The sequence below is a fragment of the Crotalus tigris genome, unplaced genomic scaffold, assembly GCF_016545835.1.
Source record: "Crotalus tigris isolate CLP2741 ecotype Arizona unplaced genomic scaffold, ASM1654583v1 scf7180000024361.1375286210:1436186, whole genome shotgun sequence".
Taxonomy (NCBI): Eukaryota; Metazoa; Chordata; class Lepidosauria; order Squamata; family Viperidae; genus Crotalus; species Crotalus tigris.
In genome coordinates, this window is record NW_024100529.1 from 1169610 (window position 1) to 1241331 (window position 71722).

Sequence of the window (71722 nt, forward strand, 5' to 3'; positions counted from 1 at the left end):
TAGGGCATAAGCAGCAACAGGGATTACCCTGGTTTCCACAGGAGAAAGGCAGAGAATCCAAATTTCAGAATTTTACCTGTTCTACATCTACAGCTAACCTGGTTATGTACAGCTAGTCGTCAAATCACGACCACAATTGAGCCCAACCTCTCGGTTGTTAAGTGAGAAATTTGTTCAGTGAATTTTGCCCTGTTTTACGACCTTCCTCGCAGCAGTTGTTCAATGAATCTCTGCAGGTGTTAAATTAGGAACGCGGTTGTTAAATGAGCCTGACTCCCCCGTTGACTTTGTTCGTCAGAAGATCTGCAAAAAGGGGATCACGTGACACCCCTCCCGGGACACTGCAACCGTCATAAATACGAGTCGGTTGCCAAGCGCCTCAATTTTGATCACGCGAGCATGGAGATGGTGCAACGGCGTCAGTGTGAGAAAAACGATCCTAATTCACTATTTTCAGTGCCATTTTAACTTTGAACTGTCACTGTGCAAAGTGTTGTAAGTCAAGGACTTACCTGCATTGTACAATAGAGAATAACATGAAGCCTCCTCCCCATTCAAAACCAACCAAGGTTAATGTTAACCAAGGTTAGCCCGCTCTGCAGCCGAAGCCATTCGTTGTTTAGCTGGTAGAGCTGAGTGCCTCCCTGGTTCATAGCAACTGTGACCGTCATAAATACGAGTCAGTTGCCAAGCTTCTGGATTTTGATCATGTAACCTTGGGGATGCTGCAACGGTCATAAGTGATTGTTCACTAGGACGCCGAGATCTCTCTCACAGTTACTACTATTGAGCATGGTGCCACCTATGCTGTACTTGTGCATTTGGTTTTTCTTGCCTAAATGTAGAACCTTGCTTTTTTCACCGCTGAATTTCATTTTGTTGGATAGTGCCCAGTGTTCAAGTCTGCCCAGATTCTTCTGTATCTGAAGCCTGTCTTCTGGAGTGTTGGCTATTCCTGCCAGCTTGGTGTCGTCTGCAAATTTGATGAGTTCCCCATCTATCCCCTCATCCAAATCGTTGATAACGCACCATCTCCTGATGATTGGCCCAAAGTCACCCAGCTGGCTTTCATGCCTAAGGCGGGACTAGAACTCACTGCCTCCTGGTGATTGGCCCAAAGTCATCCAGCTGGCTTTCATGCCTAAGGCAGGACTAGAACTCACCACCTCATGGTGACTGACCCAAAGTCACACATCTGGCTTTCATGCCTAAGGCAGGACTAGAACTCACCGTCTCCTGGCGATTAGCTGAAAATCACCCAGCTGCCTTTGCTGCCTAAAGTAAAACTAGAACTTACAGCTTCCTGCTTTCTACCCAGGTTCTTTAACCACTAAATCAAATTGTCTCTCGTTTTTACAAGCTTTGCCATCTGCCTGAGCAGGGGGTTGGACTTGATGACCTCCAAGATCCCTTCCAACTTGATTATTATTATCTTGGCGTTCTTGCCTTCCTTTCCTGCAGACCCCTCCCCTTGAAAAGAGTCCCCCAAAAGCCCCCCCCCGTGTCATCCTAGCCACAGGGAAATAATTGCTGCAAAGAAACCCCAAAGCTGCTTTCTGAACCTTATTCAGAAAACCAGAAGCCGTATTCACACAACATGCCCAGCGAGTTTTAATGCTGGTTGGGGGGGGGGGTTGGGGGTCTTTTCAGTGAGTTGGGTAAACTCAGCTCTTTGAGTAGGGCAAACCCTGAAAAACAGATCTGTTCGCCCTCCGGATTAAGTGCCTTGATTGAATACAGCTTGTGTGTCTGGACGTGACATCTCCATTTGAGACCTGCATCACATCATCCTCGGCCCAGGCGATGACGACTTGCCGCCTGCGTTCACAAAAAAACATCACAAAGGTCAAACCGAGCTGGAAAATCAGGAAAATGTTGCCTTCTAGGAAAAGAACTTCATTGAAATAATTACACCTTTCTTTGGCAGAGAAACACCAATTCTTGACCCACAATATCCTTAGTATTTAGACATAAAAAAGAATGCAGCACATCCAGATTCTCACCAGCTTTCACTACACTCTCTTTTGTGTATGTGTGTGAGGGTGTGTGTGGGGGGGGGCGGGGGAAATGGGCTTCAGGTTCTTAAATAGAAGTCTGTTGGGGTTGGAAAGTTACAAATTCACCCCACCGTTCAGCCCTCCCCAGCTCGGCCTTCAGTTGCTAACAGTAATTATTTTACGCACAGTCCTCGACTTACGACTGCAGTTGAGCAAGACGGACATTAAGTGAGTTTTGCCCCATTTTATGACACTCCTCGCCACATTTTGTTAAGTGAATCACTGCTGTTGTTAGTAACATGGCAACTGACGACATACGGTATAGGGCAGGGGTCTTCAAACTTGGCAACTTAGCCAGCCAGGGCTGGCTGAGGAATTCTGGGAGTTGAAGTCCACAAGTCATAAAAGGGCCAAGTTTGAAGAACCCTGGACTTCAACTCCCAGAATTCCTGAGGCAGCATGGGGGAACTATGGCCCCTTCATGACTTGCAGACTCCAACTCCCAGAATTCCTCAGCCAGCATGGGGGAACTATGGCCCCTTCATGACTTGCAGACTTCAGCGTGTCTGGCTGAGGAATTCTGTGAGTTGGTCAACTCTATTGTTGTTGTTGTTGTTGTTATTATTATTATTGACGGTCACAGCGTCCCCTGGGGCTCACGTGATCCCCTTTTGTGACCTTCTGACAAGCAAAGTCAGTGGGGAAGCCAGATTCACTTAACAACCGTGTTACTAACTTAACTGGTTCACTTAACGACTGTGGCAAGAAAGGTTGCAAAATGAGGCAAAATTCACTTCACAAATACCTCACTTAACGACAGAAGTTTGGGGCTCAATTGTGGTCGTAAGTCGGGGACTTACTTATAATTAACTTTTTTTTTTTAAAAAATGACTTGTAAACGAACAGATACAATAGTTAAACATTGTCTTGGTCTCAGCAGGACACAGGATATCTGCAGAATTAGAATTTCTGAATAGAATTTCCATTGCTAAGCCAGGCGGCTGTTAAGTGAATCACACCCGATTTTACCATTTTTTTTTTTTGCTACGATTAAACGAAACACCGCAGGTTCTAAATTAGTAATGCGGTCCTTAAGCGAATCCAGTTTTCCCCATTTGACTTGACCTGATTTTACTACTACCCGTAGTAGATTTCCTCCTGGAGCTTGGGTGGACATGTGCGGAAGGCAATTCCACGTTTCAAGTTCCTTCCGGTCTTCACAAAAATATATTTTTCAGGAAGCAGAGGAGGCGGTTTCCAACTCGTTACCCAGTGGAAAACTCGGCTGACATCCCTTCGCAAAGCAGGATGTGTGAAGCTAAACAAATTAAAACAGAGCGCATCCTAGGATGTGTGGAGGAGATACCTATCTCCTCTTTTGTGGAGGAGAGGAGGAATGCCATGTATAGCACCTCGCTCTGTAACAACGACCCTGTGAGGTGGGCTGGGCTGGGAGAAAGTACCCAAAGCCTCCTGGGGTGTTGCAGTTGTGATGATTAAAAACAATGTGGGACCTCCCATGGGGGGGGGGGGGGAAGAGAGGGCATTGCCCTATCTTTAGCAGGTTTTAAGTAAAGCCTTAAGGTTGTGCCTGGTTTCCGTTTCCGTTTTGGCCAATTTCCTGCCTCTAAACGGTGGAAACCGCAGAGGTTATTTTTGGCAACTGTGTCCAGAAAGCTGAAAATTGCAAAAGGGGGTGGCAGAGGCCACGGGCTCTGGTTGTGTGTGTGTGTGTGTGTGTGTGTGTGTGTGCATCTCATGCAATCTCCTTTTTTTGTGGCTATAAAATGCTTCAAACAGAAAGAACATCCCTTCCCAGTTTATTTTGTACCTGCCATCCCTAACCAGGCGCCCTCCGGCATGGGGGGGGGGGTGTCTCACAAGACATGGTGAGGGTTAAACCTGTTGAGCTTTTGGGTGACTTTGTACAGGTCCTCGACTTAACGACCACGATTGAGTTCGGAATTTCCGTTACTAAGTGAAACATTTCGTGTGGATTTTGCCCTGTTTTTACGACCTTTGTGCCACAGCGGTTAAGGGGAATCATTGCAGTTGTTCCGTTAGGAACGAGGTTGTGAAAGAGAATCTGGCTTCCCCCCATTAACTTGGCTCGTCAGAAGGTCTCATAAGGGGATCGCGTGACACCCTTTAGGATGGCAACCGTCATAAATACGAGTCGGTTGACAAGCGGCCAAATTTTGATCACGTGACACGGAGATGCTGGAACGGTTGTAAGTGTGAGAACTGGTCATGTCACTTTTTTTAGTGCTGTTCTTTTAGAGAGTCGTTGAGGCCACTTGGAGGTTTATCTGTGTCCTCAGGGCCACCTGAGTGGTGCAAATGGGTGTGGAGCCTTCTTGGGACTGCTGACAGGACTGTGTTGTATCCCAAAGCTGCTTTTTTTCAGTAGGCAACTGGACTTTCTTGCTTTTTCTTTGAAGATGTTTCGCTTCTCGTCCCAGAAGCTTCTTCAGCTCTGACTGGATGGTGGGGAATGAAAGGAGTTATACGCCTTGCAGACCGCTAGTCATTTGCCTTATTTTACAGGGTCATTGAGGCCACTTGGAGGTTTACCTCAGGGCCACCTGAGTGGTGCAAATGGGTGTAGAGCCTTCTTGGGACTGCTGAAAGGACTGTGTGGTAGACTGTAGGCCAGGGGTCTTCAAACCTGGCCCTTTTATGACTTGTGGACTTCAACTCCCAGAATTCTTCAGCCAGGCATGCTGGCTGAGGAATTCTGGGAGTTGAAGTCTACAAATCATAAAAGTGCCAAGTTTGAAGACCCCCCACGGTAGACAGTCCTTTCAGCAGTTCCAAGAAGGCTCAACACCCATTTGCACCACTCAGGTGACCCTGAGGTAAACCTCCAAGTGGCCTCAACGACTCTCTGAAAGAACACAAATGACCAGCGGTCTGCAAAGAGTATAATTCCTTCCATTCCCCACCATCCAGTCAGAGCTGAAGAAGCTTCTGGGATGAGAAGCGAAACGTCTTCAAAGAAAAAACAAGAAAATCCAGTTGCCTCCTGAAAAAAAGCACCTTTGGGACAAACCATGACCTGGGTGACTCGAGAATCTCCACAGACCTTTAAGAGCCAAATTGCCTCCAGGTAAAGATAGCCTTTGATTTACAACCAGAATTGTGATCAGAACGTTGTCCATCGCTAAGCGAGGTGGTCGTTAAATGAGTCACACCTTTTATCCCTTTTTTGCTGCAGTTGTGAAGTGAGTCACTCTGGCTGTTAAGTGAATCATGGCATCATTTAGCGAATATGGTTTCTCCCATGGACTGCTTGTCAAAAGCCCCCTGGGAAAGTCAGGAATGTATTTCTCTCTCTCTCTCTCTCTCTCTCTCTCTCTCTCTCTCTCTCTCTCTCCCTCCCTCCCTCCTTCCCTTCCTTTCCTTTCCTTCCTTCCTTCTTCCCTTCCTTCTTTCCCTCCCTCCCTCCCACCCTCTCTCAAACTCCTTCCTTCTTCTACCCTCACCCACCATCTATCTATCTATCTATCTATCTATCTATCTATCTATCTATCTATCTATCTATCTATCTTCCTTCCTTCCCTCAAACTCCTTCCTTCATTCTACTCTCACCCTGTACCTATCTGTCTGTCTATCTTCTTTCTTTCCTTCTTCCCTTCGTTCTTTCCTTCCTTTCTTCCCTCCCTCCCTCCCTCCCCTTCCTTCATTCTACCCTCACCCTCTATCTATCTATCTATTTATCTTCCTTCCTTCCTTCTTTCCTTCTTCCCTTCCTTCTTTCCCTCCCTCCCTCAAACTCCTTCCTTCCTTCTACCCTCACCCACCATCTATCTATCTATCTATCTATCTATCTATCTATCTATCTATCTATCTTCCTTTCCTTCCTTCCTTCCTTCCTTCCTTCCTTCCTTCCTTCCTTCCTTCCTTCCTTCCTTCCTTCCTTCTTTTCTTCCTTCCCTCCCTCCCTCCCTCCCTCCCTTCCTCAAACTCCTTCCTTCATTCTACCCTCACCCACTATCTATCTATCTATCTATCTATCTATCTATCTATCTATCTATCTATCTATCTATCTATCTATTTATGAGACTTATATACCGCTTTAAGTGCAAGCACTCTCTAAGCGGTGTACACCAGTAAGCAATGTATATATATATTTACATTGCCCCCAACAATCTGGGTCCTCATTTTACCTACCCCAGAAGGATGGAAGGCTGAGTCAACCTTGAGCCGGTGAGATTTGAACCGCTGACCTGCTGAACACAGTCTATCTATCTATCTATCTATCCATCCATCCATCCATCCATCCATCCATCCATCCAATTTATTAGATGCCCATCTGGCCACATGGTAACTTTGGATGGCTCACAATATTAGAAGATAAAACTGTAGAATGTATAATAATATAAATGCAATACTATAAGATCCCTTGCCGTCGCATGATATCAGGATGCTGCAACTGTAAATACATGCGGTTGCCAAACCAAATTTTGATCGCATGACCATGGAGATGCAGTGCTGGTCATAAACACGAGGGCCGGTTTAGAGAGCCTTTTTTTCCCCAGTGCCGTTGTAACTTCGAATGGTTGCTAAGCAAACGGTTGTAAATGGAGGACTATCTGCAAAAGCCCAGATCAGCAGGCAGCAGGTGCAGATTAACCCTCCGTTTGCTACACTGAGATTTATTATCTGTGTCAGAGGAGCACAGATTTGAATCCAAACATTGTCTGGTTTCCAAACTTAACAAACAAACCTGGTTTACGGCATCTGTTGCAACTCTCCTTTGCCGGCCGCCAGTCAAAAGCGTCGAATTTCGACATTGCAAATTCTGAAATCCAGCTTAGCAGCTTTGCATTGGCAGTTAGTAATAATAATACCAGCAGCCAGTAGATGGTTCCCAAGCAGCTGAGATTTCTACAAGTCTGGCCTGTGTTTTATCCTGCTGGAAAACTGCCAAAAGAGGTTAGGAAAGGAGGGGGGGGGGAGTGATTATTTATTTTTTTACTTTTTTTTTTGTTCCTTTTGAATTTCATGAGGTCAGGCCTGCCATATCACCCAGTGGATTAATGGGCTGCCTAAATGAGGAAGAAAATGGCAGCGGAGATAAAGCGAGAACGTGGCTCTAATTGAAATTCTTCTTTTCAACCCCCCCTTTTTTTTAAGCGGAGGCTTTCAACAGAACCGGCTGATTTTGCAATGTCGAATTCATAATCTGTCGATTCTTTTGAATCCAGCCTCAATTTTGAGGGGAAAAGAATCCGCTTCAGTCTGTTTGTGTGACATTGTTTGGTTTTTCTAACACGGTATCTCTCTTTTAGAGGCCCTGGACTCTCCCAAATAGTTTGGCCCAGGGAGGGTGGGAATTAGAGGCATTGTAGTCCAGGTTTCTTGGAGACATGTTTGGATTGCAGAACAGCCATGTTAGCCCGATCTGATAGACCCTTTTTGGATTAAGAAATTGTATTCAAAGAACGACGTGTTCTCAGTTGCAGCTCACTTCCTTCATTGGTGGCCTGCAGGTAGTCCTCGCTTAACGACAGTTCCAAGTTATGATGGGCCTCCCAAAGCTACTTAGGACCCGGTTCTGGAGTTCTATGAGCTGCACACACGCACACACCCGAACACCACACAAAGGCAAACACACCACGGCCGTGTGATCACATTTGGACACTTGGCAACCAGCTTATATTTAAGACCATTTGTGGCGTCGATTTTTGACTGTGATTTTTTCGTTCTGTTTTTTTGTTTTGTTTTGTTTTAGAGTGTTTACTTCTGGATTTTGGCAAAAAAAAAAAAAGCCCATTAAGTGAAACGGCTTCATTTAATGACCACCGCAAAAAAAAAAGTTCATTAAAACTGGGCAGATCTCATGGTGACTTTCTTAATGACTGCCCTCATTTCCAATGGTGTTTCTGGGTTTAATTCTCGTCATGTGTAGTGTATAAGCCGCTTTTTCTCAATCTCAGCAGTTTTAAGTTGTGGAGACTTCAATTCCCAGAATTCCTCTGTCAGCTCTCTCTCTCTCTCTCTCTCTCTCTCTCTCTCTCTCTCTCTCTCTCTCTCTCTCTCTCTCTCTGTGTGTGTGTGTGTGTGTGTGTCTGCAGCTATTAGAACTGAGGCAATTCTGGGAGTTGAAGTCCCCACAGGTTAAAACTGCTGAGTTAAGAAATAGTGGGATAAACCGATGTAGGATTGAAATCACGGTGAGGAGGGGGGACCAAGGAAGGGGAATATGGGTGGATTATGAAGATAACAAATTACAAATGAGACAGGTTACTATTACCTTACCAGTTACCAATACTAATGTATTAAAAAACCATGGTGCTTATTTCTGAGATGGCTTGAAACTTTTGGCGTTTGTATTTGAGTTTAACCGTTTTTGTTGGTTTTTTTTTTTTTTTGGCTCCATGGTACTGTTAAAATCCCACTTTCCTTCCTGGAGGATTGAAACGCATTGATATGCAGGCAGTCCTCGACTTGCGACGAGGATTGCTGCATTTTTTGGTTGCTAAGGGAGACATCTTGTGAGTTTTGCCCTGTTTTACGACCTTTCTTGCCACAATTGTTAAGTGAATCACTGCGGTTGACAAGTTAGTAACCTGGTTGTTGAGCAAATCTGGTTCCTCCGTTGACATTGCTTGCCACAGCCACGGTCATAAATATGAATCAGTGCCAAGCATCAGAATTTTGGTCACGTGACCATAGGGATGCTGCAATGGTCATAACTGTGAAATACAGTCATAAGTCACTTTTTTCCATGCCGTTGTAACTTTGAACGGTCACTACCCACGAACCGTGGTAAGTCGAGGACCCTCTCTGAAAAGGTGGCTTCTTTGTGTCTTTTTTATTTTCTGTTTTTCTTCATCTTTCTTTTTTCCTTCCCTTGCACTTTTTTGCTTTCCATCTTTGCGTTCCTTTTTTTTCCCCCCTTCCTTACTTCTTGCGACTTTGTATTAGTTTTTTTTTAACTTCCTTTTTTTCAAGTGTCAATAGAAATCCTGTTAAAAAAGAGAAATGTTCTGATGTGGCTTAGTGGTCCTTGAGTCCTATTGTCCCAACTTCCATCCGTTAAATTCTTTTGCACAAAGTTCGTCTTGTTGAGGATGGTGTGGGGGTCCCTCTGGGAGAAGAGCAAGAGAAGATGCTTTCCCCGAATACTTTCCCCGAATATATATATATATATATATATATATATATATATATATATATATATAGATATATATATATATATATAGCCTCCAAAAGAGACACCATACTTTCCCCGAATATATATATATATATATATATATATATATATATATATATATATATATATATATTGGGGTAGGCCCCACCCAGCCGGTCCACTTCTTCTGGGACCGAAGTTCTGCAGCTGCATTCGGACCTGCATTTTGCAGTCAGGCTTTTCCGGAAGGCCTAAGCAGCCGAGTACCGAGCTATGGATTCAATCCATAGTTTGGTCCTCGGCTGCAGCGGTCTTGCAGAACCGAGCTATGGATTGAATCCATAGGTCAGTTCTCGGCTGCAATGGCCTTCCGGAAAGGCCCGTGACTGAGAAATGGAGGCCTGGCTGCAGAAGAGGCCTGAGAAATGGACTAGTGAGGAGAGGCCTGGCTGCAAGGTAAGTGGGTGCAGGGCGGGTGGGGCAGCTCCACACACTGCCCACCCCCACCCTAGCTTGATTTTTAGGTGTCTGCCTCGCCCCCAAACTAGGGCTTATTTTGGGGGTACGGCTTATATTAGGCCCACCCCAAAAATCAAGCTAGGGCTTATTTTTGGAGTAGGCCTTACTTTTGGGAAAACACGGTATCACCCCAAAATTATTTATTTTCTGGTAACTGGAGTTTGCAACTGATGTTCACATAACATGCTTAGCAGGGGTTGGCACAACATACCCAAATCACCCATTTTCTGTGACTTAAGAGATAGTCCTCGAATTACGATGGGTCATTTAGCGACCATTTGAAGTTACAACGTATTTGGAAAAGCTTTTCCGACAAATCACCTGGTCATGTGAACACATTCCGGGTGCTTAGCAAGATAGCTACATTTACAGACGTTTGCAGCGTGCCCGTGGTCACGTGACCAGGTTTTAAGGCTGGTTTTGCTGAAAACTAGCGCCTACTTCCGGTTTTCGGCAAAACCGTGCCATAGCGAACCGTGGGCTTGCTTAACGACCACGGTGTTCATTTAACAGCTGCAGCGCTTGTTGTATGACCACCCGCATTTGTTCAATGACTGCTACAAAAAAAAAAACCATCATACATATTTTATAACCATTAGGACCCGTGCTTGTAATGGGCAGGCTTCATGATGGTCATAACTTGAGGACTAACTTGGTCGTAACTCGAGGACTCTTATTCTGTAATTATTCTGACTACTTGTAATACCTTGAACCTTAATAAACTAATGAAACTGACTGGGCATAATATCCTAGGATACACATACACTCACACATATATGTAAATGTCCATCCCTAACCATGATGATGCCAAAGTGCTGAAACATGCAATGTGATGTCATAATGCAAGTCAGAAAAGGTGGAGCTTGTATGGTGACATCACACGCAATTAGTAAGGGGCAGAGTTTTTGTGGCAATGCATAGACACATTTTATCATTGTCCGCTTCTCTCCGATTAATGGTTATTTTGAACATTGGATACATATTAAACAAATCCATCCTTTGCATTAAATTTTATTTAATAATTGGTTAAATTGCTGGGATTTCTGAAAAAATATACAATCACAGATGCAGTTTGTAGATGAAAATAGATTTTTTTTTTTAAAAAAAGCCACTTGAATTCATTGTTTTCCTTCGAAAGAGATGCATGTTAAGACACTCCATCCCCTTAAACCAAACTAGAACTAACGGGAAACTTCCTTACAGTGAGAACAATTAACCAGTGGAACAGCTTGCCACCAGAAGTTTTGCATGCTCCAACATTGGAGGTTTTAAAGAAGAGATTGGACAACCATTTGTCTGAAACAGTGTAGGGTCTCCTGCTTGAGCAGGGGGCTGGACTAGAAGACCTCCAAGGCCCCTTTCAGCTCTATTATTCTGTTATTCTTTTATTGGATTTATCTCCTGCCATAATCCAGCAATTCAAACAGAGAGTGGATTCACACAATCCATTTCATATGGTTCCTAATTAGCCCATGTTTTTAATCTGGCAGGACTGGATTCACACAACACACCAAATTGCAAGGAAGCTCGGTTAGCGGCAAGCAGGCGTTGCCTGTTGCGCAAGTAAATCTGCTTGCTTTCCCACCAAAACTCCTACCGGTAAGTCAGCCAAGCACGGTTTCTGCCTGCTCAATTTGCTAAATCTGGTTAATGTTAACCTCAGGCTATTTCGTGACTCATCCTGTCAAATCCTAAAAATGTGCAAACCCTCCAAAAGGGTTAATTTAAATAACCGGGTTAAGTGCAGGCTATAAACGCGTTCAAGTCCTTTTTAATTTGGCGGGGCCAATTATAGAAATGCAATCCAGCTTTGCTCGGGAGGGCAGAAAAACAGGTTTCGAAGTCCTTCCGCCAAGAGAAATAGAATTTAATACCCTGCCGCAAAAAAAAATCAGGCTTAGCATGACCAAAGTAAATTATGCTTCTCAAAATGGTTGTTCTCCGTGGGCCGCATTTCGATTCACCTGCTCCATTGCAAATCTTAATTAGGCTCGCATCCTAAATTGCAAAAAATAGAATTGACAGATAGTCCTCAACTTACGACAGCTCCCTTAGTGACCATTCAGTTACAACAGCTCTGAAAAAAGGGACTTGTGACCATTTTTCACTTGCAATCATTGCCCCCTCTCCATGGTCACGTGATCAGAATTCAGATACTTGGCAACTGACTCATATTTATGACGGTCATAGTGTCCTGGAGTTGTGTGATCCCCTTTGGTGACCTTCTGACAAGACAAGTCAACTCACTTAACCACCGTGTTACTAACTTAAGCAATGATTCCCTTAGCAGCTGTGGTAAGAAAGGCCATAAAATGGGGCAAAACTCACTTTAGTGTCTCACTTAGCAACAAAAATTTTGGGTTCTATTGTGGGCATAAGTCGAGAACTACCGATATTTCTTTGCAGCAACAGTGCAAAGGATTGGGCGGGCAATAAAAAGGCAGAGGGGGAATGCCTTTTGCAAGAACCCAAGCGTGCAATCGATAAAACCCGCATTTATTTATGGAAAGAGCTTTTTTCGTTATTTTAAAATCGCCATAAATTTGATTAACTTTAGGGTTTTAGGTGAAAGCCCGCCGAGGCCGCAAGTCTTGGGGCCACGACGCATGCGCCGCCCGCCGCCCTTTGTTCTTGCCCGCGCTGACGTCGGGGCCTCCATGATGTGCAGCTTTTGGCGGGAAGCGGCTGGAGAGAGCCGCGAAATGGCGGCCGCGGGGGGGGCGTGGCCGGGGAAAGAAGACGGGCGGGAGGAGAAAGGCGCGAAGGCGGGGCCAGGAGGGGACCGGCGCACAAAGAGCTGGAGGGAAAACCCGGAACGCGGATTATTAGCGCGGAGCGGAGCTTTTATTTTTTCCATGCCATGCGGGTTTTGACTGGGCGGAGAGGAGGCTGAAAGTCCTTATTTGGGGGTTTGTTAACGCGGGCTGAGGAACAGTTGCAGCAAGGAGGGTGCAAAACAGCAATGGGCGAGCACGCTCCTCTGCATTGGTTAATCGTGGCAGGTAAAGTGGAGCCTCCAGCTTCAGGGGCACTCTATCTGAAATCGCAAACCGTTCCAGATGCAGCACAAAGGGTCTCCAGAGCGCTCTTAAAAAAAAAAAAAACATTTTGCAGCTCTCAAATTCGGAAGAACTAGCCTTAATTCTGCTGTTAACAGTAAATTGCGCGGTCTCCTTTTCAAAAACCAGATTTCAAACAGCCGAAGAGCCGAGCTCAGACTGAAATGGGATGCAAACTGCGCACTCTTCTGCAGAGGAAAGAAACGTTTGTCCTGCTGTAAAATTCAGCACGCAGAAATTTAAAAAGGAGCAAAATTAAGCGGGTTCAGACAGCTGAGGGGATTCCCCTGTTTTCTGACTGCACACAAACCCAAACCAAGGTTTAATCGAATGGCAAGGTTTTAATCAAGGAGAGAAGCAACCTAGAACTAAGGAGAAACTTCCTAACAGTTAGAACAATTAACCAGTGGAACAACCTGCCTCCAGAAGCTCTGAATGCTCCAACACTGGAAGGTTTTAAGAAGAGACTGGACAGCCATTTGTCTGAAATGGTATAGGGTTTCCTGTCTGAGCAGGGGGTTGGACTAGATGACCTCCAAGGTCCCTTTCAACGTAATTATTATGTTGGCCAATGCATCACGGGTTTTTTTTTATTGACCCGGCATGGCAGGATTATGTGAATGCAGTCATTGAAGCTGCAAGGAAGGCCGTATTTAAGCCCTAATGGAACTCAAAGGTTTTAATTGAAGGTGCCAGGCCAGAAGGAAAAAGGACCACAAACCTTTTGAAATTATGGTTTATTCACTGTCCTTAACATACTGCAAGCTAGAGGAGTTTCTTGAGGGTTGACCAAAAAAATAAATAAAATTATAAACCCCCGATGCTAAAAGCAATTAAACCAGTAACACCAGTGGAATTACTGTTTCAGAACAAACAGCTTAAAATCAGCCCTTTGGATCTGCAAGGCTTCCGCTGTGGTTGCGCAGCAAAGCTTAACCAATTAGGAGAAAGACATCCTGGCCGGTGTATTTATTTAAAGTCAGCCAGTGGATGATAATCATGATCAAAGGGTGGATTATTTGCATTTGTTTAATGTAATGAAAGAGTAGCCTTTGGAGACTTGCTGGAAAAGAGGCAGGGCTGAGGGCAGGAAAGACTTGAGGCAGGAGAGAAAAAGAAAAAAGCAAAAATTAAAAATTGTAATTAAAAGGGCAGAACAAGCAGGGCCTTGTGGAGTTGTTAAAAATATCAAGGAGTGAACGCCACAGGGTAATCAACGCTCCATCCGTTCTTATGGGCAATGAATACAGGCTTAACAACAGTTTGTTTAGTAATAATAATAATAAAGTTGGGACCTTAGAGGTCATCTAGTCCAGCCCCCTGCTCAGGCAGGAAATAGTGATTATTTGAAGTACAATGCTGAAAAAAATGACTTATGACCATTTTTCACACTTATGGCCATTGCATCACCCCCAAAGTCATGTGATTTACATTCGGATGCTTGACAACTGACTCACATTTATGACGGTTGCAGTTTCCCAAGGTCACGTGATCCCCTTTTCAAGCCTCCTGACAAGCAAAGTCCATGGAGAAGCCAGATTCACTTACCAACCATGTTACTAACTTGGAATATAGTTAATCAGAATAAAGGTGGAAGGGACCTTGGACGTCTTCTAGTCCAGCCCCCTGCTCAAGCAGGAGACCCTGTACCACTTCAGATAAGTTTTAAATTTCAGATAACTTAGAAACTGCAGTGGTTCACTTAACGAACGTGGCAAGGAAAGTCGTAAAATGGGCAAAGCTCACTTAACAGAATTCTCACTTAGCAGCCTAAATTTTGGGCTCAATTGTCGTAAGTTGAGGAATACTTGTACAAAAATGGGTGGAGCTTGAATTCTCCACAGCCACCATTTTGATTTTTTCTGACCACACCTTGACAGTGTTTCAAAGGAAAGGCTATAAAGCAGGGGTCTTCAAACTTGGCCCTTTTATGACTTGTGGACTTCAACTCCCAGAATTCCTCAGCCAGTCATGCTGAGGGGAAAGGGAGAGGCTTCCAAGCCAAGCCATGCTGGCTCAGGAATTCTGGGAGTTGAAGTCCAGAAGTCATGAAGGGGCCATAGTTCCCCCATACTGGCTCAGGAATTCTGGGAGTTGAAGTCCACGAGTCATGAAGGGGCCATAATTCCCCCATACTGGCTCAGGAATTCTGGGAGTTGAAGTCCAGAAGTCATGAAGGGGCCATAGTTCCCCCATGCTGGCTCAGAAATTCTGGGAGTTGAAGTCATGAAGGGGCCATAGTTCCCCCATGCTGGCTCAGGAATTCTGGGAGTTGAAGTCCGTGAGTCATGAAGGGGTCAAAGTTTCCCCCATGCTGGCTCAGGAATTCTGGGAGTTGAAATCGGCAAGTCATGAAGGGGCCATAGTTCCCCCATGCTGGCTTAGGAATTCTGGGATTTGAAGTCCACGAGTCACAAAGGGGCCATAGTTCCCCCACGCTGGCTGAGGAATTCTGGGAGTTGAAGTCCGCAAGTCATGAAGGGGCCAAGTTTGAAGACCCCTGCTATAAATAATCACAGATTTCTGTACTGGAATTAGCCGACAGTCGAGTTGCATGTTGGTGCTGGCTAAAAAGGGAAAGAAAGCTGGCCTTCGTGTCACAGTGGTGTGGAAACATCGCAGCCCTGAGACGCAGGTTTGTTGAGAGGGACATTTTGGTGGTGATTTCATGGCACGTGGGTCATTACTGCAAATGCGGCAGTTGCATTTGCAATTGTTAAAATATTAATTGTCCTCTGGTGGTTTACAATAATAAAAAAAAGAGACAGAATCTAATTTTGCTTTCCCACATGCCCAAAATGCATTATAATAGAAGACTAGTTCAGTAGCAAGAGTGAGATTTTATATTATTTTTATTCCCCATAAAAAATAAATAAATAACAGAATAACAGAGTTGGAAGGGACCTTAGAGGTCTTCTAGTTCAACCCTGGCCCAAGGCAGGAGACCTTATACCATCGCAATCAAACGGTTGTCTGTTGTAGGAGTTGAAGTCCACAAGTCCTAGTGGAGTCCTAGTGGATGATCACTTCAATATGAGCCAGCCGTGTGCAGCAGCAGCAGCAGCAGCCAAAAAAGCTAACACAATCCTGGGTTGTATAAACAGAGGCATAGAATCAAGATCACGTGAAGTATTAGTTTTATTATAAGTATTATAAAGTATTATAAAGCCCTAGTGAGGCCACACCTGGAATACTGAAGCCAGTTTTGGTCACCCTATCACAAAACAGATATTGAGACCTTGGAAAAAGTTCAGAGAAGAGCCACTAAGATGATCCAAGGCCTGGAGACCAAAACATACGAAGAATGGCTGCAGGACTTGGGTTTGGCTAGTCTAAAGAAAAGAAGAAATAGGGGAGACATGATAGCAGTGTTCCACTATCTGAAGGGCTGCCACAAGGAAGAGGGGGTCAGGTTGTTCTCCAAAGCACCAGAGGGAAGGATGAGAAACAATGGTTGGAAATTGACCAAAGAGAGAAGCAACCTGGAATTAAGGAGAAACTTCCTGACTGTGAGGACAATTAACCAGTGGAACAGCTGGCCTCCAGAAATCGGGGGCGCTCCATCTCTGGAGGTTTTATAAGAAGAGGCTAGCTAGACAGTCACTTGTCTGAGATGGTATAGGTTCTCCTGCTTGAGCAGGGGGCTGGACTAGAAGACCTCCAAGGTCTCTTCTGGCTCTGTTCTATTATTATTATTATGCCAAGCCTTCCTTCCTTCCTTCCTTCCTTCCTTCCTTCCTTCCTTCCTTCCTTCCTTCCTTCCTTCCTTCCTTCCTTCCTCCCTTTCCCTTCCCTTCCCTTTCTCCTCCCCTCCCCTCCCCTCCCTCTCCTTTCTCCTCTCCTTTTCTTCCTCTCTCCCACCCTCCTTCCTCTTTTCCTTTTCTTTCCTTCCTCCATTCTTCCTTCCTTCCTTCCTTCCCCGCCACCAGCAAGACAAGCCCCCGACCACTGTGTTTCCCTAGGCATGGGGTGGCATCTTGGCAGGGACCGGTGCCAGGGGCCAGCTCCCTCCCCGGGGTAAAGTGATCAGGGCAGAGAGAGCCAGAGCTTAAGTGCTTGGCAAAGAAGGCAGACGCCAAGGCTGCTGACTCTGAGGTCAGCCCTCCGTTCGCAGCACACACGCCGTGCACGGACTCCTTTCTAAATCGGATGCCCGCTGCCATCCTCAGTGGGAAGCAGCCCAGGGGATGACAATCTTCTGGATGGCAGAGCTGGTGCAGTAATTAACGATAATGCAAGGTTGCAAGGCCCGGCGCTCGGAGAACACACAGCAAGGTGGATTTGTAGGCTCAGCACCACCGTGGCTAATTATGGCAGGGCCGGCTCTGTTCCTAAGCTGAGCCCAGGGCAGGAAAAATAGGTCCTGGCCTGGATGGATCCTGGATTGCCACCAAATTGCCCAAATTCTGTTATCGGCCGCTTCTCAGCCATGGCCAGACCTGCATGTGCCAGCCTCATAAGGACACCTGGGTGCATACAATGAGGTTATAAAGGCCCCTGTGTTAGAGCAGGCTATTGTACGGCCCCCAAATGACATCCGACTCTGTGGCTGTTGTCCCTGTCAGGCCCAGTACTCTGATAATTAACAGAATAACACCGTTGGAAGGGACCTTGGAGGTCATCGAGTCCAACCCCCTACTCAGGCAGGAAACCCTACACCATTTTGGACAAATGGCTGTCCAGTCTCTTCTTAAAAACTTCCAGTATTGGAGCATTCACGACTTCTGGAGGCAGGTTGTTCCACTGGTTAATTGTTCTCACTGTCAGGAAGTTTCTCCTTAGTTCTAGGTTGCTTCTCTCCTTGCTTAGTTTCCACCCGTTGCTTCTTGTCCTGCCTTCAGGTGCTTTGGAGAATAGCTTGACTCCTTCTTCTTTGTGGCAGCCCCTTAGATCAGGGGTCCTAACCCCACTACAGGGCTGTGGCCTATTCAGAATTGGGCCGTGCGACTGGCTGGCAGGAGTGTGTGTGCAAAGGGCGGGCAGGGGGGCAGTTGCACACGTGTACACCGGCCCATGCTGCACATGTGCGTGCCGGCCTGCCACTAGCGCAAGGGCTGTGTGTGTGCATGCCTGCGCCATCCTGCCACTCACGTGGCCCAGTTCTCCTCTCCCCCCCCTCCAGCCAGTCCACCAAGCCCCAAAGGTTGGGGATTGTTAGATCAGGGGTAGGCAACCTTGGCTCTTTTATGACTGGTGGACTTCAACTCCCAGAATTCCTGAGCCAGCATGGGGAAATTATGGCCCCCTCATGACTCGTGGACTTCAACTCCCAGAATTCCTGAGCCAGCATGGCTCAGCTTGGAAACCTCTCCCTTTCCCCTCAGCATGGCTGGCTCAGGAATTCTGGGAGTTGAACTCCACCAGTCATAGAAGGGACAAGGTTGCTTACTCCTGCTTTAGATATTGGAACACTACTGTTATTTTGCCTCTAGTCCTTCCTAACATATCCATTCCAGCAACCATTCCTGATATGTTTTAACCTCCAGGCTCCTGATCATCTTTGTTGCTCTTCTCTGTACTCTTTCCAGAGTCTCAACATCTTTTTTACATCGTGGTGACCAAACCTGGATGCAGGATTCCAAGTGTGGCCTCACCAAAGTCTTGTAAAGTGGTGTGAACACTTCACGTGATCTTGATTCTATCCCTCTGTTGATGCAGCCTAGCACTGTGTTGGCTTTTTTGGCAGCTGCAGCATATGGCTGGCTCATATCCCGAAGGTGCTTTTTCCAAAAGCAACAGGACTTTGTTTACCCTTGGAGACGTTTCGCTTCTTATCCCAGAAGCTTCTTCAGCTCTGATTGAATGAATGGTAGAGGATAGAAGGATTTATACTGCAAGGAGACTGACATCAAGGAAAAACAAAGTCCAGTTGCCTTTGGAAAAAGCACCTTTGCGACAACCATGATCTGGATGACGGAGAATCTCCAGAGAGATTAGGGGACTGGAGGCTAAAACATACAAGGAACGGCTGCTGGAATTGGGTATCTCCAGTTTAATGAAGAAAAGGACGAGGGGGGACAGGATAGCAGCCTTCCAGTATCTCAGGGGCTGCCCCAAAGAAGAGCAAGTCAAGCTCTTCTCCAAAGCGCCTGAAGGCAGGACAAGAAGCAACGGGTGGAAACCAATCAAGGAGAGAAGCAACCTAGAACTAAGGAGAAACTTCCTGATAGTAAGAACAATTAACTAGTGGAACTGCTTGCCTCCAGAAGTGGTGAATGCTCCAACACTGGAAGTTTTTAAGAAGAGACTGGACAGTCATTTGTCTGAAATGGTATAGGGCAGTGGTTCTCAACCTGTGGGTTGGGACTCCATTTGGGGTCGAACGACCATTTCACGGGGGTCGCCAAACAACGCAGTCCGCCATTTTTTCCCCTTTTCCTTAGCTGTGCTACTCCCTTTTATTCTATTGGCTTTTGAAAGCCAATAGAATAGACTCTCTTGAATAGAGTCTAATTCTATTGGCTTTCAAAAGCCAATAGGAATTGTCCAGGCTGTCTCTGCCCTGCTGAGCCCGCCAAAAGTCCCATTCTGCAAACGGTGCTGCACCAGTTGAGTAGTCCTCGACTTACGACCGGTTGAGTAGTCCTCGACTTACGACCGGTTGGGGGTCGCGGCATTAAAAAGGTTGAGAACCACTGGTATAGGGTTTCCTGCCTGAGCAGGGGGTTGGATTAGATGACCTCCAAGGTCCCTTCCAACTTTATTATTATTATTGATCATCGCACAGTCAGTCAGATGTTCAGACTGGATTTGGCATTTTGTCTACCTATCGAGTCCTTACCCAGGACCTGGGATAGGCAGATGTGGATGTTTGATGGTATTACAGATATCGTCGCAGGATGGAAGCAGTTCCTAGTAAGGCCGCCTTTTGCAATTGACTAATCGCGAATTTATCAATGCCAATGGTGTTCAAGTGGTGCTCCAGTTGTTTTGGGATTGCACCCAAGGAGCCTATGACTATTGGTACTACCCTTGCTTGCTTTTGCCACAGTCTTTCTATTTCTATTTGTAGGTCTTTGTATTTTGTTATCTTCTCCAGTTCTTTCTCGTCTATTCTGCTGTCTCCAGGCACTGCCACATCCACTATCCAGACTTTTTTGTCTTTCTTATCGACAATTGTTAAGTCTGGGGTGTTATGTTGCAGGTGCTTGTCTGTTTGAATTCTGAAGTCCCAGAGCAGTTTAATTTTATCATTTTCTATGACTTTCTCTATTTTATGATCCCACCAGTTTTTGCTTACAGGCAAATGATATTTTTTGCAGATCTTCCAATGCACCATTGTTGCTACTTTGTCATGCCGCTGCTTGTAATCAGTTTGTGCAATCTTCTTGCAACACCTTACCAAGTGGTCCACTGTTTCTTCATTTATTATTATTATTATTATTATTATTATTATTACCTTTCGCTGGCTCATATTTTAAGTCATTGTCCACTAGGATTCCAAGATCCCTCTTGCAGTGACTAGAATTGAGCCAGGCATCATGAGGGCCACAAGATCTGCATGAATTGCTTTCATTTTGACAGCGACTGCTTTTTTTCTCTCCTGTCAATTTATGCGTGTGCATGCGTGTGTGCCATACTGTATGCACCTTCATCGCTCTGTTGGTTCGGGCTTCCAGAACAGTCCCACTTTGTCATGTAGCCCTCTTGGGAAAATTAATTGCCCACCCCTGGGTTAGAACCAGGGTGATTCTCAGGGAAGGGGGGAGCCACAGAGGGGTAGCATGGGGAAGGTCATGCCTGCTCTAACATGTAATTCACAGGGGTGGTGAAGGATGCCAAAATTATAGCTACAGTTCTGAGTGTGCTGGGAAGCAGGTGGCCCTAGCTGAATTGCTCTGCAGGTCACAAGCATCTATTTAGAATATAATAACAACAACAACAACAACAACACTGTCCGTATATATAGCCAAGATATTGTAATGGAGTTTGGCTTGGACAAATGTGCCACACTTGCTATCAAACAAGGAAAAATAGTGAAAACTGAAGGAATCAAGATGCCCCGCGAAAATAACATTAAGAGTCTGGATGAGGAAGATTACTACAAATACTTGGGTATCCTTCAAGTTGACAACATCAAGCACACTGAAGTCAAGAAAAAGGTTACAGGTGAATACATCAAGAGAGTGAAGAAGATCTTAAAGTCCAAACTCAATGGAGGAAATACTATAAAGGAAATCAACACCTGGGCAATCCCAGTCATTAGGTACACAGCTGGAATAGCGGATTGGACTCAAGCAGAACTAAAAGCAATGGATAGGAAGACTAGAAAAATAATGACAATGAATCACGCCCTTCATCCACGCAGTGACATTGACAGACTTTATCTACCAAGGCAAATAGGTGGGCGTGGAATGCTACAAGTACATCAGATGGTTGAAGAAGAAAAAATGGCTTTGGAAGAATATCTGAAGAACAATGATGAAGATGCAATGAAATTAGTATATCAGGAAGGTTTACTAACTACTGGAGAGACCAAACTGGCCTACAAGAAAGACCAAATGAAGAACAGAATAGAGGCATGGGAAGACAAAGCACTACATGGCCAATACATAAAAAAATAGCTGGGAAAGCAGATATTAACAAGACCTGGCAATGGCTAAGAACAGGAAAATTGAAGAAAGAGACCGAGGGACTAATTCTGGCTGCACAAGACCAAGCCTTAAGGACAAATGCATACAAAGTCAAAATTGAGAAGACAGCAACAGACAGTAAGTGCCGCCTATGCAAAGAAGCTGAAGAAACAGGGGACCACGTGGTAAGCTGTTGCAAGAAGATTGCACAAACTGATTACAAGCAGCGGCATGACAAAGTAGCAACAATGGTGCATTGGAAGATCTGCAAAAATTATCATTTGCCTGTAAGCAAAAACTGGTGGGATCATAAAATAGAGAAAGTCATAGAAAATGATAAAATTAAACTGCTCTGGGACTTCAGAATTCAACCAGACAAGCACCTGCAACATAACACCCCAGATTTAACAATTGTCGATAAGAAAGACAAAAAAGTCTGGATAGTGGACGTGGCAGTGCCTGGAGATAGCAGAATAGAAGAGAAAGAACTGGAGAAGATAACAAAATACAAAGACCTACAAATAGAAATAGAAAGACTGTGGCAAAAGCAAGCAAGGGTAGTACCAATAGTCATAGGCTCCTTGGGTGCAATCCCAAACAACTGGAGCACCACTTGAACACAATTGGCATTGACAAATTCACTATTAGTCAATTGCAAAAGGCGGCCTTATTAGGAACTGCTTCCATCCTGCGACGATATCTCTAATACCATCAAACATCCACATCTGCCTATCCCAGGTCCTGGGTAAGGACTCGATAGGTAGACAAAATGCCAAATCCAGTCTGAACATCTGGCTGACTGTGTGATGATCAACAACAACAACAACAAAAACAAGAAGAAGAAGAAAAAAAACAATAACGATGATGATGATGATGTTGCAAGGGACCTTGGAGGTCATCGAGTCCAACCCCCTGCTCAGGCAGGAAACCCTATACCGTTTCGGACAAATGGCTGTCCAGTCTCTTCTTAAAAACTTGCAGTGTTGGAGCATTCACCGCTTCTGGAGGCAGGTGGTTCCACTGGTTAATTGTTCTAACAGTCAGGAAGTTTCTCCTTTAGAATGGAATAGAATAGAATAGAATAGAATAGAATAGAATAGAATAGAATAGAATGGAATGGAATAGAATAGAATATAGACTAGAATGGAACGAAACGGAATGGAATAGAATATAGACTAGAACAGAACAGAACAGAATAGAATAAGAGAGTTGGAAGGGACCTTGGAGGTCATCTAGTCTAACCCCCTACTCAGAGGGAAAACCCTATACCATTTCAAACAAATGGCTGTCCAGTCTCTTCTTGAACACTTCCAGTGTTGGAGCATTCACAGCTTCTGGTGGCAAGCTGTTCCACTGGTTAATTGTTCTAACTGTCAGGAAGTTTCTCCTTAGTTCCAGGTTGCTTCTCTCCTTGATTAGTTTCCATCCGTTGCTTCTTGTCCTGCCTTCATGCGCTTTGGAGAATAGCTTGACTCCCTCTTCTTTGGGGCAGCCGGGACGCTGCGACCATCATAAATATGAACCAGTTGCCGAGCGGCCGAATTTTGATCACGTGATCTCAGGGACGCTAACATGGTTGTTAAGCATGAAAAACGGTCACAAGTCCCCCTTTTTTTTTCAATGCCATTGTAACTTTGAATGGTCACTAAATGGAATGTTGTAAGTTGGGTACTACTTTTGTAGCCCTCTTCGGACGAATGCACAGGTAGCAGCGGTGATGGAGGGATCGCTTGCACACAAGGTGACAACTATGTGATTGAAGCCAGGGTTTCCAATCAAACGGCTGTGGCTGCCATTTAGTGGAATATTCGGTATGTTCGTCTCCTTATTTATAGAAAAGAATACAAGTGGAATATAAATAAATGAATAAAAATTTTCTCTTTGGTGCCATCTGGTGGTGGGACAGAGTTTAGCGTCTCTTTTATGACTTGTGGACTTCAACTCCCAGAATTCCTGAGTCAGCATGGCTTGTTCAGGAATTCTGGGTATTGAAGTCCACAAGTCATAAAAGAGCCAAGGTTCCCTATCCCTGATCTATCTATCTATCTATCTATCTATCTATCTATCTATCTATCTATCTATCTATCTATCTATCTATCTATCTATCTATCTATCTATCTATCTATCTCCGGGGTAGGGAACCTTGGCTCTTTTATGACTTGTGGACTTCAACTCCCAGAATTCCCGAGTAGGCATATCTAGTTCAGGAATTCTGGGTATTGAAGTCCACAAGTCATAAAAGAGCCATGGTTCTTGGCTGGGGAATTCTGGGAGTTGAAGTCCACAAGTCATAAAGTAGCCAGAACTACCCACTCCCTGAAGTATACAATCTGACTTGGCCAAAAACTCTAAGCTATGAACCTCCCATCAGTAGCACACACACACACACACACATACACACACCACACACACACAGAAACCCACAACTCCGAATTTCTGCTAGGACTCCCTTTTCCCAAGCCTGTTCAGACTCCTCCTGCTTCTTCTCCAACGAGTAGAAACCTGCAATGCGCCACATTCGCAAGAGAAGCACAATATTGATCCTCTGCAAACCAGCAAGAGAAGACGGGGTGGGCGTCGTGGGCCTGGGCTGCTCGCCAAGCCTGTCCAGGATCGTTACGGCAGCTTTGAGGGAACGCCACAAGTTTGCTTGTTTATCCGGACGCAGAAGCTGGCTTCGGGAAAAAAGCGGTTTACGCTAATGTGCTCAAATGGCGGCGTTGGACACTCAAAGTGGGTTTGCTATGACTCCGTTTAGGCAGGCTGGGTTATGCCCGCTGATCAAACAGATCTTTGTCTACACTGGCAATAGGACCTCAGTGGGGGGGAAAATTTTTTAAGACCGCAGCAAGGTGGACATTGGTTGGCATCCGGTGTAGTTCGACTTCAAATGTTTGCGGGGTATAGCGTGAAATTTTATTCTTATTTAATTTCTTTATCAGAGTTTGATCCCAACTTTATTACTGTATAAGTTGTTGTTGTTGTTAATTGCAAAGTCGTGTCCGACCCATCGCGACCCATGGACAAGGTTCCTCCAGGTCTTCCTGTCCTCTACCATCTTCTGGAGTCCATTTAAATTCACACCTACTGCTTCAGGGACTCCATCCAGCCACCTCATTCTCTGTCGTCCCATTCTTCTATTGCCCTCCATCTTTCCCAGCATTTCGCTCTTCTCCAGTGAGTCCTTCCTTCTCCTTAGGTGGCCAAAGTATTTTTCAACTTCAGGATCTGGCCTTCTAAAGAGCAGTCGGGGTTGATCTTTTCTAGGACCGACCGGTTTGAACGCCTTACAGTCCAAGGGACTCGCAGGAGTCTTCTCCAGCACCCTAGTTCAAAGGCCTCCATTCTTTGGCGCTCAGCCTTTCTTATGGTCCAACTTTCACATCCATACATTGCAATTGGGAAAACCATGGCCTAGACTATACGCACTTTTGTCTCTGCTTTTTAGTATGCTGTCTAGATTTGCCATAGCTTTCCTTCCCAGGAGCAAGTGTCTTTTAATTTCTTGGCTGCAGTCCCCATCTGAGGTGATCTTGGAGCCCAGAAAAATAAAATCTGTCACTACCTCAATTTCTTCCCCATCTACCTATTTTCTCCAAAACATGCCTTCATGTCTAAGGTGGGACTAGAATGCACCGTCGCCTGATGAGTGGCCCAAAGTCACCCAGCCGGTTTTCATGGCTAAGGCGGGACTAGAACTCACCGTCGCCTGGTGATTGGCCCAAAGTCACCCAGCTGGCTTTCCTGCCTAAGCTGGGACTAGAATTCACCGTCTCCTGCTTTCTAGGCCAGCACATTAACCATTTCACTGAACACTATAAAAATTGGAGAGATTGAAACACAACAAGAGGGAGCAGCTGGGGAGTTCATACACAAGGAAATCAAAAGTCAAAATTCAAGATGGCGCCGACAGCTGGGCTGTCAACGCTTTTTGCTACATTTTATTCATTGACTTTCTTGATCTCCGCTAATCCAGCCCTCGGCCATCCTCTGGAAGACCATCAAGGCAGAAAATCACTACGTTGGTTTTCCCCCAGGCTCGATCTTCCGACCCAGGATCAAGCTTTAAAATGGGTGGGCCCAGAGCCCCCAAACTGGGCCATGTGAGAGACAAGACTAATAATAATAATAATAATAATACAAATAGAAATAGAAACACTGTGGCAAAAGCAAGCAAGGGTAGTACCAATAGTCATAGGCTCCTTGGGTGCAATCCCAAAACAACTGGAGCACCACTTGAACACAATTGGCATTGACAAATTCGCTATTAGTCAATTGCAAAAGGCGGCCTTCTTAGGAACTGCTTCCATCCTGCGACGATATCTGTAATACCATCAAACATCCACATCTGCCTATCCCAGGTCCTGGGTAAGGACTCGATAGGTAGACAAAATGCCAAATCCAGTCTGAACATCTGGCTGACTGTGCGATGATCGATAATAATAAAGTTGGAAGGACCTTGGCGGTCATCTAGTCCAACCCCCCGCTCAGGCAGGAAACCCTATACCATTTCAAACAAATGGCTGTCCAGTCTCTTCTTAAAAACTTCCAGTGTTGGAGCATTCACTGCTTCTGGAGGCAAGTAGTTCCATTGGTTAATTGTTCTAACTGTCAGGAAGTTTCTCCTTAGTTCTAGGTTGCTTCTCTCTTTGATTAGTTTCCACCTGTTGCTTCTTGTCCTGCCTTCAGGTGCTTTGGAGAAGAGCTTGACTCCCTCTTCTTTGGGGCAGCCCCTGAGATATTGGAACCTTGCTATCATGTCCCCCCTCGTCCTTCTCTTCATTAAACTAGACATCCCCAATTCCAGCAACCATTCCTTATATGTGTTAGCCTCCAGTCCTCTAATCATCTTTGTTGCTCTTCTCTGTGCTCTTTCTAGAGTCTCAGCATCTTTTTTACATCGTGGTGACCAAAACTGGATGCAGTATTCCAAGTGTGGCCTTACCAAGGCCTTGTAGAGTGGTATTAATGCTTCACCTGATCTTGATTCTCTCCTTCTGTTAATGCAGCCTAGCACTTTGTTGGCCTTTTTGGCAGCTGCAGCACACAGCTGGCTCCTATTTAAGGGATTGTCCACTAGGACTCCGAGGTCCCTCTCACAGTTACTACTATTGAGCAAGGAACCACCTACTATACCTGTGCATTTGGTTTTTCTTGCCTAAAAGTAGAACCTTACTTTTTTCACCACTGAATTTCATTTTGTTAGATAGCGCCCAGTGTTCAAGTCTGTCCAGATCCTCCTGTATCCTAAGCCTGTCTTCTGGAGTGTTGGCTATTCCTGCCAGGTAGTCCTCGACTTACAAAAGTTCATTTAGTGACCGTTCAAAGTTAGAACACACTGAACAAAGTGACTGACAACCGTTTTTCACACTTAACAGCCATTGCAGCATCCCCCTGGTCCAGGTGATCAAAATTCAGTCCCTTGGCAACTGACTCATAGTTATGACGGTCGCAGCATCCCCGGAGAGGATCACGCAGTCCCCTTTTGCGAAGTCAGTGGGGGAAACTAGATTCACTTAACCACCATGTGGGACTAAACTTTAACACCGGCAGTGATTCACTTAACAACGAAGGTCGTCAAACGCAGCAAAATCCTCTTAAGAAACGTCTCAGTTAGCCACGGAAATTGGGGGCTCAGTTGCCATCGTTAAGGACGTGTCATTCTGCAAAGCATGCAGCTGGCAGGAAGAACAGAAAACATTTTATCAATGGTGTCCAGGCGTTGTTCACCAAAGTTGGTGTCTTTATTTATTTTATTTTATTTTATTTTTGCAGCTGGTGGGCAGAACTGGAGGGATTAAATGGTATTGTTGAACAGAAGACGGGACCGGGGAGGGGATATGGTCTGGCGGAGGTCCAGATGAAGCAGCTCAAGGTCATTAATGGACTTTGCCAACCCTGAGGTTAGGCTGATTAAATAGCTTTAGCCTGAGCTTGGCTGTCTTCTACATGCACAGGAATCCTGGAGGTCTTTTCTCAACTCTGCTCCCCAAGAACTTTTCATTGGTCACAGAAGGGGGGGGGGACTTTTGCATGGAAAGCAGTTCCCTTCAACCAGAGAGTAAGGGCATGGCTAGTTCTCCAAAGCGCCTGAAGGCAGGATAAGAAGCAATGGATGGAAACTCATCAAGGAGAGAAGCAACCTGGAACTAAGGAGAAACTTCCTGACAGTGAGAACAATTAACCAGTGGAATCACCTGCCTCCAGAAGTGGTGAATGCTCCAACACTGGAAGTTTTTAAGAAGAGACTGGACAGCCATTTGTCTGAAATGGTCTAGGGCAATGGTTCTCAACCTTTTTAATGCCGCGACCCCCAACCGGTCGTAAGTCGAGGACTACTCAACCGGTCGTAAGTCGAGGACTACTCAACTGGTGCAGCACAGTTTGCAGAATGGGACTTTTGGGCTCAGCAGGGCAGAGACAGCCTGGACAATTCCTATTGGCTTTTGAAAGCCAATAGAATTAGACTCTATTCAAGAGAGTCTATTCTGTTGGCTTTCAAAAGCCAATAGAATAAAAGGGAGGAGCACAGCTAAGGAAAAGGGGGGGAAAAATGGCGGACTGCGTTGTTTGGCGACCCCCGTGAAATGGTCGTTCGACCCCAAATGGGGTCCCGACCCACAGGTTGAGAACCAATGGTCTAGGGTTTCCTGCCTGAGCAGGGGATTGGACTAGATGACCTCCAAGGTCCCTTCCAACTATTATTATTATTATTATTATTATTATTATTATTATTATTATTATTGACTAGAAAAAAAAAGAACTAAGGGTGACATGATAGCAGTTTTCCAGTATTTGAGGGGCTCCCACAAAGAGGTGGGGGTCCACCTATTCTCCAAAGCACCAGTAGGCAGGACAAGAAACAACGGTTGGAAACGGACCAAAGAGAGAAGCAACCTACAACTAAGGAGAAATTTCCTAACAGTAAGGACAATTAACCAGTGGAACAACTTGCCACCAGAAATGGTGGCCGCTCCATCACTGGAGGTTTTTAAGAAGAGACTGGGCAGCCATTTGTACGGAATGCTATAAGGCAGTGATGGCGAACCTTTTAGAGACCAAGTGCCCAAACTGCAACCCAAAACCCATTTATGGATTGTCGGGTGCTGGGTGGGCATGGCCCATTGGGTGGGCGTGGCTGCGGTGGTAACAGCAGACTGGGTGGGACTAAAAAGTTCAGTCAATCAATTCCAACTTTGCAAGATCTTTTTTTTGTCCCGCGAGAAGTTGAAATTGACTGAACCTTTTTTTTTTTTTGCACACGGCGGCGGAGGCTTAAAGCGAAAAGGTTTTATAAAACCCAGCTGAAGGCCTAGGACTGGGGCGATGACACCCGTGCCGTAGGTTCGCCACCACTGGTATAGGGTCTCCTGCTTGAGCAGGGGGTTGGACTAGAAGACCTCCAGGGTCCCTTCCACTTCTGTTCTGAACTGAATGGAAAGAAGACCGTTGCAATGCTCCTTTTGTGGTGGAAAGGCAAGCTTAAGGAGGCTGCTGAGAGAGCTTGCAAATTGCTGGGGACAGTAAGCTGACTTGATCAGCATTAGCCTCTTGAGGTCAAGGACCTTATCCAGGTCATTTCCTAAGCATGTGGACGGGCGCAGCTGCTTAGGTGTAAATACACAACTGAGCCCAACATTTCCATTGCTAAACAAGACAGTTGTTAAGTGCGTTTTGCCCTATTTTACGACCTTTCTGGCTGCAGTTGTTAAGTGAATCACTGCAGTTGTAGGGCTGTTCGATGAATCCATCTTCCCCATGGACTTTGCTTGTAGGACGGTCACAAAAGGGGGTCGCATGACCCCGGGGGACGCTGCGACCGTCATAAACATGAGTCAGTTGCCAAGTGTCTGAATTTGGATCCCGTGACCACGGGGATGCTGCAACGGTCATAAGTGTGAAACACGGTCATGTCACTTTTTCCAGTGCTGTTGTAACTTCAAACAGTCACTAAATGAATGGTTGTAAACCAAGGACGACCTGTACATCAGGCATCTCCAACCTGGGCATCTCTGACCTTCAACTTTCAGAATTCCCAACATACAGTAGCTGCCTGGGGAATTCTGGGAGTTGAAGTCCACAAGTCTTAAAGTTGGACACCCCTGATCTACATAGTGCTTTCTAGCACTGATGATGTTACCTAGTAGAGTAATGAAATGTCTGCAAGAAAATGAGCAAGCTCAGAGAACATCAAGGATGGATGGATGGATGGATGGATGGATAGATAGATAGATAGATAGATATGATAAAGACATGCAAGATAGATGGATGGATGGAAGATAGATAGATAGATAGATAGATAGATAGATAGATAGATAGATAGATAGATAGATATGATAAAGACATGCAAGATGGATGGATGGATGGATGGATGGATGGATGGAAGATAGATAGATAGATAGATAGATAGATAGATAGATAGATAGATAGATATGATAAAGACATGCAAGATAGATGGATGGAAGATAGATAGATAGATAGATAGATAGATAGATAGATAGATAGATAGATAGATATGATAAAGACATGCAAGACAGATAGATAGATAGATGAATGATAGATATGATAAAGACATGCAAGATAGATAGATATGATAAAGACATGCAAGATAGATGATAGATAAGATATAGATAGATAGATAGATATGATAAAGACATGCAAAACAGATAGATAGATGAATGATAGATATGATAAAGACATGCAAGATAGATAGATAAGATAGATAAGATATAGATAGATAGATAGATAGATAGATAGATAGATATGATAAAGACATGCAAGATAGATAGATAGATGATAGATACATAGATGATAGATATGATAAAGACATGCAAGATAGATAGATAGATGATAGATAGATGATAGAGAGAGATATGATAAAGACATGCTAGATGGATATAAAGAGATAGATAGATAGATAGATAGATAGATAGATAGATAGATAGATAGATAGATAGATAGATAGATAAACCTTTATTGTCATTTTTTACTGTGGGCACAATGGCATACATTAAAAATGAAATTTAGTTGCTTGCTCTCAAAGTGTACACCTACATAACACACATTTAAAACATACTATATACATTATACATATAGACCGACACCCTGACATATAAGTAACATATAAATATTAATCACTGTCTATCTTGAATACATAATGGAAGAAGGAAGATAGATAGATGATAGATAGATAGATAGATAGATAGATAGATAGATAGATAGATAGATAGACAGACAGACCAACCGACCGACCGACCTTTATTGTCCTTTTTTCCTGTGGGCACAACGGCACACATTAAAAATGAAATTTAGTTCCGTGCTCTCAGAGTGCACACCTACATAACACACATTTAAAACATACTATATACAACATATGTATAGACCGACACCCTTCCATATAAGTAACATATAAATATTAATCCCTGTCCATCTGGAATACCTAACGGGAGGAGGAAGCTTGAGCGTTCACAAGGTTGATACCGTACGGACCAAATAATACAACAAATAAAACAACAACACTGTATGGATCCCTCACAGTGCTTTCTTTCTGCAGTCCCAAACCCAAAGGCCAAGAATGCAACTGAGAACGGACAAACCCACAGCTAGAAACGTGCTTGTGTTGTGCAGGGGCCAGGCAACAACTGTGCGAAGGCAACCTTTAGCTGCTGAAAAGGAGGATTTGCACACGCACGTGGAAGACCCACTCCCTCCTCCCTTGCCAGCACCTTTGAGTCACCCCCCCCCCAGGGAAAGTCCCTGGAGGGAGCAGCCCAGCCCGGAGCATGCAAACACACACACCTACACACCCGGGTTTGTGTGTGCGACCGCACCTTCCCTTGCCACACACACAGGCACCCTTGTTCTCCGGACAGGCGGCTTCTGTTTCGGATGAAACCGCCTTTCGCCTTTCGGCAGGCCTGGAAAATGCATTAGGATGTGACGGAGCCAGACGCACGCGGCTGTCCTGGCATGGGGAGAAGTGAGCCTGGCAGGCAGTTTGGGAGAAAGGAGGACCAGCTGTGTCCCAAACCCAGTTTGAACTACAGCTTAGCCTGGTTTCCGACTTCTGTGCAAATCAGGCAGGTGGGAAGCTCCAAAGCCAGGGTGGCTGCCGTCCAGCGCAAGTTCTTTCTTCCAATATTTAAGGGGCAGCCACAAAGAAGGGGTAGGGGGGTGTCTCCCTCTTCTCCAAAGCCCCTGAAGGCAGGACAAGAAGCAAGGGATGGAAACTCATCAAGGAGAGAAGCAACCTGGAACTAAGGAGGAATTTCCTGACAGTGAGGACAATTAACCAGTGGAACTACCTGCCTCCAGACATTTATTTATTTATTTATTTATTTTATGAGACTTATATACCGTTTTAAGTGCAAGCACTCTCTAAGCGGTGTACACCAGTAAGCAATGTGTGTGTATATATATATATATCTGGGTCCTCATTTTACCTACCCCGGAAGGATGGAAGGCTGAGTCAACCTTGAGCAGGTGAGATTTGAACCGCTGACCTGCTGAACACCGTCACCTAAAGTGGCCTCCAGTACTGCACTCTAACTGCTGCTCCATGACTGGAGGTATTCAAGAAGAGATGGCTGACTCAGGAATGATGGGAGTTGAAGCCCACAGGGCGCAAAGGTGCCGTAATTGCCCACCCCTGGTATCGAGCCTCTGCTTGGGCAGGGGGGTGAACAGAATAACAGAGTTGGAAGGGATCTTGGAGGTCTTCTAGTCCAACCCCCTGCTCAAGCAGGAGACCCTATACCAGTGGTGGCGAGCCTTTGGCACGGGTGCCAGAGGCGGCGCTCAGAGACCTCTCTGTGGGCACGCGCACGGTCGCCCCAGTCCCAGGCCTTCAGCTGGGTTTTATAAAACCTTTTCACTTTAGGCCTTCGCCGCCGTGTGCAAAAAAAAAAAAAAAAGGTTCAATCAATCAGTCAATTTCAATTTCTCACGTGGGAAAAAAAAAGATCTTGCAAACTTGGAATTGATTGATTGAACTTTTTAGTCCCACCCAGTCTGCTGTTATGACCACAGCCATGCCCAGCCAATGGCCATACCCACCCGGCACCCGACGATGCATAAGTGGGTTTTGGGTTGCAGTTTAGGCACTCGGTCTCAAAAGGTTCGCCATCACTGCCCTATCCCATTTCAGACAAATGGCTGTCCAGTCTCTTCTTAAAAACCTCCAGTGTTGGAGCACCCACAATTTCTGGAGGCAAGCAGTTCCGCTGGTTAATTATCCTCACTGTCAGGAAATTCCTCCTCCTTTCTAGGTTGGTTCTCTCCTCGATGCGTTTCCATTCGTTGCTTCTTGTCCTGCCTTCAGGTGCTTTGGAGAAGAGGTGGACCCCTTCTTTTTAGTGGCAGCCCCTCAAATATTGGAAGGTTACTATCATGTCACCCCTCGTCCTTCTCTTCATTAAACTAGACCAGGGGTAGGCAACCTTGGCTCTTTTATGACTCGTGGACTTCAACTCCCAGAATTCCTGAGCCAGCCATGCTGAGGGGAAAGGGAGAGGTTTCCAAGCTGAGCCAGGCTGGCTGAGGAATTCTGGGAGTTGAAGTCCATGAATCATGAAGGGGCCATAGTTCCCCCATGCTGGCTCAGGAATTCTGGGAGTTGAAGTCCACGAGTCATGAGGGGGCCATAGTTCCCCCACGCTGGCTGAGGAATTCTGGGAGTTGAAGTCCACGAGTCATAAAAGAGCCAAGGTGGCCTACCCCTGTTCTAGATTCTTCCTCAGCCTGAACGGTGCTTCTCTGGGATTCACATTTTCCCCTATAAATGACCTGAATTCATAGAATCCTATCCTGGAAGGAACTTTTGAGGTCTTCTAGTCCAGCCCCCTGCTCAAGCAGGAGAGCCTATCCAAGGGTAGGCAATTTTGGCTCTTTTATGACTAGTGGACTTCAACTCCCAGAATTCCTGAGCCAGCCATGCTGAGGGGAATGGGAGAGGTTTCTAAGCTGAGCCAGGCTGGCTCAGGAATCCTGGGAGTTGAAGTCCGCAAGTCATGAAGGGGCCATAGTTCCCCCATGCTGGCTCAGGAATTCTGGGAACTGAAGTCCATGAGTCATAAAAGAGCCAAGGTTGTCTACCCCTGAACTAGACCTACCTACCCAATTTCTGCAACCGTTCTTGGTATGTTTTATCCCCCGTCCTCTACTCATTGGACTAGAATCCCTCCCAGGTCCCTTCCCACTTTGTTCCTCTGTTATTCTGCTTCCCACTACAGACTCCATCATGCCCAGTAGGCATGCATAAAAGCCCTCCTGGAAAGACTGGCACGCCTCCACGGCTGGCAGGCTTCACACAGCAATTTTAATCTGGTTCCGGAATGACCATCGGGGTGGTTCAGATACCTCAGAGGATTGTGGGGTGGAAAGAGGCTGTCTTGGTTCCGACAGATGAAACTCTTCAAAAGAACTTTGAGGCATTGTTTACCTAAAGGATCTTTTATTCGAGTAGCATAATATCGGCACTTCATAATCGAAGCCAAAAACTGAATTCCTCTCCCCTGGGCACATAGTATCAAAGCACAATTCCCTGCTCCAATTAACAGTCATAAATCACATTCCCCAATTAGCGGTGAAGCACGCCAATTCCTTATCAGCTCTGGTTACAATAACCTTGATTCTCATGCTAGGTTTAGTGTTGTTATGTCTAGCTGGACTCTCTCGTTCACATCCCCCCCCCAGCATCATCTAATTTCTCTAACTCTAAAAGCGAAAGGGAAAAAGATGGCTCCATTTCCCTCTGTTATCAATGCAGAACATCCGATATTAGCAGCGTTGACAAGGAGGAAGGAATACAGATTGTCCTCGGCTTACAACCAGTTCATTTAGTGACCGTTCAAAGTGACCACAGCCCTGGGAAAAAAAAAACAGTGACTTAGGACTGTTTTTCACACTTGCGTCTTTGCAGCATCCCCATAGTCACGTGATCAAAATTCAGAGGTTTAGCAACTGGCAGGTACTTAGGACGGTTGCCCCGCCCCGGGGTCACCTCCCGCGACCTTCCCAGCTGGCTTCCGATAAGCAAAGTCAGTGGGGGGAAAGTGGACTTATTTAACAACCGCGTGATTCACTTAACAAACTGCAGTGAACTGCAGTAACCATCGCCAACAAAAGGTGGTAAAATTGGGCACACAATTCACCGATCAACCGCCTTGCTTAGCGACAGAAATTCTGGTCCCCATTGTGGTTGTACGTCAAGGACTGCCTGCATGCTTGCACGCTGACCTCAAAACGATAGAATGAATTCGATTTGTACGCAACCCAATCCAATCACAACGATGGTGACCCAAATCTATGATCCAGGCATAAATGCAGAGGAAACAGACGCTGGACAGTCAATGGCATGACGGCTTCCCACGCCTGGTTGTCATAACACCGCCAAAGAAAGGAAAAGAGCCAGACTCGTGGAAGGAAACTGGATTGTTAGATCTGGTGATAATATTTAACTTCTGGAATAACTCAGTGTATGAAAAGAAAGAAGCTAATAAAAGAGAATATTTATAGCTCAGGATTGACATGAGGGGGTCCTTGGTGCTGTCTGAGCTGGGTGGTTTTCTTGCAGACGTTTCATGACCCAACTAGGGAACATCATCAGTGCTAGAAGGGACTGAGGCTTGCTGGGAGGAGAAAGAGGAGGAGAAGGAGGAGGAGGAGGAGGAGAAGGAGAAGGAGGAGGAGGAGGAGGAGACAGTGCAGTCCTTGGTGCTCTCTGAGCTGGGTGGTTTTCTTGCAGACATTTCATGACCCAACTAGGGAACGTCATCAGTGCTAGAAGGGAGTAGGGGTGTGCAGAGAGGAGGAGGAGGAGGAGGAGGAGGAAAAAAGGAAACAGACTGTGAGGTCCTTGGTGCTCTCTGAGCTTGATTGTTTTTTTGCAGATGTTTCATGACCCAACTAGGGAACATCATCAGTGCTAGAAGGGAGTAGGGGTGCGCAGAGAGGAGGAGGAGGAGGAGGAGGAGGAGGAGGAAAAAAGGAAACGGACCGTGAGGTCCTTGGTGCTCTCTGAGCTTGATTGTTTTTTTGCAGATGTTTCATGACCCAACTAGGTAACATCATCAGTGCTAGAAGGGGGGGGGGTTCTGGGAGGAGGAGGAAGAGGAGGAGGAGGAGGAGACTGTGGGATCCCTGGTGCTCTCTGAGCTTGGCTGTTTTCTTGCAGACGTTTCGTTACCCAACTAGGTAACATCATCAGTGCTAGAAGGGAGTGGGGTGTGCAGAGAGGAGGAGGAGGAACAATTCACAACTGCCTTGCTTAGCAATGGAAATATTGGGCTCCACTGTGGTCATAAGTCAAGGATGACCTGTAAACGGGGGATAAAAATCCAACCAATCACCCTGGCTGCCTCTTGGGCGAAAGGAGGCTAAGAAAGAGACGGTGGGTGGCGGAAAGACCAATCCAAGCCAGAGAGAGAGAAAGCTAAAGTCTAATATTCTTGGTTTCTGCTCTTTGCATTCGTTTTTAAAGAGGTTTCCGCTTCTTCCCGGTTGGAAAGGAAATCTGTTCCCTGGGGAGGCGAGATTTGATTTCCCCGGCTCGGTTTCCAGGCTACCGAGAGGAGAGATCAACAGATGGAATTGTGAATTTGCCAGCTGCCCGGTGGGCTGTGCCCTGCTGCCTTCTGGCTCCGGGACTAAAATTGCAGCAACACACACACACACACACACACACACACACACAGACACACAGACAGACACACACACAACACACCAGCCTAGGACCAGCCCCCCCCGCCCCCCAACCTCCAGCCTCCCATGGCAGAGACTGGAAATCACAGAACAATAAAGCTGGAAGGGACCTCGGAGGTCTTCTAGTCCAACCCCGTGCTCAAGCAGGAGACCCAATGCCATGTCAGACCAAAGGACTGTCCAGTTTCTTCTTAAAAGGGAATAAAAACAGCCATCAAAGTGGAAAAGCTCCATTTATCCACGGAGCCTTTCCCCAGGGCCATTCACGCAACCAGCTGCCCGACGGCCCGTTTGCCGGAGGTTGCGTGTTGCTTTGGATGGTGGATTGCAAAGGTGTGCAACTTTGGCAATGTGGAGACCCGTGGATTTCAGCTCCCAGAATCCCCCAGCCGGCCTAGAAATTCTTCTCGCGTTGGTTTCCTTTGCTTAGCGGAGGCACACAGCTGCCGAACATCCAAAACGTGGCCTCGTGACTGCAGGGATGTAGATGTTGGAACTTGGACTCCTTGTCATATCAATCTTTTTTTTTTTGAGGGGGGGGTTCATCGCACCTTGGAATGGTTGCTAAGCAACTAGTCATAAGTCAAGGACCATCTGTAGTAAAAAGAGGCAAGACTTCCACTGGGGCAGCGGTTCTCCACCTGTGGGTCAGGACCCCATTTGGGGTCGAACGACCATTTCACGGGGGTCGCCAAACAACGCAGTCCGCCATTTTTCCCCCCCTTTTCCTTAGCTGTGCGACTCCCTTTTATTCTATTGGCTTTTGAAAGCCAATAGAATAGACTCTCTTGAATAGAGTCTAATTCTATTGGCTTTCAAAAGCCAATAGGAATTGTCCAGGCTGTCTCTGCCCTGCTGAGCCCGCCCAAAGTCCCCTTCTGCAAACGGTGCTGCACCAGTTGAGTAGTCCTCGACTTACGACCGGTTGAGTAGTCCTCGACTTACGACCGGTTGAGTAGTCCTCGACTTACGACCGGTTGGGGGGTCGCGGCATTAAAAAGGTTGAGAACCACTGCACTGGGGGCTTTTCCCAACCAGCGGACGGGTGTAGTGAGACTCAAGATTTTTAAGCGACCAGATTTTTAAGGGACCTGAATGAGTCTGTTTTCTGTGAATGCCTGGGGTCCTGCTTGCAAGCAGCATCCCTGAGTTGGAGCCCACCAGACGTGCTCTGGGAACTTAGATTTTTAGTCCCAGCACGTGTGGAGTGCTGGGTTAAAGAGGCTGGTCTAAGCATTCATCTTCTCTCGACAGCGCTGGGCTGATTAGCCAACGCTCCCTGGTGCTGGCTTTGAGCTGCGCTGGTTTTTGTTCTAGCTTAGCCAGGTTTGGTGCTCTCAGCTGTTTTCAGAGATGAAAGAAAGAAGGAAGGAAGGAGAAAGAAAGAAAGGAGAGAAAGAAAGAAAAGAAAAAAGAAAGGAGAGAAAGAGAAAGAAAGAAAAAGAAGAAAGGAAGGAGAGAAAGAAAGAAAAAGGAAGGAGAGAAAGAAAGAAAAAGAAAAAGAGAAAGAAAGAGGAAGGAGAGAAAGAAAGAAGGAAAGGAAGGAGAGAAAGAGAAAAAGGAGAGAAAGAAAGAAAAAGTAAGAAAGAAGGAGAGAGAAAGAGAAAGAAGGAAAGAAGGAAAGGAAGGAGAGAAAGAAAGAAAAAGGAAGGAGAGAAAGAAAGCAAAGAAAAAGAAAGAGAAAAAATGAAAAAAGTAAAGGAAGGAGAGGGAAAAAGGAGAGAAAAAGAAAGAAAGGAAAGGAAGGACAGGAAGAAAGAAAAGAAAAAGAAAGAATGAAAAAGAAGAAAGGAAGGAGAGAAAGAGAAAGAAAAAGAAAAAGAAGGAAGGAGAGAAAGAAAGAAAGAAAGAAAGAAAGAAAGAAAGAAAGAAAGAAAGGAAAAGGCAAAGGAACTGATGGGTCCAGGGGTGTCCATAGAGGTGGAACTGGCTGCCTACGATGCGATAAACCTCCTTCACTGTTGGGCTTTCCAACTAAAGCAAGGTGGTATTCTGTCAATAGAAGGAGAGAAAGAGAAAGAAAAAGAAAAAGAAGGAAGGAGAGAAAGAAAGAAAGAAAGAAAGAAAGAAAGAAAGAAAGAAAGAAAGGAAAAGGCAAAGGAACTGATGGGTCCAGGGGTGTCCATAGAGGTGGAACTGGCTGCCTACGATGCGATAAACCTCCTTCACTGTTGGGCTTTCCAACTAAAGCAAGGTGGTCTTCTGTCAATAGATGGATGATGCTGTAATTTTGGACCTCTCCAAAATCTGGTTTTTAGGAAAACTTTTCCTTTTGTGTTTCTCAACAAGTAGCATCCAGAGGACTCTGTTTCTGAGAAGTTTACACATAGTAAGTTTCTTCCTCTTCTATCCTTCATCTTTCCCTCCCTCCCTCTCTTTTCCTTCCTTTCTTCTTATTCCCATCTCCTTCCTTCCTTCCTTCCTTCCTTCCTTCCTTCCTTCCTTCCTTCCTTCCTTCCTTCCCTCCCTCCCTTTTCCTTTACTCCATCATTCATCCACCCACCCACCCACTGTCTCTCTTCCGTGTTCCCTCCTCCCCTCGCTCCCTCTGTGGGGTCTTGCCCCTTGTGGCACAAGGAATATTTCCACGCTGCAAAGCAAACAGGAAATCAACTGCAGGCAAGGCACATTTGCCAAATGAGCTTGCAACCCAGCCCAGGCCCCAACCTGCCCAGGGACACCTGGGGAATTTGCACACGCAAACAGGAAGCAACTGACAAAAGCCTTTGCCAGCCAGATCTCAACAGCTGCCACCCTCCTGACAGGTCTGGGTCATGGGCCCCACAAGGGATGTTGTCCCATCCGCCTACCTGAAGCGAGGAGGCTCTTTGAACCTAGAATATAGAATAATAGGGCTGGAAGGGACCTCGGAGGTCTTCTAGTCCAACCCCCTGTTCGAACAGAACTTACACCAGTGGTTCTCAACCTGTGGGTCGGGACCCCATTTGGGGTCAATCGACCATTTCACGGGGGTCATCAAACAAGGCTGTCCGCCATTTTTCCCCCCTTTTCCTTAGCTGTGCTACTCCCTTTTATTCTATTGGCTTTTGAAAGCCAATAGAATAGACTCTCTTGAATAGAGTCTAATTCTATTGGCTTTCAAAAGCCAATAGAATTGTCCAGGCTGTCTCTGCCCTGCTGAGCCCGCCAAAAGTCCCATTCTGCAAACGGTGCTGCACCAGTTGAGTAGTCCTCGACTTACGACTGGTTGAGTAGTCCTCGACTTATGATCGGTTGGGGTCGTGGCATTAAAAAGGTTGAGAACCACTGCCTTAATGGTTTAGCCTCCAGTCTCCTGATCTTCTTTGTTGCTCTTCTCTGCACTCTTTCAGAGTCTCAACATCTTTTTTACATCGTGGTGACCAAAACTGGATGCCGTATTCCAAGTGTGGCGTTCCCAAGGCCTTGTAAAGTGGTGCTAACACTTCACGTGATCTTGATTCTATCCCTCTATAAATGCGGCCTGGGATTGTATTGGCCTTTTGGGCAGCTGCCGCACGTGGCTGGCTCAGGCTGAAATGGTGATCCACTCTGACAGATGTCAAGACGAGGCCATCCTTCATTCTTTTGGCCTGTTAAGACCATGGTACTTTCTGGGCAGTGGCAGCTGGGGAATTCTGGGAATTGAAGCCCACACCTTTTGAAGTTGCCGGATTTGAAAAAAAACCCTTTATTCCCTTCCTCTCTGAACTCAGAATGAGGAAGAGTCGTTATTGGTCAGGGTAATGATTTAAAGCAGGCATGTCAAACTTTCGACATCATGTGACGTTGCATAACGTATCGCGACTTTTTCCCCCATTGTTGGCAATGGGGTGGGTGCTGTTTTGGCGTGATGCATCCGGCCTGTGGGCCAGCAGTTTCACATGCCTGATTTAAAGGCTAACCAGGTGGTGTAATGTAAGATATATGATGCAATGATGGGAATGACTCAGCAGGGTCTGTGTCCCTTTAAGAGCTTGAGTATAAAAGGCAAGGCTTTTGCTGAAGTCTGTCTGTCTCTCTGTCTGTCTCTCTCTCTCTCTGTCTCTGGTCCATTTTCTACTGTAACTGTTGTGTGTTGGAATTCTCTGTTGCCTCCTTTTAAACCAGAAAATGTGTGACAAGGTCTGGAAGTAAGATGGTCTGCCCAAGCCGGGGTCTTCGTACAACTCACTTAGCCTGGACAGTTAATATGCCATTGGTAGGTCCATTAAACTTGGTTAGTGGTTAACTGATGATTTATGCATTGAAAATAGTAGAATAGAATTAGAACAGAATAGAATAGGAATAGGAATAGAATAAAGAATAGAATAGAATAGAATAGAATAGAATAGAATAGAACGGAACGGAATGGAATAGAATAGAGCTGGAAGGGACCTTGGAGGTCTTCTAGTCCAGCCTCCTGCTCAAGCAGGAGAACCTATACCATCTCAGACAAGTGACTGTCTAGCCTCTTCTTAAAAACCTCCAGTGATGGAGCCTTAAGCCTTGTTAGCATTCCTTTCAGCACCAGTTATTTTTATTTCCTTATATCGAAATGCATTACAATTCCTCTGAATCCGGACCCTTGTGTTGATCTGCTGTGGCTGATGGGAGATGCAGTCCAACTCCCTTGAGGAGGCATTAGCTTGGACAAGGCACACCTGAAGTCAGCAGATCACACCTTTTTTTCCTTAACTTCAGCAGGATCATTTTATTTCTATGCAAATACAGGCTTAAATGTTCAGGAGGACTTAAGGAAGGGTGGAGTACATTGGGGAAAAGGGTGACTATTTCTCAGCATACAGATGGGGGTGTAGATGGCTGGATCCACCTGCTTGTCCGGTTTTGAGCAGGAAGGTTCTTTTTAAGATTTTTAAGTGGACTTCCGGAATCTCTTCCCTTACAGGAGAAATAAGATCCCTGGTCAGCTGATCCTTAAGGAAATAGTTCCACCCTGCAGGAAGTAGACTGGGCTCTGAAGGGCTGGGCCCTGTTTGGCCTTCCAGCTGTTATTTGGTTTTTCTTTTTCTTTTTTTAAAATAATATTTTATTAATTTTCCAATTTTACATTTAAGTATTTAAAAAGCAACGTGGTGACCGGTTTAATCAATAGTTCGGTAACAAAATCTTTAGTGCAAATCTCAGGTTACAACATCAGATATTTCTTCTCTTTTTCCCTTCCCGTTCACTGTCTCCTATTCAAGCTAGTGCAATTCTAGTAATAATAATAATAATAATAATAATAATAATAATAATAATAATAATAATAATAATAGTAGTAGTAGTAGTAGTAGTAGTAGTAGTAGTAAAGTTGGAAGGGACCTTGGAGGTCATCTAGTCCAACCCCCTGCTCAGGCAGGAAACCCTACACCATTTCGGACAAATGGCTGTCCAGTCTCTTCTTAAAAACTTCCAGTGTTGGAGCATTTACTGCTTCTGGAGGCAGGTTGTTCCACTGGTTAATTGTTCTCACTGTCAGGAAGTTTCTCCTTAGTTCTAGGTTGCTTCTCTCCTTGATTAGTTTCCACCCGTTGCTTCTTGTCCTGCCTTCAGGTGCTTTGGAAAATAGCTTAATTCCCTCTTCTTTATGGCAGCCCCTGAGATATTGGAATACTGCTATCATGTCCCCCCTTGTCCTTCTCTTCGTTAAACTAGACATACCCAATTCTTGCAACCGTTCCTTATATGTTTTAGCCTCCAGTCCCCTAATCATCTTTGTTGCTCTTCTCTGTACTCTTTCTAGAGTCTCAACATCTTTTTTACATCGTGGTGACCAAAACTGGATGCAGTATTCCAAGTGTGGCCTTACCAAGGCATTGTAAAGTGGTATTAATACTTCATGTGATCTTGATTCTCTCCCTCTGTTAATGCAGCCTAGCACTGTGTTGGCCTTTTTGGCAGCTGCAGCACACGACTGGCTCATGTTTAGGTGATTGTCCACTAGGACTCCGAGGTCCCTCTCACAGTTACTACTATTGAGCATGGTGCCACCTATGCTGTACTTGTGCATTTGGTTTTTCTTGCCTAAATGTAGAACCTTGCTTTTTTCCCTGTTTTTTTTTTTTTGTTGAGTTATATCAACTCAACAAAAAACATCATTATGACATTTATCAATACATTTTTAGCTTATACCTATCTTAATGACATTCAATCTTCATAAAACAATCCATATCCGTTTATTAATTTTTACCCAATTTTTAGTTTCTCATCAATATTCCAATTTAACCTTTGATATTATTCGGTTTTTCATTCCACAGCAGGGGGAAGTTTGATAAACAGACATGCAGGTGGTCCTCAACTTACGACTATTCAAAGTGATAACACCGAAAAAAAGTGGCTTAGGGCCATTTCTCAGAACCTTTTAAAGCATTTCCCGTGGTCACGTGATCAGAATTCTGACGCTTGGCAACTGACTCATATTTACGACGGTCGCAGTGTCCCCCGGGGGTCACGTGATCCCCTTTGGCAACCTTCTGACAAGCAGAGTCAATGGGGAAAGCCAGATTCACTTAGCAACCAGGTTACTAATTTAATAACTCCAGTGATTCATTTAACGACTGTGACAAGAGTAGTCACAAAATGGCCCAAAATTTGCCTAACCCAGGGGTAGGCAACTTTGGCTCTTTTGTGACTCGTGGACTTCAACTCCCAGAATTCCTGAGCCAGCATGGCTCAGCTTGGAAACCTCTCCCTTTCCCCTCAGCATGGCTGGCTCAGGAATTCTGGGAGTTGAAGTCCACGAGTCATAAAAGGGCCAAGTTTGAAGACCCCTGGTTTACTGTATAGGCCAGGGGTGGGCAACCTTGCCTCTTTTATGACTTGTGGACTTCAACTCCCAGAATTTCTGAGCCAGCATGGGGGAACTATGGCCCTTTCATGACTGGTGGACTTCAACTCCCAGAATTCCTCAGCGAGCATGGGGGAACTATGGCCCCTTCATGGCTCGTGGACTTCAACTCCCAGAATTCCTGAGCCAACATGGGGGTACTATGGCCCCCTCATGACTTGTGGACTTCAACTCCCAGAATTCCTCAGCCAGCATGGGGGAACTATGGCCCCTTCATGACTCATGGACTTCAACTCCCAGAATCCCTGAGCCAGCCATGCTGAGGGGAAAGGGAGAGGTTTCCAATTTGAGCCATGCTGGCTCAGGAATTCTGGGAGTTGAAGTCCACAAGTCATAAAGGGACCATAGTTCCCCCACACTGGCTGAGGAATTCTGGGAGTTGAAGTCCGCAAGTCATGAAAGGGCCATAATTCCCCCATGCTGGCTCAGGAATTCTGGGAGTTGAAGTCCACGAGTCATGAAGGGGCCACAGTTTCCCCCATGCTGGCTCAGGAATTCTGGGAGTTGAAGTCCACGAGTCATGAAGGGGCCATAGTTCCCCCTGCGGTAAGTATAGACTTCAAATCCCAGAATCCTTCAGCCAATATGTATAGATTTCGACTCCCAGAATTCCCCAGGCAGCATGTGAGGATTTCAACTCCCAGAATCCCTCAGCCAGGATGTGTGGACTTCAATTCCAGCATTTTGCCTGGGGGAATTCTGGGAGTTGAAGTCCGTACATCTTGAAACTGCCAAGCTTGAGAAACAGAGTCAGTTGGCGGAAAATAATTCTATGTACAGTATTCATATTGATCTCCTGTAATTTATTTCTGGTTTGTTTGTTGTTTTGTTTTGCTAATCCAACTTTTTAATCCCAATGAGCACCTTGAAATACAAAGAACCAATTGTTTTCTATCAGGCTCCTGTTACAGAGCTACAGTACTGTAATAGCTGCATCCTGGAAAACAGGAAAAGATTTAAATATTTCCATAAAGCGACAATGCTGCTGGAAAAAAATCACTAATGGAAAAATTGATACCCCCCCACCCAAATACTCAGTATCCCAACTACCCAGATTATTTTTACTTCCCTGATTTTAGTGTATGAACTATGTGGAACAAAGAAGGCAACAGAATTGCCTGCTGCTGCCCTGTTCCAGTTTTCCTAAATAATCTAATTAAATATGATTATTAATTGATTAAAATGATTAAGTAATCAAGTACGATTATGCATGTGTTGTTTCTGTAAAGACTCCGCTGTACGGTTCCTTGTTGATAAACATAAGAGTAATTTTTTCTTAGTACTTTGTGGATCTGTAAGCCGCTAATCAGAAAACCATGGTTTGTGTTTGTGTGTGTGCGCACACCTGTGTTTATGTGTGTGTGTGTGTATGTGTGTGATCATAATTAGGAAGATGCTGGCTGGAGATTGCACTCTCCATTCTTTTCCATTTTAAATCCATCCTCCCAGATGCTGCCGCAGACATGGTTAAAGAAGCTAGCTGAGTAAAATAAACCATGGTTAGTTGCAAACAGGCTTGTCTTATTAGGTGAAGGCAATCTAAAGCATGCTTGGCCTAGTTTAATTTGGCACAGGGCCTGCCATTCGACATCTACAAAAGATTAACGCAGGGGTCTTCAAATTTAGCCTTTTTATGACTTGTGGACTTCAACTCCCAGAATTCCTCAGCCAGCACATCTGGCTGAGGAATTCTGGGAGTTGAAGTCCGCAAGTCATAAAGGGGCCATAGTTTTTAATGGCTGTCTCATTGCGAAATAACACCAAGTACGGAGTGATGGAGTCCTATCAAAATGGCAGGAGACGTATTCAGTTTCCCTCCTGGGAATGTGGAAAAATTCCCATCCCACGGACACGTTCACATGTCTTAAGAGTCTTCCCACAAGCCTACAGACATATTTCAGGTTTTCCTTGGGGCGGATGCAAATTGGGCCACCCACACAGGAAGGGAAGAGCTTATAGAAACCTTTAGGGTTGCAAAGCAGAAAAATGCCGTAGGGTCTCCTGCTTGGGTGGGGGGGTTGGACTAGATGACCTACAAGGTCCCTTTTAACAGTTATTCTAAAAATATTCAGCAGCAAAACAAAACAAAAAAAGGATGAGCAAGGGGTCCTTTGCAGCAGCACACAGGTGGGCGGAACGTAACATAGATCGTCCTTGAGTTACAAATCATTGGTTTAGGGACTGTTTGAAATTACGACCGCACAGTAAAAAAGTGACTGTTTTTCACATTTACGACCATTGCAGTGGTCACCAAGGTCATGGGATCATAATTTCAGATGCTTGGCAACTGACTCGTATTTATGACAGTTGCAGCGTCCCCCCCGGGGTCACGTGATCCCCTTTTTGCGATCTTCTGTCAAGCAAAGTCAATGGGGGAAGCCAGATCCACTTAACGGCCGTGTTGCTAACTTAACAACTGTCGTGATTCCCTTAACAACGGTGGCCAGAAAAGTCACGAGCTAACTCAAACAAACGTCTCACTTAACAACCAAAAATTTGGGCTCAATGGTGGTCCTAAGTCAAGGGCTCCCTACAAGATAGCCCTCAACTTACAACTTGCGGTTCGTTTAGTGACCATTTGAAGTTATGACCGCCCTGAAAAAAAGTGACTTGTGACAGTGTTTCATACTTACGACTATTGCAGCATCCTCACAGTCACGCCAACAAAATTCGGACATTTGGCAACTGGCTCGTATTTATGACAGTTGCAGCGTCCCCCTGGGGTCACGCGATCGCCTTTTTGCGACCTTCCGTCAAGCAGAGTCATCGGGGGAAGCCAGGTTCACTTTACAACCGTGTACGTTAGTTTAATGACTGCGGTGATTTGTTTAACGACTGTGGCAAAAAAATAGCAAATTTTGGGCTCAATTGTGGTGATAAGTCAAGGTGTCAACGCTGCTAACATCGGATGTTTTTGCTTTGGCAACAGTTGGAGATGCAACCCTTTTCTTCTTATATTTTACTCTTAGAGTTAGAGTTAGATGACGCTGGGGGGGAGGAATGTGCATGAGGGTTTAGCTAGACATAACAATACTGGACCTAGCCTGAGAATCAAGGTTATTGAAATAAGAGGCGATAAGAATTGGCGGGCTGGAGAACTGGAGGGAAAGCCTGCGTTTCAAGCTAATTGGAGAATGTGATTTATGACCGTTAATTGGAGGAGGGAATTGTGCTTTGATACTATGTGTTCAGGGGAGGGGAATTCAGATTTTTGACTTCAACTGTGTGAGTGCCAATACTATGCTTCTCAAGGACTGCCTGTAGAAACACAGTGCAGGAGTCCTGAAAGGGAATGGAATTCTTCTGTTGTTTTTGTTGCAAAGTTACAGCGTTGCCCCGCCAGTATCCTGCGGTCACCGCTTTTTATGATAGTTGTGCTGAAAACCGGCATTCATTTCCATTTTTCCCCAAACCAATGGCTGCTAGCAAACCATTGGTTTCACTTAATGGACCGTGACATTCGCTTTATGACCGTGGCATTTACTTAACAACCAATGCCCCAAAGGTCATAAAACAAAGGTCATAAAATTGGGTGATCTGCTTTATGACTCTCATGATTTATTTGACCCCGATGGACAAACTGCCTGTTATCAGAAGGGTGGAGTTGAACACCTGGCTATCTGTGGGCCCTTTTCAAGCTCTTCATTGTGCGCTTTCCAAAGTCACATCAGGCTGCTTCTGCCTGTTAGCTTCTGCTTCTGTTTGCCTTTCGTTTGTGTGTTCCTGTGTGTGTGTATGTCTTTGAGTCTCTCTTTCTCTCTGTGTGTGTGTGTGTGGAGGATGTGTGGTGCAGTCTTTGAAATCCTCAGCAAGGAAGCTGAACTGGTGCTGATGTGGTTTCATGTCCTAAACTGAGAGCCCAGATCAAGCCAGGTTAATAGTTAAGGTTTAACTAAAGTGACCCTGAATCCCTGCTTATGGACACAGGAGCTGCTTATCTGCATTTTAACCTGATTACTAAATTAACCCATTTTTTTTTGTTCCATGCAGTGCATTGAACTGTCCGCTAATCCGAGGCCTGTGTTGGCCAGGCAGGGTACACCACAAAGAGATCAAACCTAAGTTAGCACAAAACAGGGATGGGCATCTACAGGTAGAATAATAATAATAATAATAATAATAATAGTAGTAGTAGTAGTAGTAGTAGTAGTAGTAGTAGTAGTAGTAGTGGTAGTAGTAGAAAGACTGTGGCAAAGGCAAGCAAGGGTGGTACCAATAGTCATAGGCTCCTTGGATGCAATCCCAAAACAACTGGAGCACCACTTGAACACCATTGGCATTGACAAATTCGCTATTAGTCAATTGCAAAAGGCAGCCTTACTAGGAACTGCTTCCATCCTGCGACGATACCTGTAATACCATCAGACATCCACATCTGCCTATCCCAGGTCCTGGGTAAGGACTCGAGAGGTAGACAAAAATGCCAATTCCAGTCTGAACATCTGGCTGACTGTGCGATGATCAATAATAATAATAATAATAATAATAATAATAATAATAATAATAATAGTAGTAGTAAAAAAGTTGGAAGGGATTTTGGAGGTCACCTGGTCCAACCCCCTGCTCAGGCAGGAAACCCTATACCAGTAACTTACAACAGTTCATTTAGTGACTGTTCAAAGTTACAACGGCACTGAAAAAGATGACTTATGACCATTTTTCACACTTACAACCATTGCAGCATCCCCAGGGTCACATGATCCAAATTCAGACACTTGGCAACCAGTTCATTTTTATGGACGGAAACTAATCCAGGAGAGAAGCAACCTAGAACTTAAGGAGAAACTTCCTGACAAGTGAGAACAATTAACCAGTGGAACGACCTGCTTCTAGAAGCGGTGAATGCTCCAACACTGGAGGTTTTTAAGAAGAGACTGGACAGCCATTTGTCCGATATGGTGTAGATAGGGTTTCCTGCCTGAGCAGAGGGTTGGACTAGATGACCTCCAAGGTCCCTTCCAACATTATTATTATTATTATTATTGATCACCGCAGTCAGCCAGATGTTCAGATTGGATTTGGCATTTTTGTCTACCTATCCTTACCAAGGACCTGGGATAGGCACTATTATTATTATTGTTATGATGATGATGATGATGATGGTCGCAATGTCCCCTCCCGGGTAACGTGATCCACTTTGCGACCTCCAGACAAGTGAAGCCCGTGGGGGAAGCCAGATTGACTGAACAACTGCAGATATTCACTTAAGAACTGCGCCATGAAAGGTCGTAAAATGGGGGAAAATTCACTTAACATCTGTCTTGCTTAACAACAGACGCGTGCGAGCGGCGGCAAGAGGCCGCAGAAGTGGGCCGGCGAGGCAGATGTCGGGGAAACCGGAGGCCTGGCTGCAACTGTCCTAAGGTAGGTGAGTGCGGGAGGGCGGGGGGCAACTCCACCCCCCCATCCCCACCCCAGCTTGATTTTTACCCATGCGCCTCACCCTCCCCTCGTGTAACCAGGTGCAATGGAGTGGGTGCGGTCTTAAGAAGGGCTTACATTTGAGGCAGGACTTATATTGGGCGCACATGTAAAAAATCAAATTAGGTCTTATTTTGGGGTAGGTCTTACTTTCGGGAAAAAGCGGTAGTTCGCTGTGTATATTGATGTAAAATAGAATTACAGTGCACTCAAAAAGTATGAAGAAGAGGCTAGACAGGCACGCCTGGCTGAGGAATTCTGGGAGTTGAAGTCCACAAGTCATAAAAGGGCCACGTTTGAAGACCCCTGTCTTAAATCTAACAAACAAAATGGAGGCTGGCTGAGGAATTCTGGGAGTTGAAGTCCACAAGTCATAAAAGGGTCACGTTTGAAGACCGCTGTCTTAAATCTAACAAACAAAATGGAGGCTGGCTGAGGAATTCTGGGAGTTGAAGTCCACAAGTCATCAAAGGGCCACGTTTGAAGACCCCTGTCTTAAATCTAATAAACAAAATGGAGGCTGGCTGAGGAATTCTGGGAGTTGAAGTCCACAAGTCATAAAAGGGCCAAGTCTGAAAAGCCCGGATTTATAGCATGGCACCGGGTTACCTGCAGGACAGCCTCTTTCCCGTGGAAGGGGCCTGACCACATCAAACCTGCAGAAGCTTCTGGTTGTCCCCCAGATTGGGGAAGGCAAAGCCCAGAAGCACGTTTTTTTGCAAGTGACTTATGTCCATCCTCGCTCTTACGACTATCACAGCATCCTCATGGTCACGTGATCAGAATAGAATAGAATAGAGAAAAGGAATAGAATAGAATAGAATAGAATAGAACTGGAAGGGACCTTGGAGATCTTCTAGTCTAGCCCCCTGCTCAAGCAGGAGAACCTATACCATCTCAGACAGGTGATTGTCCAGTCTCTTCTTAAAAACCTCCAGTGATGGATTGCCCATGATTTCTGGTGGCAAGCTGTTCCACTGGTTGATTGTCCTCAGTGTCAGGAAGTTTCTCCTCAATTTCAGGTTGCTTCTCTTTTTGGTCAGTTTCCAACCATTGTTTCTCGTCCTTCCCTCTGGTGCTTTGGTGAATAACATAACCCCCTCTTCCTTGTGGCAGTCCCTCAGATACTGGAATAACTGCTATCATGTCACCCCCATTTTTTCTTTTCTTTACACTAACCAAACCCAAGTCCCGCAGCCGTCCTTCGTATGTTTTGGTCTCCAGGCCTTGGATCATCTTGTAATTGTTAGTTAAGCATTGCCTGTACAGGGCTACATCAAAGACTTGGCTTTGCCTGAACCCAGTCTAGCAGGTTGTGTGAATGCAACCACTTGACCTTTTCCTAACTGGGGTTCAGATCCTGGTGTGAAGGTGCAGCCTCTCGTTTCAGGCTGGGGTGGCAGAAAGAACGCTTAGAAACGTAGATGAAAAATAAAATCTAAGGAAAAAAGGTGGTGTGGATTGAGAAGCCGGAACCCGCAGCCAGGAAAAAGTGAGAAATTGGATGAGTCAACGGGAGGATCTTTTTGGAGAGAAAGCAGACAAAATGTTCGTTTCATCTCCAGCCTTATGGTTTCCAGAGTGACTGTGCCCCAGAGGGGGGGGGCAATTTCCCCTCCCCCTTTTGAGGAGGGAGGGTCCTGGTCCTCTTTTAACAATGCAAGTTAAAAATATCCCAACTATTGTGTCAGGGAAACAAAAGGGCAGCTGGCAGCTGAGCCAGGTTGTCATTTTGTTCCTGGTTTATTTTCCTGCAAAAGGGAGCCCGGAGCCCCCTCTCCATTTAAATAAAGGAAGCCTTGCAAAATGTGGAAGGCCCTGTGAGCGGGGCAGGTGGGAGGGACCTGGGGGCTGACACCGTTTATGTGCAAGGCAGCCGCTCTGGGCAAATGTCTTCGGTGGCGCCAGGAAACCGGTTGTGCAAACACAAAGCGGCCTGTGTGTTTCCAATCAAACCTTCCTTTGTTGTGTTTCCCCTCTTTCGGACTGCGCCAACTCGGGCCCTCCTTGCACTTTGCCAGCTAGAAAAAAAGGCCTTCGGCGGGGCTCCGCCCCCTCCCCAAATAAATATTATCAGGGGGGGTGTGTTTCGAACCCGGGTCTGTTTTTCCAAAAGGAAAAAAAAACAGCTAATTTGGGCTGTGTTCGCCAAACACGTGGAAACGGGTCCGGTTGAAGGGTGTGTGGTTGTCTTTAAAGCCTAGAGATGCTAACTTATATAGATCGGGATTTGTGCTTTTCTTCTTGTGGTTTACCCTGGGGTGCAAACCCAGTTTGTCTGTTTAATTTAGGATTCGGCAAATTTTGCAAACCGTGGAAACGGATGAATTCAGAGCCAGTTTTGGTCTGGTGGTTAAAGTATTAGGCCCCAAACTAGGAGACGGTGAGTTCTAGTCCCGCCTTAGGTATGAAAGCCAGCTAGGTGATTTTGGACTAATTACCAGGAGACTCTGAATTCCAGTTCCGCTTTAGGCACAAAAGCCAGCTGGGTGACTTAGGAGCCATCACCAGGAGACAGAGAATTCTAATCCCGCCTTAGGCATGAAAGCCAGCTGGGTGACTTTGGGCCAATCACCAGGAGAAGGAGAGTTCTAGTCCCGCCTTAGGCATGAAAGCCACCTGGGTGACTTCGGACCAATCCCCAGGAGACGGAGAGTTCTAGTCCCGCCTTAGGCATGAAAGCCGGCTGGGTGACTTCGGACCAATCACCAGGAGACGGGGAGTTCTAGTCCCGCCTTAGACATGAAAGCCGGCTGGGTGACTTCGGGCCAATCCTGAGGAGACGGAGAGTTCTAGTCCCGCCTTAGGCATGAAAGCCGTCTCGGTATCCTTGGGCCAGTGATCCTCTCTTAGCCCAACCCGCCCCACAGGGAAAACGAGAGGAGGAAAGTGTAATAGACATATTCGCCACCTTGAGTAATTTATAAAAACAACAATAATAATAGTAGTAAAGTTGGAAGGGACCTTGGAGGTCAGCTAGTCCAACCCCCTGCTCAGGCAGGAAACCCTACACCATTTTGGACAAATGGCTGTCCAGTCTCTTCTTAAAAACTTCCAGTGTTGGAGCATTTACTGCTTCTGGAGGCAGGCTGTTCTGCTGGTTAATTGTTCTCACTGTCAGCAAGTTTCTCCCATAAATGGTGGGATATCAATAATTAAATAAATCCCCTGGATTCCTGTGATTCGCTTAACAGAATAGCCGGCTGAACAGTTTTAACCGTTGGAAGGGACCTTGGAGGTCTTCTAGTCCAACCCTCCGCTCGAGCTCCGGAGACCCTATGAATGCCATTTCAGACAAAATGGCCGCCCAGGCTCTTCTTAAAAACCTTCAACATCGTAGTTCTGTCATGGAGTAGTTCACGTAAACAGCTCCAGTTCCTGTTTCGTAAAGCTTTGTGTTTTTGAAGGAAGCCAGAGAGGAAGTGTCCTCTTTGCCTCGGGGGGGGGGGGGGGAGGAATTGAAAAAAAATAAAAATAAATTCTTGACCAAAATAGGAAGCCCTGTTTCTTGCCTTCCTTGTAGTGTCAGTCCCAGATTAAAGAAGCAGCTGAAATAAATCTATGGAGGAGGCAGCAAATGCAGCTCCCTTCAGAAACCGGGACACTCTGAAAGGGTGGTTTGCATGTCTTCCCCACCTACATCCAATGAGGGCATTCACACAACATTGGAACCTGCATCCTGAGTTAACCTGCTTTCGGAATCCCCGGAATACACCGGCCCATAAAGTAACCAGCGCACGAATCGTGAAACGCCAAGTTAATCCTTGCCCAGCTTTTTGCCTTGTGCAAATGGAAGACTGTCCAACTGACCCAGCTTAAATGTGTTGTGTGAACACAGCCAGTGAGGTTTAACTTGTATAACAGGCCAGCCTTTCTTTTCTCTACTCTTTCCTCTTCCTTGTTTCTTGCATTTCCCATGTGACTTTCTGCTTATTCCTTACCTCCCTGATACGCGTAATCCCTAATGGAGCCCCCAAAGAGAGTCAGTAAACAGATCGTCACGTGACCAGGCCCAATTTTACAACCCTTTTGGCATGAGTCGTTAAATAAACTTATTGTTTGTTATGGGGCATTTTAGCCACAAACTGGAAGGAAAAACTTTATACTTTGGCAAAAACTTTCTAAATTGTGCTCACGGGACCAAGGGAGGCTGCCAACGGCTGTAAATATCACAAAAAGGATGTTGAGAGTTTGGGAAAAGTTCACAGAAGAGCCACTAAGATGATCCAAGGCCTGGAGACTAAAACATACAACGAACAGCTGCGGGATTTGGATATGGCCAGTCTAAAGAAAAGAAGAAATAGGGGTGACAGGATAGCAGCGTTCCAGTATCTGAGGGGCTGCCCCAAAGAAGAGGGGGGTCACGTTATTCTCCAAAGCACCAGAGGGAAGGACAAGAAACAATGGTTGGAAACTGATCAAGGAGAGAAGCAATCTGGAATTAAGGAGAAACTTCCTGACAGTGAGGGCAATTAACCAGTGGAACAGCTTGCCACCAGAAATCATGGTGGACACTCCATCACTGGAGATTTTTAAGAAGAAGCTAGACATTCACTTGTCTGAGATGGTATAGGCTCTCCTGCTTGAGCAGGGGGCTGGACTAGAAGACCTCCAAGGTCCCTTCCAGCTCTATTCTACTCTAAATTCTAAACGTGGGCTGGTTGCTTAGCCCCCAAAAGGAGATTACATGACTACGAATGGTGCTGTTGGAACCCGGAAACCCCATCCAAAGTACCTTTTTGAAGTCCTTTGTAAGTTCAGACATGACCGGTTGTAAGTCAAGGACTATGTGTAATGGATGGCAGGTACTGTTTGGAGAGGTCAAAGGAGTCAATGCTAGGGCTGATATAATAGCCGTAGTCCAATATTTGGGGGGCTGCCACAGAGAAGAGGGAGTCAAGCTATTCTCCAAAGCGCCTGAGGGCAGGACAAGAAGCAACGGATGGAAACGAATCAAGGAGAAAAGCAACCTGGAACTAAGGAGAAAATTTCCAAACAGTGAGGACAATTAACCAGTGGAACAGCTTGCCACCAGAAATCGTGGGCGCTCCATCCCTGGAAGTTTTTAAGAAGAGACTGGACAGCCATTTGTCTGAAATGGTATAAGGCAGGGGTGGGCAACTATGACCCTGTTAAGACCTGCAGACTTCAACTCCCAGAATTCTGGGAGTTGGACTCCATGGGTTGTAAAGGCATGGCTGACTCAGGAATTCTGGGAGTTGGAGTCCATGGGTCGTAAAAGGGCCATAGTTGCCAACATCTGGTGTAAGATCTCCGGCTTGAGCAGTGGATTGGATTAGAACACGGGTCCCCAACCTCTGGGCTGCAGGACAGGCTGGCCAGTGTGCACGCCCCCTCACTTGCGCTAGCGCCATAGCCGCAGGGTTCAAAAACGATACTCCACCACGGAGCACAAAAATGCGCCACTGCTGTGCCTCGGGGTGCCAAAATGGGCTGCCACCGCGCTGCAAGGCGCAAAAATGGCTGCCGCCACGCCACAGGGCACAGAAACAAGGTGCTCCGCCACGCAAGAAAAGTATCAGGCAGGCACTAGCCTTGCCCCATTTGCGGCGCGCATGTGCTTGCGGACCTGTGCGCACAGGCGCACGCACACATGTAAATGCTTCCTCCTCTCTTTTCCTCCGGTCGGCCCACCGACAAAGGTTGGTGACCTCTGGACTAGAAGACCTCTAAGGTCCCTTCAAATCCTATTGTTCTACGTCAGTGGTTCTCAACCTTTTTAATGCCACAACCCCCAACCCGTCGTAAGTCGAGGACTACTCAACCGGTCGTAAGTCGAGGACTACTCAACTGGTGCAGCACCGTTTGCAGAATGGGACTTTTGGCAGGCTCAGCAGGGCAGGGACAGCCTGGACAATTCCTATTGGCTTTTGAAAGCCAATAGAATTAGACTCTATTCAAGAGAGTCTATTCTATTGGCTTTCAAAAGCCAATAGAATAAAAGGGAGTAGCACAGCTAAGGAAAAGGGGAAAAAAATGGCAGACTGCGTTGTTTGGCGACCCCGTGAAATGGTCGTTCGACCCCAAATGGGGTCCCGACCCACAGGTTGAGAACCACTGGTCTACGTCTACAGAAGTCTTGTTTGGTTTGGAAGAGGCTCTGTGGAAGACAGAGGCTCGGAGCCAGCCCTGACATTGCCAAATCCCAAGGGATTAAATGTGGGTGGAAGAAGCCCTGCAACGCAATGGAGTTTCACTGGGGTGGGAGGGAAATTTTTTCCCAACTGCTGGGAAAAACCCATCACCCGGTTGGTGAGTCAGGAGTTACTCAGCTCCTGGCACTCCAGATTCCAGCCGGGTCTCAACTCAACTCACACCCTAAAACCGATTATAAGGGCAGGACTCCCCAATTCTCCCCTGGTGGGTGGCAAGCTCAAGTCTTGGCAACATCTGGACTTAGCTGGCTAGAATGCCGCCAATCCTGCGCCAGACGTTTTCTCAATTTCCCACGCTTGGGGTTTCCTTGTGGTCTCCACTCCAAATGCTCTCTACACAGGGAGTCCTCGACTGAATGCATTTCGTGACTGTTTGTAGCAACAAAAGCGACCTACGACCGGTTTTTCACACACTTACGACCACTGCAGCATCCTCACAGTCACAGGGTCCAAATTCCGACACTGGACAATGGGCTCGTATAATGACGGTCGCAGTGTCCCCCCCCCACGATCCCCTTTTGCGACTTTCCGACGAGCAAAGTCAACGGGGGGAGGGGGGGAAAGCCCGATTCCTTTTTACAACCCTGTTACTAACCGAAGCACTGCAGGGATTCGGTTAACCACCCTGGCAGGAAAAGGTGGGCCGACTCACTTCACGAGTGTCTCGCTTAGCGACGGAAAGTGTGGGCTCCATCGTGGTCGTAAGATGAGGACTCCCTGTGTAAAGCAGAAAAGAGAACCCAGGGCTTGGCCAGAGGCTAGATGGGGCTGTTCCGTCCAGCAAGCCACCCCCCCTTTCTTCCCCCCTCCCCCCCCACTGCCCTGCGCAGCGGCGCAAACCTCCCTCTGCAGAAGCGCTGCGCAACTCCCCCCTCTGCAAAGGCGCCGGCGGACTGCACGTCCGAAACGTCTCGGGTATTAATAGCAGCGGATGAATGGCTCAGGGCGGGATGGGGGGGGGATGCGGAAGAGGGTCAGAGCCTCCCCCGGGTTGCTCTTCCTTCCTCCTTTGGCTGCAACGCGCGCAAGTCCGAGGGTATCGACGGGAGGGGCGGATTTCTTCACCCCCCCCCTTTGAAACTGGGGCGCAGGAGGGAAGGTGCCTCCGGACGAGGCCGGCCCTGCGTTTTGCACGGGAGGTCCCTTCTGCCTCGTGTCCCCGCGTGTCTCGAGCAGACCCCCCCTCTACACACACACACACTTTTGCACGCGCCCCTTCTGCGCCATGACCCCACGTGTTTCGAGCAGACCTCCTCTATACACACACACACACACACTTTTGCACGCGAGGCACCTTCTGCGTCGTGTCCCCAGGAGGCCCCCCTCTACACACACACACACACACACATTTTTGTACGCGCTCCTTCTGCGCCGTGACCCCACGTGTTTCGAGCAGACCCCCTCTATACACACACACACACTTTTGCACGTGAGGCCCCTTCTGTGTCGTGTCCCCTCGTGTTTCGAGACCCCTCTCTAAACACACACTTTTACACGCGCCCCTTCTGCGTCGTGACCCCACGTGTTTCGAGCAGACCCCCTCTATACACACACACACTTTTGCACGCGAGGCCCCTTCTGCGTCGTGTGCCCGCGTTTCCAGACCCCCCTCTACACACACACTTTTGCACGCGCCCCTTGTGCGTCGTGTCCCCACGTGTTTCGAGACCCCCCTCTACATACACACACTTTTGCACGCGCCTCTTCTGCGCCGTGTCCCCGCGTTTCGAGCAGACCTCCCTCTACACACACACACACACACACACACATGCGAGGCCCCTTCTGCGTCGCGTCCCCGCGTTTCGTGCAGACCCCCCCCCACACACACATACATACACACAGCTCCTAGGATCAGGCCTGGGGTGTGGGGGGGGGTCTTCTCGTCCCCGGGGGTGACCCCCAGACTCTCTGGGCACCCCGCGAGCAAAGCGGTGGGGCGCGGACGGCGCTCCGGGTGCTCGGTGCTGCGAAACGGGAAGGTTGCCGTCGATGCCGCGGACTAGAAGCCGCTTCTAGGCGGATCTGGTGGGGCCGTGGATGATGGGGTTTCCGGAGAGCAGTGGGCGGAGGCGGTGGCAGATCCCGAGGGCGGCCGGGCCAAGGGATCCGACCGATCCGATCGGCTGGCGAACAGCCCCCCTCCCGTCCTCTCCCCCTTTCCCGGGCAACCCCTTCCATTTGCGAGTCCTCAAGAGGCGCAGCCTTGCGCGCGATCCACACCTCCGCCTGGGATGCGTCCGACGGGCTGAACTCTGCGAGGCTGCCTCGGGTGTTGAAGGCAGCCCAGCCCCCAATGGGGTCTGCACGGGGGGCGCCCCACGCCGTCCTCCCCCCCTCGAGCTGGCTGGAAAGACGGGGGGGGGCGCCGGGGCTTAAAACCCGCCGCGGGGCGCTGGGAGCGGGGCGGGAGGCGCTTCGCCTCGGCTTGCGGGAGCCGCGATGCGGGCGGAGTCCGGCTCTGGCGGCCCCCCCCCCCCGGCTGGACGACGGGAGGAGCAGCAGCAGCAGCGCCCCATCCTCGGAGATGCAGCGCCGGAGGAAGCTCGGCCCGATCCGGCCAGGGGAAGCGAGTGGGGTGGGGGGGGTGCCTGCCTGGAATTTGGGGAGGGGGGGAGCGGACGGACCAAGGAATCCCCCCCCCGTTTTTTTCTTCTTCCCCCGTATGGGTTTTTTTTTTTTTTTGGCCCGATCCAGCGCAGCGTCAGGATGTCCCGGGTCTCTTTTGCGCCGCGAAGGTTCCCGGCAGGATTTTTTTCCCCCCCCCTCCGGTAAGTCTGCCTGCAGATGCTTCCGTGGCTTTCTCTCGCCCCCCCCCCCGGGCGCTCCTTGGTGTCCCCGACTTGCTCCCGGGGTCCCCCTCCCCCTTTTGAAGCCAGGCCGACCTGCGCCTAGTGGTTAGCGAGCCCGGTTTGCCAGGCGTCGCCTCGCCCTTGCCTCTATTCTGCAGGACGAGCCACGGAGGTATGTGGTTTCTCCCCCCCCCCAGGATTCCTCTGCGCCCTTTTTCCCACCCCCGGGTCACTTTAAGAGGTGTCGGGGTGAAAAAGATCTGCCTTGGTCTAAAATTGCCGTCTTCCCCCCCCCTTCTCCCCTCTAATTCTTTTTCTCCCCCTCCTCTTCTCCCTCTCTTTCTCTTTTCTCTCTCTCCCCCTCTTTTTCTCCGTTTGTCTCTATTTCTCCCTCTGTTTCTCTTTCTCCCTCCCTCTCTCCCCTCTCTTTTTCTCTCTCCTTCTTTTTCTCCGCTTGTCTCTATTTCTTTCTTCCTCTTTCTCTCTCCCCTTTTTCTCTTCTCCGTTTGTCTCTATTTCTTTCTCCCTTTCTCTCTCCCCCTCTTTCTCTTTCTCTCCCCTTTTCTGTTTGTCTCTATTTCTTTCTCTCTCCCCTCTCTTTCTCTTCTCGGTTTGTATCTATTTCTTTCTCCCGCTTTCTCTCTCCCCTCTCTTTCTCTTTTCTCTTCTCTCTCTCTCCCTTTTTTCCTCCCTCTTTCTCTCTCTTACTCCATGTCTCTTTTCTCTCATTCTCCCTTTGTTTCTGTCTCTTTATTTCTCTTTGTCTCTGTCTTCCTCTTTCTCCTCTCTCTAATTCTCTTTCTCCTTCCCTCTCTTCCCCCTTTCTCTTCTCTCTCTCTCTCTCTCTCTCTCTCTCACCCACCCCATTTCAATCTTGCACCCATCTGTCTTCCTTCATTTCCCCTCTTCCCCATCTATTCCTTTGGACTTGAATGAATAAAATGCTCATTCCCGCCAATTTTTCTTTTTATTGCATTGGCCTCCTTTAAAAAACAAAACAAAACAAAAAAATGGGGCACTGGCTGCATGTCACAGAAAAAGGGGGAGTGTGTGCATGCGTGCGTGCGGGTGCGTGCATGTATGTGTGGGAGAGTCAGGCTGTTAAAATGTCAGCTGAATTGGTGGGGAAGGCAGCCCTGAATGTGGCCCAGCGGAATAGCCCATCTCTCTTTACAAAAATAAAAATCTGCATTTCCACCTTCTCCCTCCATCCCTGAAAAGAGGCGCCTCTAAAAATGTAATTTTCACCTAGCTGCAGGTCCCCAGATCCCAGGAAATCTAGCCCAATGTTTTTGTTCAAGCTGGGAAATTTGCAAATGATTGCCGCCTTGAGGAGCTGTGCTTTGTTAGCTGGAAAGCCGGTGAACAGTCTTTATTTTTTTTTTTTTACACCCAACATGGAGATACTGAAACTGCCCTTTAGAGGACAGGCTTTAACCTTCCCATGATCTCGCATGAAGTTGAGCTTCCCTTAAGCCCTGATTAATAATAGAAACCCATCCTGGTTTCAATAGCCCGCAGAGGAAATGGCATCCAGTGCCGTACAGTTTATGACATGCACACAGCCAGCATTTTGGAAATGTGGAAAAAGTATGTGGAGAGTTTTCTGTACCTGTTGAACTTCCAGCTGGCCTGGAGGCATTTAGGCCCATTCATTAACATTTTGTGTGTGGGGGGGGGGTATTTTTTGCACAACTGGCAGTTTTTTTAGACCATCCCACGAAGTTGCAATTAGCTATGTTTAGACTTGGCCGTTGTTAAATGTGAAATATTTTCTGTGTCAGCCCTTCTGCTGGGCTGGGATTAATACTGCTGAGTTTTGCACCGTCTGGCGTGACCCACATACTGTATGCTTTATTTTCAGCCCCCTGCTCTGCAGAATTTGGGGGTTCAATCCTGCGAGAGGTTAGGCTGTCTTAGGGCTAGGCTAGCCCCAAACTAAGAAGCAGACGGTAGCACCTTTTAAGACTTAACCATTTTTATTATTATAAAGCCTTTATTTGCTGAGTGTTTTCTTTACAGTGGACTCACAAATTGCTGAAACGTAGGAACGTAAGATAGCGCAGAAATGTTGGTTGGGCTCCAGAGTTCCTTTTGGAGAATTCCTGGAGAATTACACGCCTTATTTTGGGGTGACTGGGCTTAAGTGACTCTTGGGAAGAGAACCATGGTGTGTTTGATGATGGACAGATGGAAGCTGAAGCTTTTAGCAGTGGCTTTGTAGCCTGTTCAGACTTGTGAGCCTCTGACACCGGTGTTTTCTGAGATCGCTTTCACAAGTTGGGCTGGAAGAGACTCTCTTCAGATTGTTGTCTCAACAGAATAACAGAGCAGGAAGCGGCCTTGGAGGTCATCTAGTCCAACCCCCTGCTGGAGCAGAAAACCCTGTCCCATTTCAGACAAATGGTTGCCCAGTCTCTTCTTCTTAAAAACCTTAGGGATAAACTTAAGGATAGGAAAACGTGACTCCCCTTTATTTTCCCTTTAAATCAAGAATCTCCGAGCACTTTTTCTGAAAAACGTGCGTAAAAGTTTAGTAAAAAAACATGACGTTTTCTTGAATTGTGGATCGTGCATCCGACGGATAAACTTCGTCCTCCGTTATTGTTGGGTTTTTTTTGCCACTATAAACTAACCCAGCTCTCTTCTTTTATTTTTTATTTGTCTTTAATTTGCATTTCCTGTTTATTTCCTCTTTCTCACCAAACTGCCTGGCTGGTGGATGTTTGTTTAAGGAAATGTCTACCTATTTGTAGCGGTCAGATAAAGCCACCGATTATATTTTGGGTCCCAGCTCTGAAAGAGACACGGACATTTGTGAAAATTCGCCCACTTTATCTCTCCGCTTTTGGCCTGTTGTACAAAAAGCAGAGCAGGTGGTCAGTTTACGGGTTGGCTTCCCTTTGTGGGGGAGGTGGGGAAAACAAGGCGATCTCTAGAATCAAAAGAAGGCTATTGTGTGAACGTAGCCATTTGACGGCTGAAGTGTGTGTGTGTGGACTGAATTTGCAAAAGCTACCCATAAGGCCTGCAAAAGAGATTCTGGGGATGGTTGCATTTTCCTAAAAGAGGCTTAAGAATATCTGTTTGCTGTAAGTCCCCCCCCCCTTAGGGGGAAAAAAACCCCTTATTCTTTCAAAATAGGGTTATTTTTAATTGCATTTTTTTTTTTAAAAAAAATCAATCTTTGCATTTCAAAGGAGAAGAGAGAGGAGGCCAGGGCTGAGCGCAGGAAAAACCGGTCACCCAAACTGAGAATTGCACCAAAACTTGATGCAGTTGGGTCTTCTAAAAATATAAAGGTCCACCTGAACAAAGATGGGAGAAACTTCCAGAAGGCCAGGAACCGGAATTAAAAGCCACGGAAGACAGCTAGCTAGTTCCTTAGCTCTTAGATGGCTAGGATCAGCGAAGAATTATCTTTTTTAAGTCGGAGAGATGAAGACAAGAGAATCAAGCCAGTCCTTCTGGCCCATTCCTGATGGGAGAGAAAGTGAATTTTGGGTGGGAATCTTAAAATAACCAAAGGGAGCTCTTTCCCACGGACGATTGGGAGGGGACGGAGAAAGAGGGAGGAAAGACAGGCAGAATCCTTGGGGAGGAAATGTTAAAAAGAGTTTTTCTGTGCATTTTCCAACTGTTTTGGGATCTTTCCGGGGTGGGGGGGAAAGAAAAGAGGGTGTTGCTGCAGGGTTGCACCCCTCCTGTTAAGGAACAGGCCACACAAGGCACGGCGGACTCTGGGGAACGAAGTGGGATGCAGAGAGCCGAGTGAGGGCATCACCTCCATGCTGCAGAGCAGGGACAAAAGAAGCCGAGATGCTGTAATGGAAAAATACATTCTGGACCTCCAGGGTAGAATCAGCAAGGCTGTTAAGAGAGGAGGCGGAGATCAGCAGCCTGGCGCACCCTCCGAGGTTTTGAATGGGATGGGGAATCCCGGCTTAAGAAACAGGGGCCGCTCCATATTGTTCCATATTCTGCAGTGGAGTTGGGAGAAGAATTTGGGAAAGGGGGGGGGGATCCAGTGCTGGGAAGCTACCTAATGCATCTGAGAAGGGAAGGGAGAGAAGGATCCTGGGTGAAGTAAAATCTCTTCCAGGGGTTTTTGGTTTGCCCCTCTGGGTTGGTTTTATTTTTTTTACCCCGCCTTCGTTATTTTTACAAATAACTCCGAGGTGGTGAAAATACCCAGCATATTTTGCTCGTCCTGTTTCCCCCACAACGACAACAATCCTGTGAGGTGGGTTGGGCTGAGAGAGAGAGAGGGAGGGACTGGCCCAAAGTCACCACTCCAGCTTTCGTGACTAAGGCGTGAGAAGGGGTTGGACTAGATGACCTTCACGGTCCCTTTCAACTCTGATATTCTGTTATTCTATTAAAGCGGGACTAGAACTCCCCGTCTGCTGGAGATTGGCCCAAAATCACCCAACCAGCTTTCATAGCTAAGGCAGGACTAGAACTCACCATCTCCTGGTGATTGGCCCAATGTCTCATCCAGCCAGCTTTCATAGCTAAGGCAGGACTAGAACTCACCGTCTCCTGGTGATTGGCCCAAAGTCACCCAACCAGCTTTCATAGCTAAGGCAGGACTAGAACTCACCATCTCCTGGTGATTGGCCCAATGTCTCATCCAGCCGGCTTTCATGGAATAGACAGGACTAGAACTCACCGTCTCCTGGTGATTGGCCCAAAGTCACCCAGCCGGCTTTCATGGCTAAGGCAGGACTAGAACTCACCATCTCCTGGTGATTGGCCCAATGTCTCATCCAGCCGGCTTTCATGGAATAGACAGGACTAGAACTCACCGTCTCCTGGTGATTGGCCCAAAGTCACCCAGCCGGCTTTCATGGCTAAGGCAGGACTAGAACTCACCATCTCCTGGTGATTAGCCCAAAGTCACCCAACCAGCTTTCATAGCTAAGGCAGGACTAGAACTCACCGTCTCCTGGTGATTGGCCCAAAGTCACCCAGCCGGCTTTCATGGCTAAGACAGGACTAGAACTCACTGTCTCCTGGTGATTGGCCCAAAGTCACCCAACCGGCTTTCATAGCTAAGGCAGGACTAGAACTCACTGTCTCCTGGTGATTGGCCCAAAGTCACCCAACCAGCTTTCATAGCTAAGGCAGGACTAGAACTCACCATCTCCTGGTGATTGGCCCAATGTCTCATCCAGCCGGCTTTCATGCCTCAGACGGGACTAGAACTTCCAGTCTCCTGTGGTGTCTCTGCCTCGGAGGATTGTAGTCGCCTAAAGCACAGCCTGTGAGCCTTAGAGGGAGCACCTTCAATACTCCATGGGTCCTGAAAGAGGAAAAAGGAGGAGAAATTATGCCAGCGTCAGGAGTTCAAGTCCAGACATCTTCAGGTTGAGGAAGGCTGGTTTAGGATCTTTTCTCAGGGGCTCTGGCTGAGCTGATCCCCCCACTTGCCGTTCTTACCCGCCGACCGTCAGATGGGCGGCATGTCAATTTAATTAATAACAATAATGATAATAATTTTCCCCCTTACTTGCCAAAGGTAGGTGCCAGGCTGTGGAAACCTGGTTTTTCCCAGGCCCTTTTTCCAGTGGGGATTTTGATGTGGACGGGTGAGCCTATCTCTGAATTCCAGCTGTTCAGGGATAGGCAAGGCTTTCATCATTCTATACCAGGGGTAGGCAACCTTGGCTCTTTTATGACTCGTGGACTTCAACTTCCAGAATTCCTGAGCCAGCCATGCTGAGGGGAAAGGGAGAGGTTTCCAAGCTGAGCCAGGCTGGCTCAGGAATTCTGGGAATTGAAGTCCACCAGTCATGAAGCGGCCTAGGCCTAGGCCAGAGGTAGGCAACCTTGGCTCTTTTATGACTCATGGACTTCAACTCCCAGAATTCCTGAGCCAGCATGGCTCAGCTTAGAAACCTCTTCCTTTTCCCTCAGCTTATGGCTGGCTCAGGAATTCTGGGAGTTGAAGTCCACCAGTCATAAAAGAGCCAAGGTGGCCTACCCCTGATCTATACCGAAACCAGGGGTGGGCAACTACAGACCTGTGGACTTCAACTCCCAGAATTCCTCAACCAGCCATGCTGACTCAGGAATTCTGGGAGTTGAGTCCACAGGTCATACAATTGCCCACCTGACCCAAAATAATTCTCTTTCTCTCCTCTCCCTTTCTCTCAGTGTGTTGGGGTGTGTGTATGTTGTGTGTGTGTGTATGTGTACCTTTTCTAACTGTAAATGTTAATGAAAAGGCCCCAGCTTTTATGCTGGGGCTCCCTTCATTGGGTGCCTAGAAATGAAAGCAAATCGCATTTATTTCCACCATGTTGGCTGGGGAATTCTGGGAGTTGAAGTCCACAAGTCATAAAAGGGTCACGTTTGAAGACCCCTGTGCTAAAGGCACCATTGAATTGGGAAAGCTGCCCATGCGCCATCAGAATTTAGCCAGAGAATTTGGCTCAAAACTGCTCCTTGCCCAATCCAGAGGTGGGTGTACATTTGTACGCAACCGGCTCACAAAACACGCAACCCAGATCACATTTCTCAAAACCAGGGTGCGACTGAGTCAATAGATGGGGGAAAAAAAGCAGATGAGTTTTTTTTTTTTTTTTGTCCTCCGTTCAGATTCCCACAACTGTTTAACCTCCTTCGCCCCTTACCTCTGATTTGGGGTTAGCCCAGCCTCAAGAAAGGGAGGTGTGAGGACTCTGGTTTTCCCACCCTGGTTTCCTGGTTTAAGGCTGGCGTCCCTCCCTGCGGACAAGCTTAACTTGGTTACTGAGGTGATCTAGTGTTTGGCGCTGTCGCAATATAGGCAGTCCTCGACGTACAAGCAAAATTGAGGCTCAGATTTCCGTCGCTAATTGAGACGTGTTAAGTGAATTTTTGCCCCATTTTACAACCTATCCGACCCCTCCATTGACTTTGCTGGTCAAAAGGTCGCAAAAGGGACACTCCGACCATCATAAATATGAATCAGCTGCCGAGTCTGAATTTTGATCACGTGACCCTGGGAATGCTACAACGGTCGTAAGTGTGAAAATGGTCATAAATCCCTTGTCTCGGTGCCGTCGTAACTTTGAACGGTCACTAAATGGAACCATGTGTACATTGAAGACTACCTGCACAAGGACACTGAATTGTCAGTGAAGCAAATGGGCTGCTTTTGTGCGGCTGGCTGACACAACTACACAGCCACACTTCCTAAAAAACACTACCACCAAACCGAGATGGCTGTGTGAAGACAGCTGGAGGGCCTGCTTCAGACCCAGGTGGAAGGGTTGTGTGAACGCAATCCTCAGATGTAAGGATGGGGGTCAGAGAAAAGAGCCAAAGGAATGTGATGCTGGAAGGGGGAAATTGTGTGTGTGTGGAGGGGGGAGATTGTGGGGGGAGTTGGAAATCTTCCAGGAATTGAACAACCCTCTCAGGAAACTCCACAATTCTTGACGGGGGGGGGGGGAGGGGGGAAGATAAGGCTTGTCCTTTTTGCTGGTGCAAGAACTGGTTTACACCAAGGAAACGCTGTTTCCTGAAGTTTCCAACGGTTATACGAGACACAATGACATCCGCTCAGTAAAATTTACTTATTTAATTTACATTCAATTAAATTATTGAAGAGAGGGAGGGGGTCAACTTGTTTTCCAAAGCCCCTGAGGGCAGGACAAGAAGCAACGGATGGAAACTCACCAAGGAGAGAAGCAACCTGGAACTAAGGAGAAACTTCCTGACAGTGAGAATAATTAACCAGTGGAACTCCTTGCCTCCAGAAACAGTGAATGCTCCAACACTGGAAGTTTTTAAGAAGAGACTGGACAGCCATTTGTCTGAAATGGTATAGGATTTCCTGCCTGAGCAGGGGGTTGGACTCGATGACCTCCAAGTTCCCTTCCAGCTCTATTTTGATTGATATATTCACCTTTATTATTTTTATAAACAACTCAAGGTGGTGAACATACTTACTAGGCCTTCCTACTCCTAGTTTCCCTCCATAACAACAACCGGGTGGGGTGGGGTGGGGTGGGCTGGGATGGAGCAAGTGGTTCAAAGTCATCTAGCTGGGTTTCATACTTAAGGCTGGACTAGAATTCCCAGTCTCCTGGTGATTGGCCCCAAATCACCCAGCTGGCTTTCTGCCTAAAGCAGGACTAGAACTCACTGTCTCCTGGTGATTGGCCCAAAGTCACCCACCAGCTTTCATGCCGAAGGTGGGACTAGAACTCATACTCTCCTGGTGATTGGCCCAAATTCACCCACCAGCTTTCACGCCTAAGGCGGGACTAGAAGTCACTGTCTCCTGGTGATTGGCCTAAAGTCACCAGCCGGCATTCGTGCCAAATGCAGGACTAGAACACGTAGCCTCCCATTTTCCAGCCTGGTGTTTTACCCACTGGGCCAAACTGGAAGGCAGTAATTTTGGAACCCAGGGGCCTTTTTGGCAGAGAAACCCCAATGTGGGGCACAGACAATAGGGATTCAAAAGCAAAATCCAGCCTCTTATCACCTGGAGATATAAAGCAGCTGGCCCAGCCTAGCTGCGAGTTCAAGATCTGCCTTATCTAGAGTTGACTGAATGGATCCAGGCGTAAGCAATGCAATAAATAATTTAAAAAAAAAATGGATCACAGCAGGCAGAAACGCCACCTTCGCAGTGATCCGCAGAACCCCCAGTTCGCAAAGAACCCTTCCTATCTTGACCCTTCCCTGCTCACTCCAGTTCTGCAAATCTGTTTTCGATGATCACGAAGCATCTCAAAAACTGGGGCTCCTGACCTATTTTTATGCCACGCATCTCCCTGTGTGGGTTTTTGCCGTTGCAGGCTGCTTGGCCTCCATTCTGAGAGCTTGTTTGATCGCACCTGGTGTGTGTCCTTGCACGCTAAGCAGCCGAGGACAAAGATGACTCCGGATTACTTCTGAATTCAGAAGTAACATTTATGGGTCTTCTGTTTGTGCTGAATCCTTTTGCAAGTTTGGGGCAGAAGGTGGGTCCAACTTTGGCCACTTTAAGACTCGTGGACTTCAACTCCCAGAATTCCCCAGCCAGCGTGAGGGAACTATGGCCCCTTCATGACTCATGGACTTCAACTCCCAGAATTCCTCAGCCAGCATGGGGGAACTATGGCCCCCTTCATGACTCGAGGACTTCAACTCCCAGAATTCCTCAGGCAGCATGGAGGAACTATGGCCCCCTTCATGACTTGTGGACTTCAACTCCCAGAATTCCTGAGCCAGCATGGGGGAACTATGGCCCCCCTCATGGCTTGTGGACTTCAACTCCCAGAATTCCCCAGCCAGCGTGAGGGAACTATGGCCCCTTCATGACTCGAGGACTTCAACTCCCAGAATTCCTCAGCCAGCATGGGGGAACTATGGCCCCCTTCATGACTCGAGGACTTCAACTCCCAGAATTCTTCAGGCAGCATGGAGGAACTATGGCCCCCTTCATGACTCAAGGACTTCAACTCCCAGAATTCCTCAGGCAGCATGGAGGAACTATGGCCCCCTTCATGACTTGTGGACTTCAACTCCCAGAATTCCTGAGCCAGCATGGGGGAACTATGGCCCCCTCATGACTTGCGGACTTCAATTCCCAGAATTCCCCAGCCAGCGTGGGGGAACTATGGCCCCTTCATGACTCGCAGACTTCAACTCCCAGAATTCCTGAGCCAGCATGGGTCAGCTTGAAAACCTCCCTTTCCCCTCAGCATGGCTGGCTCAGGGATTCTGGGAGTTGACGTCCACGAATCATAAAAGGGCCAAGTTTGAAGACCCCTGCCTTTCGCTAAGGCTTTTGCCAGCTGGCACAAATTTAACTCCCCTCCCCAGCTGAGATTGGTGGTTTGGGGTTCCAGTCTTGCAAACATGAGTGGAAATGTCCGGTGGTGAAAATAACTCTTTTAGAAACCGCTTGCCAAAGAGGACACGCACGTCGGTGGTGCCCGCATGGTTGTAAATGCTCTCGGCCTGATTTTTTTTCTTTCTTTTTTTTTTAGGAGTCACACTTGCATATCAAACCAGATTGACCCAATAAATGTTGTCAGTTGACCTAGTTTTTTCCTTTTCAGCGGTTTCCCCTTTGGAAGGGCTGGAAAAATGCAAAGGAGCTGGAGGGGTGAACGGTGAAAAAGAGAGGCTTTTTTGCATCATTGTGCACTAAAAAATATGAGGAATTGGCCCCCTGGCCCAAATGAAAGTCCTGACTAATGCTAAATCATCTCTCCCTCCCCCCCCTGTAAAGTTCTTTTCTACCCATAATCAGGCTGAGATTTCCTGGTGGTCTCCTGTCCGGCACCTACCAGGTGAGACTTAAAGATTGGATTTTTCAGTGATGCTCAAATCTGGGGTTATTTCCCAGTTCTGCCCAAGTACTTTTTTTTTTTTTTGGCAAGTATGTCTCTGGTTGTTTGCTGTGCTGTTTGGAAGCTAGGCACCACACCTTGCATCTCCAAGTGGTCTTCCATCCAGTTCTGAACAGGTCTGATCACAAGGCTTTGTGATCAGCCTGGGTGGGCTGGAGACTTGATTGGAAGTACAGGCAGAGAACTGAAGGGTGGAGAGGCTGCGGATCTTCCTCCTGGAGGTTGTTTGCACCCACCGGGCAGTCATACACGCCATCATCTGAGACCCCCCCCAAAATTGCACACAACTGTGGGCATACTTTGTGCTCCCTGAGCTGGATTATTTTCTTGCAGATGTTTCATGACCCAAACTAGGTATCCTCATCCGTGTTAGTGGGTGGCTTGGGTAATGAAGTGTCTGCAAGTAAATAACCCAGCTCAGAGAGCATGAAGGATTCCCCAGAATCCTCCTCCTCGTCTCTGCAAATCCCATTCCCTTCTAGCACTGATGATGTAACCTAGTTGGGCAATGAAACGTCTGCAAGAAAATAACCAAGCTCAGAGAGCACTAAGGATCCCACATTGTCCTCCTCCTCTCTGCAAACCCTTCTAGCACTGATGATGTAACCTAGTTGGGTCATGAAACGTCTTCAAGAAAACAACCCAGATCAGCTAGCACCAAGGTCCCCACAGTCCTCCTCTTAACACTGATGATGTTACCTAGTTGGGCCATGAAACGTCTGCAAGAAAACCACCCAGCTCCGAGAACACCAAGGACCCCTCATATTAACCCGGAGCTGCAAAGATTCTCCTTTCTTAGGACGCGGCAGCCTCCAGGGAGAGGATGATGGATATGGAGCATCCCTGCCCGCTTTAGATATCCTTTGGCTTTGCCCCGGCTGGCATCCTCCAACCCTATCGGCCTCCAAGGAGGGGATGATGGGCATCCCAGGCAGCAGCACCCTCCCCCCACCCTCCGTTGGCCTGTCCGCCTCCGGGCTCCCCTCCCTCCGGAGAGGGAGGGAAGGAAGGCTGGTCCTTGCCCGGAGTCTCCGCCCGTCGCCGTCGCTGCTGCTTCGGCCGGACCTTTTATGGCAATGCTCTGGCCGGAGGACGGCCTGGCGGGACTTCAGCCCCCGCAGGAGCCGGAGGGGGGGGTTGCTGGGCAGGCTCCAGATGGGGAGCGCCTCTGGAGAGCGGGGGGGGGGAGGGAGCCGCCGCGGAACAGCCCATCGGCTCGCGATCTCTCGTGGGCCGCCTCGCCAACCGGGCGCCCGCGGAAGAGCAGAAGCCTCCCTGAGCCGGGGGGCCCGATTGCACGCCCTCTCCTCCTCCCCCCCGCCACGTGCACCAACCCCGGGGCTCGCGGGGCTTGCAAAGCAGGCAAATCCGGCCGCCGCTCTCTCGCTTTGCCCGCAAGCGCGCTCTGGACTCGTGGGAATGCAGGCCGGAGCGCTTGCCCGCTGCGTTTGCAGGCGCGCCAGGAAGCTGGGCAAAAGGAGGGCGGGCGGGTTGGGGGCGAGTGGGATTTTGCCCGGGGCACAGGCGAAGGGGGGGGGTTCCCGGCGAGAATGTCCGACCCTAGCCTCGTAAGGGGAGCGTTTGGATGGAGCACCACCAGGAAACTCTAGGTCTGGTGGGAAATGGAAAACAGAAACCTTGCTGGGAAATGACAGGCGCTGGCCCTGCAGCCAGTGGAAGATTGACTTGGGGCAACTTCTGAAAGTAGAGGAAAACCAGGGTTTGTAGAGCCTGCTGTTTTGGGAATAGAGACCCTGGCTTCCTCCTTCCCCCCCCCTCTCCTTCCACCAGTTGTGGGAAGCTAAATTGGCCTGATCGTGCAGGGCCTGTTTCTCCAGCTTGGCCCCTTGGAGAGGGGTGGAGTTCAACTCCCAGAATTCCCCATGTGTGGGAATTGAAGTCCACCCACCCCCCAAGTAAACATAAACCTTGTTCGTGGGACCCTCTGAACCCAGGGTGGCTGGTTAGCTGAGGATCCAAGGGGAGTAAAGGGGTTGTGTGAATGGAGGCTGGGAAGGGCATACCAATAACATCCCTGGAGGGGGTAGCAAAGCGGACCTTGGGTTTTTCCCATTGTTATCCCTCAGTGGAGTAGCAGGTCTGTTTCTTGTTCAAGAGGAGTGGGTGGTTACTAAGCCACCACGCCTCCCAGGGCAAGCCAAGATTCCTTCCCACGGGATATGTAGCCAGCTACGAGATTCCTTTCTCGGGGCACCAGGCAACGTCCGTTTTCTCAGGCCCAGCATGGCTGTGTCCCTAAGGGAAGGGAGAGGCCTGGCCTTGCTGGGATCCTAGAATAACACAGTTGGAAGGGACCTTGGAGGTCATCTAGTCCAACCCCCTGCTCAGGCAGGAAACCCTGTACCATTTCAGACAAAGGGCTGTCCAGTCTCTTCTTAAAAACGTCCAGTGTTGGAGCGCTCACAGTTTCTGGTGGCAAGTTGTTCCACCGATTAATTGTTCTCACTGTCAGGAAATTTCTCCTTAGGTTGCTTCTCTCCTGGATTGGTTTCCATCCGTTGCTTCTTGTCCTGCCTTCATGCGCTTTGGAGAATAGCTTGACTCCCTCTTCTTTGGGACAGCCCCTGAGATACTGGAATGCTATCATGCCATCCCTCGTCCTTCTCTTCGTTAAACTAGACATACCCAGTTCCAGCAGCCGTTCCTTGTATGTTTTAGCCTCCAGCCCCCTGATCATCTTTGTTGCTCTTCTCTGCACTCTTTCCAGAGTCTCAGCATCTTTTTTTTTAACATTATGGCGACCTTTGCTGAATCTCAGCCCCAGGGCAGAGACTCGGTAAGGCTTGCAAAGAACTTGTTGCCCCTCTAGTTTAAAGCAAGCAAAGGAGAACTTTGGGAGTTTTCCCACTGTTTCAGAGGCGAGCATGCTCTGGGTCAGGGTGCTTAGAAAGGAGCCCTTGGGAATGGTCTCAGCTGCTGCTCCATTGCTGTTCCCAGAGGGATCCGTGTGTGTGTGTGGGGGGGGGGAGTTGGGGTTGTCTCTTTTCTAAAGGACCTGATGGGATCCAGTTCGCTTTTGAGACCATGTTTTCTTTTGCTGGATTCTCCCTATGCAACAAGGCTGGCTTCAGATTCTGTTACAGTTCCCTGTAGAAGGATGGGCCAGAATCACAATTCTATCTTCCTTCCTTCCTTCCTTCCTTCCTTCCTTCCTTCCTTCCTTCCTTCCTTCCTTCCTTCGTCTTTCTCTTTCCTTCCTTCCTTCTTTCTTCCTTCTTTCCTTCTTTCCTTCCTTCTCTTTGTCTTCTTTCTTTCTTCCTTCTTTCTTTCCTTCCTTCTCTTTGTCTTCTTCCTTCCTTCCTTCCTTCCTTCCTTCCTTTCTTTCCTTCCTTCTCTTTGTCTTCTTTCTTTCTTCCTTCTTTCTTTCCTTCCTTCTCTTTGTCTTTCTCCTTCCTTCCTTCCTTCCTTCCTTCTCTTTTTCTTTCTCCTTCTTTCTTTCCTTCCTTCCTTCCTTCCTTCTCTTTCTTTCTCCTTCCTTCTTTCTTTCCTTCCTTCTCTTTGTCTTTCTCCTTCCTTCATTCCTTCTTTATTTCCTTCCTTCTTTCCTTCCTTCCTTCTCTTTGTTTTTCTCCTTCCTTCCTTCTTTCTTTCCTTCCTTCCTTCTCTTTGTCTTTCTCCTTCCTTCCCTCCTTCCTTCCTTCCCTCCCTGTCTTTTCCTTCCTTTCTCCCTCCCTCCTTTCCTTCCTTTCCCTCCCTCCCTCCCTTTTTCTTTTCTCATTTCTCGTTTCTCTTTTCTTCTCTTTTTCTTTTTCCTCCATCTTTATTTATTTCCAAATTTGTTCTGTCCACTTGGAAAGAATTAAAAGACAACAACAGCAAAAACACTGCAGAACATTACAGCCTTCGTCCTGAGATATTGTCTGACTCTTTGGAGAAGACAGATGACCTTTTTGTGTTGCACACTTTGAACAATCGCACTGCAATTAGGGCTTCCACGGACACCACCCTCCCTCCCTCCTGCAAGGGCTTCCCAGATGGTGCTGGAAAGGTGTCTTTGTTCTGCAAAAAAAAATGACCCTGCCCACTTAGGTTGCAGCATGACCTCTTCCTACCTACCTGGTCTCTCTCCAGATGCCCTGGACTACATCTCCCAGAATTCCAAGCTGTCGGCTAGGCCCACCAGGCATCCTGAGGGCTGCTGTCTAAAACATGGGCAGGACAGACATCTTGGAAAGCAA

The 71722-nt window shown here is 47.2% G+C and overlaps 1 long non-coding RNA gene across 2 annotated transcripts; it reads right to left on the reverse strand.

The window, feature by feature from the left end:
• Positions 1-1663: 1663 nt before the first annotated feature.
• Positions 1664-57576, reverse strand: LOC120300877. Of its 2 annotated transcripts, none has more exons than XR_005554764.1 (3): positions 56231-57576; positions 54990-55111; positions 1664-1818 (listed from the first exon to the last, which is right to left on the reverse strand). It is a non-coding gene; the product is annotated as an uncharacterized LOC120300877 (long non-coding RNA). The 2 variants fall into 2 exon arrangements; XR_005554763.1 differs by lacking the exon at positions 1664-1818 and adding an exon at positions 33926-34153.
• Positions 57577-71722: the final 14146 nt, after the last annotated feature.